This window comes from Sapajus apella, unplaced genomic scaffold (assembly GCF_009761245.1).
Source record: "Sapajus apella isolate SASKATOON/1434 unplaced genomic scaffold, GSC_monkey_1.0 scaffold26, whole genome shotgun sequence".
NCBI classification, from domain to species: Eukaryota; Metazoa; Chordata; class Mammalia; order Primates; family Cebidae; genus Sapajus; species Sapajus apella.
In genome coordinates, this window is record NW_022436966.1 from 13708231 (window position 1) to 13780319 (window position 72089).

Here is a 72089-nt window from a genome sequence, read left to right on the forward strand (position 1 = left end):
TTAGTTGACCACTAAGCAAAATGAGCAGAGACTTTGAGGCTGCATGTATCAAAAAAATGTAAAGTTGTAAAAATTAGTCCAAGAATGTCATCAAACAAGAAAATAAAAACAAAACAACAACAAAAAACCTGGAAAGAAAATATTTGATTTCTGGAAATGCCACATTTTACTATTTAAAATGTACACAGTTTTCAACAATAATAATAACATAAAATAAACAGAGAAATATGGCTCATTTACTAGGGACAAAATAGTGAATAGAAACAATTTCTAAGGAAGACAAGAGGTTTCATTTATAAGATAAAGACATTAAATAAACTATTATAAGGGTGTTCAAGAAACCAGAGAAAATCATGTCAAAAAGATTAAATGAATGTATAAGAATATTATCTCACCAAATAGGAACTATCAGTAAAGAGACAAAAATTAGAAACAGAACTATAGAAATTTGGAGTTTAAAAATACAATAAATGAAATAAAAAGTTGAGTAAAGTTGCGCAACAGCAGATTAGAGGTGGCAAAAAAAAGAATCATGAGACCTGAATATGATCACTAAAATTATAGTATCTGAGAGAGAAAGGAAAACCAAATGAAGAAAAATGAACAGAGACATAGAGATCTGTGGAACGTCATCAAGCATATCAATATACACATAACAGTTGTCCAGAAAATGAAGACAGAGAGAGAGAAAGAGAAATAATATATGAAGAAATAGTGGCTAAACACTTCCAAAATTTGGTTTAAAACATATTATACTGCACATTCAAGAGCTGAATAAACAGCAAGTAGGAGAAACTCACTGATATGGTTTGGCTTTATGCCCCCACCCAATCTCATCTCAAATTGTAATCCCCAGATGTTGAAGGAGGGACCTGGTGGGAGGTGGTTGGATCATAGCAGCAGTTTCCCCAATACTGTTCTTGGGATAATGAGTGAGTTATTATGAGATCTGATAGGGACTCTTCCTGCTTTGCTCTCTCTCTTACCTGCAGCCATGTAATATGTGCCTGCTTCCCCTTCTGCCATGATTGTAAGTCTCCTGAGGCCCCCTCAATGAACCATGCAGAACTGTGAGTCAATTAAACCTTATTTCTTCATAAATTTCCCAACCTCAGGTATTCTTTATAGCAGCATGAGAATGAACTAATACACACTCAACTAGTGATATGGTTTGGCTCTGTGTCCCCATCCACACCTTATCTTGTAGCTCTCATAATCCTCATATGATATTGGAGGGATCCAGCGGGAGATTATTGAATCATGGGGCAGGTTTTTCCCATGCTGTTCTCATGATAGTAGATGGGTCCCATGAGATCTGATGGCTTTAAAAAAACAGGAGTTTCTCTGCACAAGCTCCCTCTTTGCCTGGTGCCATCCACATAAGATGTGACTTGCTTCTCCTTGCCCTCCACCATGAATGTGAGGCTTCCCCAGTCACATGGAACTGTGAGTCCAGTTAAGCCTTTTTCTTTTGTAAATTGCCCAGTCTTGAGTGTATCTTTATCAGCAGAGTGAAAATGGACAAACACAATAAACTAGACCAGGAATGGGGCACTGATGAAATGATACCTGAAAATGTGGAATTGACTTTGGAATTGGGTAACAGGCAGAGGTTTAAACAGTTTGGAGTGTTCAGAAGAAGAAAAGAAAATGTGGGAAAGGTTGAAACTTCCTAGACAGTTGTTGATGGCTTTGACCAAAAGCCAGATAGCAACATAGACAATAAGGTCCAGGCTGAGGTGGTCTCAGATGGAGATGAAGAATTTGTTGGAGACTGGAGCAAAGGTGACTTATTGTGTTTTAGCAAAGAGACTGGTGGCATTTTGCCCCTGCCCTAGGGATTTTGGGAACTTTGAACTTGAAAGAGATGATCTAGGGTATCTGGCAGAAGAAATTTCTAAGCAGCAAAGCATTTGAGATGTGACTTGGGTGTTGTTAAAGGCATTCAGTATTATAAAGAAAGCAGAGCATAAAAGTTTAGAAAATTTGCAGCCTGACAATGTGATAGAAAAGAAAAACCTACTTTTTGAGGAGAAATTCAAGCCAGTTGATGAAATTTGCATAATGATGTGCTGAAGACAATAGAGAAAATGTTTCCAGGGCATGTCAGAAGTCTACCCGGCAGCCCCTCTCATTACAGGCCTAGATGTCTAGGAAAATGTGGCTTCCTGGGCCAGCACCAGAGTCCCCGTGCTGTGTGAAGCCTAGGGACTTGGTGCCCTGCATCCCAGGCACTTCAGCCATGGCTACAAGGGGCCAACTTAAAGCTCAGGCTGTGGATTAAGAGGGTGCAAGAATAAGAAAATATGTCCTCTTTCACCATGTATAGTCAACATTATATTGAAGGTTATGATCAGGGCTATTAAGAAAAAAGCCACCAGATTAGAAAGGAAGAAATAAAACTGTAACTATTTAGAGAATATATAATCTTATATAAAAAAAAATTCTAGGAACTCACACACACACATTAGAACTCATAAATAAGTTCAGTAAGGTTGTGGAATACAAGATCAGTATATAAAATCAATTGCATTTCCATATGCTTACAATGAACAATCTAGAAATAAAATATATAATTTCATTTATAATCATACTAAAAAGAATGGAATACTTAGTAATACATTTAAGGAAATAAATGCAAGATGCATATGCCAAAACTGCAAAATATTGTTGAAGGAAATTAAAGATGATCTAAATAAATGGAAAGGTATCATGTGTTTATGGATTGGAAGAGTTAATATTGTTAAGATGGCAATATTTTTTCCCCAAATTTATGTATGTCACAAAATTCCAATAAAAACCCCAGTTGCTTTTTTTTTTGTAGAAATTTATAAAGCTGATTCTAAGCTTCATATGAAAATGTAAGGATCCCAGAATGGCCAAAGCAATCTTTAAAAATAATAAAGTTCAGATACTTTTATTTCTTGATTTTAAAACATACTACAACTATAGTAAACAGTATAGTGTTGTATTAGTCTGTTTTCACACTGCTATACAGAACTACCTAAGACCAGGTAATTTATAAAGGAAAGAGGTTTTATTTACTCACAGTTCCCTATGGCTGGGCAGGTCTCAGGATACTTACAATCATAGCAGAAAATGAAGGAGAAGCAAGGCATGTCTTATATGGTGGCAGGAAGCAGGGGGAGTGGTGCCATACTTTAAAATTATCAGATCTCATGAGAATTCACTTATGATCACAACAACAACAAGGGAGAAGTCCACCAGGCCCCTCCTCCATCTTGTGGGTATTACAATTTGAGATGAGATTTGGGTGGGGACACAAAGCCTAACTATATAATTCCTCCCTGCCCCCTCCCAAATGTCATGTACTTCTCACATTTCAAAACTAATCATGCCTTTCCAACAGTCCCTCAAAGTCTTGAGTCATTCCAGCATTAATTGAAAAGTCCAAGTCCAAAGTCTCATCTGAAACAAGGCAAGTCCCTTTTGCCACCGAGCTTGTAAAATAAAAAATTTAGTTACTTCCAAGATACAATGTGGGTACAGACATTGGGTAAGTATTCCAATTCCAAACAGGAGAAATTGGCCAAAACAAAGTGTCTACAGCCCCCACTGATGCCCAAAACACTGTAGGGCAGTCATTAAAACTTAGAGCTCTGAAATAATCACTTTTGACTTCATGTCTCACATCCAGAGCATGCTGTTGCAACTGGTGGGCTCCCAAGGCCTTGAGAAACTCTGCCTCTGTGGCTCTGCAGGGTACAGTCCCACAGCTACCTTTATAGACTGGCATTGAGTGCCTATGGCTTTTCCAGGTGCATGGTGCAAGCTGTCAGTGGATCTACCTTTCTGGGGTCTGGAGGACAGTTGGTCTCTTCTTACAGCTCCACTAGGCTGTGCTCCAGTGGGGCTCCCACCCCACATTTCCCCTCTGCACTGCCTTTGTAGAGGTTCTTTGTGAAGCCTCCAATCCTGCAGCAGACTTCTGCCTAGACATCCAGGTATTGTCATACATCTTCTGAAAACTAGGTGGAGGTTCTCAAACCTCAACTCTTGTCTCTGCAGTTCTGCAGGCCCAGCACCCTGTGGAAGCTGCCAAGTCTTGGAGCTTGCACCCTCTGAAGCAACAATTTCTCCCCAGAAAATGTTTTTTTTTTTCTACAGCATGATCAGGCTGCAAATTTTCCAAACTTTTGCCCTCTCCTTCCCTTTTAAACATAAGCTCTAATTTCAGACCATCTCCTTCTTCAACATATAAGTGTACACTTTTAGAAATAGCCAGGTCACATCTTGAACACTTTGCTACTTAGAAATTTATTCCACTACATACTCTAAATCATTTCTTTCAAGTATAAAGTTTCACAGATCTCTAGGGCAGAGGCAAAATGCCACCAGTCTCTTTGCTAAAGCATAGCAGGAGTGACCTTTACTCTATTTCCCAATAAGTCCCTCATCTCTACCTAAGACCACCTCAGCCTGGACTTCATTGTCCATGTCACTATCAGCATTTAGGTCAAAGCCATTCAACAGGTCTGTAGGCAGTTCTAAACTTTCCCTTATCTTACTCTCTTTTTCTGAGTCTTCCAAACTCTTCCAGCCTCTACCTGTTACCCAATTCCAAAGTTGCTTTTACATTTTCGGGTGTCTTTATAGGAATATCCCATTACTCCTAGTACCAGTTTTCTATATTAGTCTGTTTTCACAATGCTATAAATAACTGGGCAATTTATAAAGAAAAAAGGTTTAATTGACTCACAGTTCCACATTGCTGGGGAGGCCTCAGGAAACCTTCAATCATGACTAAAGGGGAAGGAAGACATGTCTTACATAATGGCAGGAGAGTGGGGCCATCAGATCTTTTGAGAACTTACTAGCATGAGAACAGCAAGGGGGAAGTCTGTCCCCATAATTCAGTCACCTCCCACCAGGCCCCTCCTCCATCATGTGGGGATTACAATTTGAGGTGAGATTTAGGTGGGGACACAGAGCCAAACCATATCATATGTCTATGCTTAAGCATAGATATATAGATCAATCAATGCAGTAGAATTTGGGAAATGAGATTTTTAGTTAATATACCTACATTACAGTCCATTTATTTTTAACAAGTGGACCAAAAATTTCAATGGGGCTCAAAAATCTTTTCAACAAATGACTGAGACAACTTGATATCCATATTCAAAACAATTAATTTGCATGCCACTGTCACACTACATGTAAACATAAATCCAAATGGATCATAGACTAAATATGATAACTAAGTCTAAAACTTTTAGAATAAAATATAGGAGTACTTTTTTATGAGCTTGTGTTTGGCATGGTTTCATAGATATGATACAAACATCAGTGTGACAAAAGAATAGACTAACTGCATTTCATCAATATTAAAAACTTGTACTCCAAAGCACATCATCAAGAAATACAACTCGTAAAACAGTAGAAAATATTTACAAATCATCAATCTGATTAGGGACTTGTACTCAGCTCATATAATGAACTATTATAACCCAATTACAAATCAACAGTAAACAGACAATTTAAGAGCCACTGTCGCTCATGCCTGTAATCCCCACACTTTTGGAGGCTAAGGTGGACAGGTTACTTGAGCCCAAGAGTTCCAGATCAGCTTGGGCAACATGGCAAAACCCTGTCTCTAAAAAAAAAAAAAAATGCAAAAAAATTAGCTGGGCATGGTGGCATGTGACTGGATTCCTAGCTACTCAGGCGGCTGAGGTGGGAGGATCACTTGAGTCCAGGAGGTTAAGGCTTCAGTGAACTGTGACTGTTCTATGGCACTTCAGCTTGGGTGACAGAGTGATACCCTATCATTAAAAAAAAATAGAGACAACTCAATTAAAAATGGGGAAAATATATAAATAAAAAAATTTTAAGAATATATACAAATGGTCAAAAACCCATGAAAAGATCACCATCATTATTAATTAGAGATATTCAAATTAAAATAAGATACTACATTATACTCAAAGGATGATTTAATAAAATAGAAAATAACAGTGTAGGTAAGTACATGGAGAAATTGAAATTCTCAGATGTTGTTGGGATTGTAAAATAGTGCAGCTGCTTTGGAAAATGGTTTGGAAGTTACTCAGAAATTTAAATATAGACTTATGATATAACCCAGTAACTATATTCTTTGGTAAATATCCAAGAGAAATAAACATATACTTACAAAAATGTGTATATGAATGATCATAGCAGCATTATTCATAATAGCTAAAATGTGGAAACAATCCAAATTTCCATCAACTGATGAATGGATGAACAAAATGTGGCATATCCATGAGTTGAGGTATTATTCAGCAATAGTAATGAATGAAGAATTGATACATGTTACACCATGAGTAAAGTCTGAAAATGTGATGAAGTTTTTTAAAAAGGCCACATATAGTACGATTCCATTTATATGAAATATCCAGATTACTCAAATTCATAGGCACAGAAAGATGAGTGGTTTCCAGGGGCTTGGGGAGGGAATGGGGAATGACTGCTAATGGATACAGAATTTCTTTCTGAGGTCATGAATATATTTCCGTATTAGATAGCAGAGATGGTTGCCCAATTCTGCGAATAAACACAAAAAAACCTCCACTGAATTGCATATTTTTAAAGGGTGACTTATTGTATAGAAATTGTTCCTCAATAAAGCTACTTACAAAAAGAATAATTTGTCCCACTCCTAGATTTCAGAGATGCCTGAATGTCTGAGATCCCTTGAATTGAACTAAAAGGAGACAATATAGGCATATAGAATGCTAAAATCAAAATAATAGAAACCTGAGGTTTGCATAGTTCTAGTTCATGTCTTGTCTTTATTGTAAAGTAAAAATTCTTCACAACGTGTCTTTTAAGTGAGAAAAGTGTATATCAATTGCATCACTAGTTATCAAATTAGATTGTAAGGGAGAAGATAGACATGAAATCATACATAAATGGCCTGCTGAATAAAGTGTGAACCTTTTTAATCCATGTGGGCATAAAAACATATATATCCCTGATATCTACTCTATCCAAAAAATACCCATACTATCAAATGTGCTTTTTGCCACATTTCTAATTATGTAGGATATTTCATGCTATATCACAAGAGCTTTTATTGCTACTAGACTACAAGCTTCTCAAGGAGAGAGGTCCTGTGTTATTTACCCTTGACTCTCACAATAAATGTGTACCTAATAATGATAGGTGCACAGAAGATGTTCAGTGTGTTTGGGGAATATTAGAATGACAAAGGTTTTGATATGAATAATATTATAAGGGATCATGAAATTAGTTGTTCTCAGATGTTGAAGAATACTTCATACTTTAGAAAGATATCAGAAGGAATGTGGACCTCTGCTTCTGGCAATGACAGGTTAACTGGCACTGGACCCACTCCCTTGACATAAAAAGTTATAAAACTCAACCAAGTAATTGAAGCAAATGTTTTCAGACTTCGGACAATAGGCAGCACAGTTCTTTGATCCCTGAGAAAAGGGAAACAAATGAGGTGAACCCTATAATTATTCCAGCTTTTTGCCTGGAAGCACTTTTCAAATCAAGGTAAGGGAGAGAGATCCCAAGCAGGGTACTTAGCTATGGAGGCAGATATTGTAATTGGAGGCAGCAGGAAATTTGCTGGGCAGGGCTCCAGAGAGGAGAAAACTGTGCAGAAAAGGAGCACCAGAAATAAGCACAGAGGTCCTTTTAAATCTTTGGCTTAATGCTAAGCTGCACCTGCACATGGGAAATTTCCTCAAGGGCTGGTGGAGAGCAGTTTCTTCGGGAACTGTGAGTTGGACACAGATATGCCAGAGATTACTCAGTGGTAGGATTTCTGATAAGCCAGAGTGAAGAACAGAACATCTTACTGAGCACCCCAGGCATTCTTTGAGACTTTAGAAAAGTGTCAGAATACAAGTAGAGAAAATTATGAGCTATTCTAAAAGAGCATTAAATAAGCCTTGAAATGATCAAACTGATCTTCAGAAAATCAAATGCCTTGAAGAATAAAACTAAGTACTCTTTAAAGGAAATAAACAAAATCTGGACTCTCAACAATGAATCAATCTCCAAAACTAGCACTAAGAAAAAATTACTAGATCTGTGAAGAGTGGGGAATGTGATCTGTTTTTTAGGAAAAGCTTAAGAATGAACTGCCATTCACAATTGCTACAAAGAGAGTAAAATACCTAGAAATACAGCTAACAAGGAATGTAAAGGACCTCTTCAAGGAGAACTACAAACCACTGCCCAATGAAATAAGAGAGGACACAAACAGATGGAGAAACATTCCATGGTCATGGTTAGGAAGAATCAATATCGTGAAAATGGCCATACTGCCCAAAGTAATTTACAGATTCAATGATAACCCCATCAAGCTACCAGTGACCTTCTTCACAGAACTGGAAAAAAAAACCACCTTAAACTTCATATGGAACCAAAAGAGAGCCTACAGTCAATTCTAATAAAAAAGAACAAAGTGGGAGACATCATACTACCAGACTTCAAAGCATACTATAAAGCTACAGTAATCAAAACAGCATGGTACTGGTACCAAAACAGAGACATAGACCAAGGGAACAGAACAGAAGCCTCGGAGGCAACACAACACATCTACAACCATCTGATCTTTGACAAACCTGACAAAAACAAGAAATGGGGAAAGGAGTCCCTGTTTAATAAATGGTGTTGGGAAAACTGGCTAGCCATGTGCAGAAAGCAGAAACTGGACCCCTTCCTGAACACCTTACACAAAAATTAACTCCAGAGGGATTAAAGACTTAACACCATAAAAGACCTAACATCATAAAAACCCTAGAAGAAAATCTAAGCAAAACCATTGGGGACATAGGCATAGGCAAGGACTTCATGACCAAAACACCAAAAGCATTGGCAACAAAAGCCAAAATAGACAAATGGGACCTAATCAAACTCCACAGCTTCTGGACGGCAAAAGAAACAGTCATTAGAGTGAATTGGCAACCAAAAGAATGGGAAAAAATTTTCGCAGTCTACCCATCTGACATGGGCTGATACCCAGAATCTACAAAGAACTAAAACAGATTTACAAGAAAAAAACAAACGAGCCCATTCAAAAGTGGGTGAAGGATATGTACAGACACTTTAAAAAAGGACATACAAGAGGCCAACAAACATAAAAATGATGCTCATCATCACTGGTCATTAGAGAAATGCAAATCAAAAATACATTGAGATACCGTCTCACGCCAGTTAGAATGGCGATCATTAAAAAATCTGGAGACAACAGATGCTGGAGAGGATATGGAGAAATAGGAACACTTTTACACTGTTGGTGGAAGTGTAAATTAGTTCAACCATTGTGGAAGACAATGTGGCAATTCCTCAAGGACCCAGAAATAGAAATTCCATTTGACCCAGCAATCTTATTACTGGGTATATATCCAAAGGATTATAAATCATTCTACTATAAGGACACATGCACACAAATGTTCATTACAGCACTGTTTACAAGAGCAAAGACCTGGAACCAACCCAAATGCCCGTTGATGATAGACTGGACAGAGAAAATGTGGCACATATACACCATGGAATATTATGCAGCCATCAAAAATGATGAGTTCGTGTCCTTTGTATGGACATGGATGAACCTGGAAACCATCATTCTCAGCAAACTGACAAAAGAACAGAAAATCACACACTCCATGTTCTCACTCATAGGTGGGTGTTAGACAACGAGAACACATGGACACAGGGAGGGGAGCATCACACACTGGAGTCTGTAGGGGGGAAACGGCGGAGGGACAGCAGAGGGTGGGGAATTGGGGAAAGATGGCATGGGGAGAAATGCCAGATATAGGTGATGGGGAGGAAGGCAGCAAATCACACTGCCATGTGTGTATCTATGCAACAATCTTGCATGTTATTCATATGTACCCCAAAACCTAAAATGCAATTTAAAAAAAGAAAATCCAGCACTAGAATATAGACTAAATTTTCACCAAATTAAAAAACAAACAAACCATAAAACAAACAAACAAAAAAAACAATCCAAGGGCAGGCTGCTCTACCCCATGCCAGGTGCCCGAACAGGGGTCAGATGCAGAGAGCCCCTTGCTCTGGGAAATGGAGTGTGGCTGGAAAGGCAGCTGCTTCCTTGCCTGTCACACAACTCACACTCATGGGAAGCCTGCTGCTAAAACATTCCTAGAGGACCACTTCTGCGTCTGGGTTTATTACCTAGCAGAGCAACTCTCTCACTGCAATCCATTGAAAGTTGGCCCTAAACACTAAGAATTTGTAAAAGCAAACAAACAAAATCCCAGAAATTGCTTACTAAGTAGAAGTAACACACTCAAAGGCTATAAAGCATCTACTACTAATATTCTAAGGAATTTAAAGGAAAACCTAAATTTAATGAAGAAAAAATGGAAGAATTAGAAAAGAACCAAATGAAACTTACAGAGGTGAAAATTACGATATCTGAAATTTAAAAATCACTTGTTTCACTTGGGATTAGATTAGATACTGCAAAAGAAAACATTGATAAACTTGAATTTATTGTACTAGTGAAATAATTTATAATATTTAGAATAATATATTCCAAACTGAAGGAAACAGATTATCTGTATGTATTAGTAACAGAGTAAATACATAGATTTATAGCACAAGTAGGCAAAAATCATTAAGGATATAGATTTTTAAAACTCTATCAACTAGACTAATTTAACTGATATTTATAAAACACTCCACACAATAACAGCAAAATACTCAATTTTTTCAAATGATCATGGACTATTCCCTAATATAGACCACCTACTGGGAAATAAAAAAAGTTTTAATAAATATCAAAGTGTTAAATTAATACAAGGCTGTTTTCTGATAAAAACAGAATTTTATTATTAATCAATAATAAAAAGTCTGAAAAACCCCAAATACTAGTGTTACCAAACCATCAGGTGTTTAGTCCAAGTCCTGCTCACTGCACAAAAAGCCAATCACTAAGACAATGGGTATTGTCAGGAAGGAAGACTTTATTTGGGTGGTACAGCTGAGGAGAAGAGAAGGTAAGTCTTAAATCCATCTCCTCAGCCTATTGAAATTAGAGGTTTATACAGCAGGGAAAGAATGTAACTATGTGTGGGAAAATAGGAACTAGGGACGTTAAAAACAGAAGTTGATCAACAGGAAGCAGTTGGTCGTTTAGGCAATCAGGGTGGATGAGGAGTCTGGCATCTCATTGCCACATGTAGTGATCTGGTAAGCTTTAGCTCCTTGACGCTATTTGGGAAGCCTGATGTTCTATCTATCTGAGAAAGGAAAGAAACTCAGATAAGAAAAATGTAACTTTCTCAAGCTTTAAGACTTGGAGGGTCAATTTCTATGTTTATTCAAAGAAAACATAAAAATCAGTTATATGGGACAGTTGGGCTGGTTTCACTTAGAAAATGAACAATATAAGTTTTAATAACCCATAAATCAAAGAAAAACTTACAAAATATTTTGTCATAAATGATAACAAAAACAAAGCATATTAACAGAGCATTAAAGGGGTGCAGCTAATGCCATAGTTGAAGCAACAATTTGAGCAGATTTTTTTTGGCATTTTGTGTTTATATACATAAACATATACCTATACAACAATCCTACATGTGCAGAACATGCAGGATTGTTGCATAGGTACATACATGGCAATGTGGTTTGCTACCTCCATTCCCCCATCACCTATCTAGCATTTCTCCCCATGTTATCCCTCCCCAACCTCCCTACCCACCACTGTCCCTCCTCTATTGCCCTGCAACAGACTCCAGTGTGTGATGCTCCCCTCCCTGTATCCATGTGTTCTCATTGTCCAACACCCACCTATGAGTGAGAACATTCAGTGTGTGATTTTCTGTTCTTTTGTCAGTTTGCTGAGAATGATGGTTTCCAGGTTCATCCATGTCCATACAAAGGACATGAACTCATCATTTTTGATGGCTGCATAATATTCCATGGTGTATATGTGCCACATTTTCTCTGTCCAGTCTATCATCAACGGGCATTTGGGTTGGTTCCAGGTCTTTGCTCTTGTAAACAGTGCTGTAATGAACATTTGTGTGCATGTGGCCTTATAGTAGAATGATTTATAATCCTTTGGATATATACCCAGTAATAAAATTGCTGGGTTAAATGGAATTTCTATTTCTAATTCCTTGAGGAATCGCCCCATTGTCTTCCACAATGGTTGAACTAATTTACACTTCCACCAACAGTGTAAAAGTGTTCCTATTTCTCCACATCCTCTCCAGCATCTGTTGTCTCCAGATTTTTTAATGATCACCATTCTAACTGGCATGAGATGGTATCTCGATGTGGTTTTGATTTGCATTTCTCTAATGACCAGTGATAATGAGCATTTTTTCATATGTTTGTTGGCCTCATATATATATTCTTTTGAAAAGTGTCTATTCATATCCTTTGCCCACTTTTGAATGGGTTTGTTTGTTTTTTCTTGTAAATCTGTTTTATTTCTTTGTAGATTCTCATTGTTAGCCCTTTGTCAGATGGGTAGATTGCAAACATTTTTTCCCATTCTGTTGGTTGCCAGTTCACTCTAATGACTGTTTCCTTTGCTATGCAGAAGCTCTCGAGTTTATTTAGATCCCATTTGTCTATTTTGGCTTTTGTTGCCAATGTTTTTGGTGTTTTAGTCATGAAGTCCTTGCATGCCTATATCCTGAATGGTTTTGCCTTGGGTTTCTTCTGGGGTTTTTATGGTGTTAGGTCTTATGTCTAAGTCATTAATCCCTCTGGAGTTAATTTTTGTGTAAGGTGTCAGGAAGGGGTCCAGTTTCTGCTTTCTGCACATGGCCAGCCAGTTTTCCCAACACCATTTATTAAACAGGGACTCCTTTCCCCATTTCTTGTTTTTGTCAGGTTTGTCAAAGATTAGATGGTTGCAGATGTGTGACAATGCCTTGGAGGCCTCTGTTCTGTTGGTCTATGTCTCTGTTTTGGTACCAGTACCATGCTGTTTTGATTACTGTAGCTTTGTAGTATAGTTTGAAGTCAGGTAGCATGATGTCTCCAGCTTTGTTCTTTTTTCTTAGGATTCTCTTGGCTATGTGGGCTCTCTTTTGGTTCCATATGAAGCTTAAGGTGGTTTTTTCCAGTTCTCTGAAGAGGGTCATAGGTAGCCTGATGGGGATAGTTTCTGAATCTATAAATTACTTTCAGCAGTATGGCCATTTTTACAATATTGATTCTCCCTAACTATAAGCATGGAATGTTTTTCCATCTGTTTGTGTCCTTTCTTTTTTCCTTGAGCAGTGTTTTGTAGTTCTCCTTGAAGAGGTCCTTTACATCCTTTGTTAGTTGTATTCCTAGGTATTTTATTCTCTTTGTAGCAATTGTGAGTGGGAGTTTGTTCTTGATTTAGCTCTCTTTAAGTCTGTTATTGGTGTATAGGAATGCTTTTGATTTCTGCACATTGATTTTGTATTCTGAGACTTTGCTGAAGTTGCTTATCAGTTTAAGGAGATTTTGTGCTGAGAGGGTGAGGTCTTCTAAATATACAATCATGTCATATGCAAATAGAGACAATTTGACTTCCTGCTTTCCTAACTGAATACCTTTATTTCTTTTTCTTGCCTGATTGCCCTGGCTAGAACTTCTAATACTATATTGAATAGGAGCAGTGAGAGAAGGCATCCTTCTCTAGTGCCAGATTTTAAAGGGAACACTTCCAGGTTTTGCCCATTCAGTATGATATTGGCTATGGGTTTGTTGTAAATAGCTTTTATTATTTTGAGATATGTTTCATGGAAACCTAGTTTATTGAGAGTTTTTAGCATAAAGGGCTGTTGAATTTTGTCGAAGGCCTTCTCTGCATCTATTGAGATAATCATGTGGTTTCTTTCTTTTTTTCTGTTTATGTGATGGATTAAGTTTATAGACTTGCATATGTTTAACCAGCCTTGTATCCCTGGGATGAAGCCTACTTGATCATGATGGGTAAGCTTTTTGATGTGCTATTGCAATCAGTTAGCCAGTGTTTTATTGAAGATTTTTGCATTGATGTTAATCATGCACATTGGCCTGAAGTTTTCTTTTTTAGTTGTGTCATGCCAGGTTTTGGTATCAGTATGACGTTGGTCTTATAAAATGAGTTACAGAGGATTCACTCTTTTTGTATTGTTTTGAATAGTTTCAGAAGGAATGGTACCAACTCCTCTTTGTATGTCTGGTGGAATTCAGCTGTGAACCCATCTGGACCTGGGTTTTTGTTGGTGGGTAGTCTATTAATTGCTGCCTCAACTTCAGCCCTTGTTATTGGTCTATTCAGGGTTTTGACTTCTTCCTGATTTAGGGTTGAGAGAGTGCAAGTGTACAGGAATTTATCCATTTCTTCCAGGTTTACTGGTTTATGTGCATAGAGTTGTTTGTAGTCATCTCTAATGGTAGTTTGTATTTCTGTGGAATTGATGATGATATCCCATTTATCATTTTTTTATTGCATCTATTTGATCCTTCTCTTTTCTTTTTTATTAATCTGGCTAGCGGTCTATTTTGTTGATCTTTTCCAAAAACCAGCTCCTGGATTTATTGATTTTTTTGAAGGGTTTTTTGTGTCTCTATCTCCGTCAGTTCTGCTCTGATCTTAGTTATTTCTTGTCTTCTGCTAGCTTTTAAGTTTTTTGATCTTGCTCCTCTAGCTCTTTCAATTTTGATGATAGGGTGTCAATTTTAGATTTTTCCTTGCTTCTCATGTGGGCATTTATTGCTATACATTTTCCTCTTGACACTTCTTTAAATGTGTCCCAGAGATTCTGGTACATTGTGTCTTCGTTCTAGTTGGTTTAGAAGAACATCTTTTTATCTGCCTTAATTTCATTGTTTATGCAGTTAACATTCAAAAGCCAGTTGTTCGGTTTCCATGAAGTTGTGCAGTTTCCAGTTAGTTTCTTAATCCTGAGTTCTAGTATGAAAGCACTGTCTGAGACTGCATAACAGTCTGAGAGACTGTTATGATTTCCGTTCTGTTGCATTTGCGGAGGAGTGATTTACTTCCAATTATGTGGTCAATTTTAGAGTAAGTGCAATGTGGTGATAAGAGGAATGTATATTCTGTGGATTTGGGGTGTAGAGTTCTGTAGATGTCTATTAGGATTGCTTGGTCCAGATCTGAGTTCAAGTCCTGGATGTCCTTCTTAATTTTTTGTCTTGTTGATTTGTCTAATATTGACAGTGGAGTGTTAAAGTCTCTCACTATTATTGTGTGGGATTCTAAGTCTCTTTGTAGGTAGTTAAGAACTTGCTTTATGTATCTGGGTGCTCCTGTATTGGGCACGTTTATATTTAGGATTGTTAGCTCTTTTTGTTACATTGATCCTTTTATCATTATGTGATGTGCTTCTTTGTCGCTTTTGATCTTTGTTGTTTTAAACTCTATTTTATCAGAGACTAGGATTGCAAATCCTGCTTTTTTTTGCTCTCCATTTCTTGATAAATTTTCCTCCATCCCTTTATTTTGTGTCCTTGTATGTGAGATGGGTTTCCTGGATACAGCACACGGATGAGTTTTGACATTTTATTCAATTTGCCAGTCTGTGTCTTTTGATTGGGGCATTTAGTCCATTTACATTTAAGGTTAATATTGTTATGTGTGAATTTGATCCTGCCATTTTGATGCTAGCTGGTTGTTTTGCCCATTAGTTGATGCAGTTTTTTCATTGTTTCGATACTCTTTATGATTTGGTATGTTTTTGGAGTGGCTGGTACTGGTTGTTCCTTTCTATGTTTAGTGCTTCTTTCACGAGCTCATGTAATGCAGGCCTGGTGGTGACAAAATCTCTCAGCAATTGTTTGTCCATAAAGGATTTTATTTCTCCTTTGCTTATGAAGCTTAGTTTGGCTGGATATGAAATTCTAGGTTGAAAGTCCTTTTCTTTAAGGATGTTGAATATTGGCCCCCACTCTCTTCTGGCTTGTAGGTTTTCTGCCAAGAGATCTGCTGTGAGTCTGATGGGCTTCCCTTTCTGGGTAACTTGACCTTTCCCTCTGACTGCCCTTAGCATTTTTTCCTTCATTTGAACCCTGGTTAATCTGACGATTTTGTGCCTTGGGGTTGCTCTTCTTGAGGAGTATCTTTGTGGTGTTCTCTGTATTTCCTGGACTTGAATATTGGCCTGCCTTCCTTGGTTGGGGAAGTTCTCCTAGATAATATACTGAAGAGTGTTTTTCAGCTTGGATTGATTCTCTCCATCACCTTCAGGTACACCTATCAAACGTAGATTACGTATTTTCACATAATCCCATATTTCTTGTAGGCTTTGCTCCTTTCTTTTCACTCCTTCTTCTCCAATGTTGCCTTCTCCTTTTATTTCATTGTGTTGCTCTTCAATCACTGATATCCTTTCTTCTGCCTGGTCAGTTCAGCTATTGAAACTTGTGTATGCTTCGTGAAGCTCATGTTGTGTTTTTCAGTTTCATCAAGTCATTTATATTCTTCTCTGAGCTGCTTAATCTCGTTAGCATTTCATAAAACTTTTTTCAAGGTTCTTAGTTTCTTTGCATTGGGTTAGATCATGTTCTTTTAGCTCAGAGAAGTTTGTTATTACCTACCTTCTGAAGCCTGTTTCTGTCACTTCATCAGACTCATTCTCCATCCAGCTTTGTTCCTGTGCTGGTAAAGAGTTGTGATCCCTTGGAGGAGGAGAGACATTCTGGTTTTGGGTATTTTCATCATTTTTGCACTGGTTTCTTCCCATCTTTATGGATTTATCTACCTGTTGTCTTTGTAATTGGTGACTTTTAAAATGTGGTCTCTGAGTGCACATCCTTTTTGTTGATGATAAAGTTATTTCTTTCTGTTTTTCAGTTTTCCTTCTAAGAGTCAGACCCCAGTGCTGTAGGACTGCTGGAGGTCCACTTCAGACCCTGCTTGCCTGTGCATCACCTGAAGTGGCTGCAGAACAGCAAGGGTTTCTGCCATTTTCTTCTGTTATCTTCATCCCTGAAGGATACCTGCCAGATGTCAGTCTGAGCTCTCCTTTATGAGGTGTCTCTTTGGATATACAGGGGTTGGGGAGCTGCTTGAGGAGACAGTCTGTCCCTTATAGGAGCTCAAGTGCTGAGCTGTGAGCTCTGTTGTTCTGTTCAGAGCTGCTTGGCAGGTACATTTAAGTCTGCTGCAGCAGAACTCATAACTGGCTTTTTTCCAAGGTTCTCTGTCTTGGGAAGGTGGGGCTTTATTTTTAAGTTCCAGACATACTGGTGTCTTTTTTCAGAGATGCCCTGCCCAGTAAGGAGGTAGCCTAGTCACAGTCTGCCAGCAGAGGTAATGGTGGAAAACCTCAGTAATGGCTGACACCCTTCCCCCCACAGAGCTGGACCATCCTGGGTCCAGCTCCGCTTGTTGTGAAACTCTCAATCCAGAGCGTTTCAGATTGCTGGTCTTTGTAGGGATGGGACCCACCAAGCCAAATCATCTGGCTCCCTGTTTCAGCCCCCTTTTTTTCAGTTGAATTGGTGGCTCTGTCTCCCAGGTGTTCCAGATGCCAGTTGAAACGGCCACCCAGATTTGTGTGAGTTTTTGTATGGAGACTCACTGCGCTGGCTGAAACAGCCATGCTAGAAACTCATGGCACTTTTCAGGGGAATCTCCTGGTCTATGGGCAGTAATAACTCTTTTGGAAATGTGGTGATCACTCACCCTGTGTGTTGTTCTTGCTGGGGACTGCACTCCAGAGCTGTTCCTATTCGGTCATCTTGGGTCCCTGTCTGATACTTTATTAAAGAAGATATATTGTAGTCAATAAACATGAAAAAAAAATGGCATCTTTAGTCATTAGGAAAATACAAATAAAGACTATAATAAAATGCTCTTTCACATTCACCAGAATGGCTAAAATTGAAAAGCTGACAATACCAATTGTTTGTAATCATATGGTGAAATAGGAGTTTCTTATACTACTGAGCATAAAAAATGCTACATCCACTTTGGAAAAGATTCACAGTTTCATGTCAGGTTAAACATGCACATACCACATGACCCAGCAATTCCACTTCTGTGTATGTACCCAAAAGAAATGAAAACAAATGTCTACACAGAGACTTACATATAAATTTCCATAGCAGCTTTTTTCATACTAGCCCTAAACTAGAGGTAATGCAAATACCCAGTAATAGATGAATACATCAACTATGATATATCTATACAGAAGAAAACTAAGCAATAACTATGAAAGTTGCAGTAACATCAGTAAATCTGAGAAACATTTTGCTTTGTGAAGTAAGTGAGTTGAAAAAGCATTGTAAGAGTTTACTGATAGGAGAGTCTAGAATAGATGAAAATAATCTATGGTTAATATATTTTTTAAAGAAGAGCAATGGCCTTTGGTGAAGTGGGTGGGAATTGATAGAGAAGGGGCACACACACTGTGTGTGTCAGATATTGGGAACATGCATTTTTAAAAACCTTTTGAGCAATAAAACTTAAGTTTTGTTTATTTCATTTAGTTGCATAAATTATACCTCAATTAAAAAAATTAACAAAGTAGAGACTAATATGTGAGGTTGCTATCTTTTTATTTTGCTAAGAAATATATATATATATATATATTAGCCAGGCATGGTAGTGTGCACCTGTAGGCCAAGCTACTCAGGAGGCTGAGGTGGGAGAATCATTTGAGCCTAGGAGTTTGAGGCTGTAGTAAGCTAAACTCCAGCCTGACTGACAGAGCAAGTGCAGATTCTTGACTTTGTGGCACTTAAGAGTTTGAAAGAGAGTTCAATGTAAGAGTAAGCAAAAAAAGTTTACTGCAAAGCAAAAGTACACTCTGAGAGGCAGAACAGGATGCTCAAAGATAGAGACAGCCCCTAGTACCTTAAGGGGAATTACCCTATGGCAACTGTAAAATACTGGGGTCAAGTATGCAAAGATGGACCTATGGTTGGTGCACACGCTCAGTATCTACATGCCCTACCACACATGGCATGTATCATTCTCCACCTAGGGGTGCGTTTTTTGTTTGTTTGTTTTGGATTTGTTTACTTTTTTTACTTTTATTACTTTTTTATTTTTTACTTTTAAAATGAAGAAAAGGTTACCATAAGCTAGCTGCACATGAGGGACTCTGAAGTTCTTAGCCCCGTGAAGGCAGGAATTTGTAGTTAATAGTCCCTTGAGCTTTTGGTGCTGATGGGCTGGAGACTGGGGAAGCTACATCAGGAATAAGAGGCTTTTGTTCTCTTTCATAAGCCATATTGTGTATCAGGATCTTGTAACCATCTAGCAACCTGCTGGTATCCTGTAGGACTGCTTACCTTGCAAAATAAGTTAGGCGCAGATTTACGAGGGTACTAGGGATGAGGAGCTCAATGCTAAAAAGGAGCCTAGACTGCTCTAGACAAGGAGACAAGTCAGCATACTCCTAACCTTACTTATCCTGCCTCAATACAACAAAAACTATCATTTCATGACAAATCAATATTTTAATTTCCTAAGAGAAAAAAGGACGTCATAGAAAGAAAATCCTTTAAAATGAACACATTTCGCAGTTTGAATAACTAAATTCATTGCTCTGCTGTTTCTCATTTTAACAGTGACTTAAACATTTCATGATGAATTGACATGCTTTCCTGGGCCAGTCCTGACTATTTGGCCTATCCAAATCAGAGTGGTCAGATTTAGCAAATAAAAGTAAGGACATCGTATTTGCATAAAACAGACATTGCCACATATTGCATGGGACATGCTACAAAGTTATTCATGTGTTTATCTGAAATTTACATTTAACTGGGTGACCTGTATTTTACTGGGCAAATCTAAGTCAAACTACTCTTGACAGATGAATGAAACAGAAGCCCAGAAATAGTAAGATTTTCCCAAGACCTAACTAATAAAAAAGCTGCAATTAGTGCTCGGGATCCTCACCTGCAGTTCAATGTTTGAGGTTAGTAAAATGAATTGTCAATTTTTTTTGGAGCAGAAATATGAAACAGTATTTCCCTTCTAAAATTATGCTAAGTTACGTTTTCCACTTGGAATTACAGCAATACAATCAGTCAAAACTCTCAATCCAATAGCACAATGGAGGGATATTCAATGAGCATTTTTCTGTATTTCATTTTCCTCCTCTTTAAATGTGATGTTGAAGATGGTAGCAGCCTTCTAGATTTGATGTGAGGATTAAATGAGGCAATGCATGTCAGTCATGAGTCATATGATGTGGCACTTGGAAAGTGCTCAGTTAATAGTTTGGCTGCTGCATCTCCTTCTCCAATCCCACTCTTTAGTCCTAATACTATTACCTATTTTTAAATGTACATGCCTTTCAAAACTATTGCCTCTGCCTCAAAAACACGTGTAAAGTATCCAGCTACATGAAGGTTATATCTGTGCACTCAAAGGGTAGTGGAAAATGAAATTAACTAACTGGAGCACATATTGCAACCTGTAATACCCAAACAATCATCACTATATGTAAAAATTTTAGTTTGTAATAAAATACCAAATCCTCCGCCACACCTAGAGGGTCCACATTCTCTGCTCTGTCTCCAACCTTATCACTGGTCATGCTCCTCTTCACTCATTCTTCTCAGCCACTGGGCAGGTGTTTCCTTATAACATGGTCTTTGCTCATTCTGTGCCCTCTGCCTAGAATGTTATTCCTTGCATTTCTTGTGTATAAAACTCTTTCCTACACTTTATGTCTCAGCACAAATGTCACCTTTTTACATGGATCTTTCTGACCATGCTGGTGATCATCCTTTGTTATTCTCCACGTGAATCCCTTGCTTACATCCATCAGAACACTTATTATTACTCAAAATTATTCTGTTTATATTGGTTTGCCTGTTTATTACCATCTCATCCATTAGCAGTTGGGCTCCATGAACGCTGACATGGTCAGCATTGTTTTCTTGGTCTCTGACACTTGGCACAGAGCTTCATGCTGTGAAGAATGGGCTACTTTTTGCTCTGCCCTCTTTCCACCCTGATCACCCATCCTTTTCCTCTCTGCATGTCCTCAGTGAGACTCTCCTGACATCCATCCCCAGCTCTGGGTCCTCTGATATAGACCCTCATACTGAGTTGCTGACATTTATCACAGTTTGAAGCCATATAATCATTTGTGTGAATAGCTGAGTGATATGGTTTGGCTCTGTGTCCCCACCTAAATCTTGTATGGAATTGTAATCTCCATGTGTCCAGGGAGGTACCTGCATGTTTTAAAGGAGGGGAGTTATTGAATCATGGGGGTGGTTTGCCCCATGCTATTCTGGGGAGAGTGAGTGAGGTCTCATAAGATCTGACTGTTTTATGTGTTTCAAAGTTCCTCTTTTGCTCTTCTCTCTCCTGCTGCCTTGTGAAGAAGGTGCCTAATTCCCTTTCACCTTCACCATGATTTTTAATTTCCTGAGGCTTCCCTAGCCATGTGGAACTATGTCAATTAAACCTCTTTCCTTTGTAAACCACCCAATCTTAGGTATTTCTTCACAGCAGTGTGAAAATGAACTAGTACATTGAGTAAGTTCTCTTTTTCCTACTAGGCGAAGTGATCTGCAGCCCTGTTTAGGGTCCATTTGTTCACCTCTGCACCGTGGTATCTTCCACAGCGCACATAGGATTAGATAGAAAAGTAAGAGATTAACAATATTCTGCCAGTTTTGACATGCCAAAATGACAACTTCACATGGCTCAAAGTAAATTTTCAACATGTGACTTTTCCTTTGGAAATTATGCTAAACTCCATTTTCACTTGTAATCTAGGAAAATCCATTTCCCAATGGACATGGCTCACCTGGTGCTAGACAACTGCAAAGCAACAAGGAAAGGCTCTATACTCAACTAAGTCAGACTCACAAAAAAATCTCACCAACAAGCAAACAGGAACCCCTCTCTCCTCATGCTACACCCTATCTGTGTACCCACCACCTTTGACCTGCTTCAAGAGCAGAAGCAGAAAAGGAAGCACGGCCTGTGAGATATTCAGGGTTGGCAACGTCTTACTATACCTGGCTATAAATGTCGCTGCTGGGCCAAGCTGTACTTTTCTGTGAGCTTTGTTATTTTGTCCACTTCTTTCTTTTACTATTATAGGGGTTGGTTGCGTGGGAAAGCCAGGAAGCCTGGAGATTTTTAAGCACCAAATTCCGTTTAATACATATTTCATATGGGCATATTTCTAACATCTAAAAAAAGTCAAATGCCATAACAATTATTTTAATATCCCACATTTTTTTGTTGGACTGTTTTTTTCTCTATTACAGTCTTCAAACATACGTCCTATCTCTACCTATCATTCCTCAACCACCACTGTTCCTCTTTCCCTTTCTTTCTTCTCTTACCATCAGTTTTCTCTATGGAGAGTTTTCAGTCCATAGAAAGTGTCCTAAACTTTAATTTACTAGCAGTGTTTACATCAGAAAGGAATTTTTCTTAGTCACTCTTTCAGCTATACCATGGGATCAAACTCATCACCCTCTTGACCTCCTCTGGGAGTAGAATTAGTACACACACATTCCACTGATACGTTATCATAGTGGTTAGATGGGTGGGTATTTCATGTTGGTGTATTTCCACTCTCCTCTGTTGTGTCTGATTTAATATCAGTGCAATTTGCTTCCTGGGATATATCCCTGCCTTTCACTGTTTGTCAGGATCTGTTTGGAATGAAGAGGCCAGAAAGGGAGGCTTTAAATGAGCAAAATGAATGAAGAAGGAAAGAAGCCAGTACATAAACAACAGAGATTTTGCTGTGGTTCAATGGGGGATTGTGATCAGATGGAAGCTGATTAATGTTGTCAATGTTTATCAACGATGATTAGTGATGGAATAATAGTCACGGACAAGTATCTTCAGTCTAGAATCCTGGCAGCCCTGCTCCAGAAAACAAATACTCAATATCATTACCAGATTAATAAAACATATTCCATGGAAACTACTGCAGGTCTTATATGCAGGGATTTAACACTTTCAGGAAACTAAACAAGACAATAATTTGACTTGGCGCTACATTTGCTCTGTCCTGAGTTATAATAGCTTTATTCATTTCAATATTCTCAGGATTATGTATTTTGGGACTGGAGCTTGGAGACAGCTGTTTTCTGAAATTAATCTGAAATTACTCAAAATGAATCTCAGGGAGGTAGGGGGAATAACTTATTTAGTGAACATTTCATTCTTTTTGGCCTCCTACCAACTAAAACCTTTTTCTTTATTTGGGGAACACCCACGTTAATTAATAGGGCCTGCTTCCTAATATGCAAGCTAAAAATTCCAGATACTCACCTTCCTAAGTGCCCTTGCAAGTAGGTAAAGGGCCTCTACCTCAGGCAGCTGACCTGGGCATTGCGGCTCAGACACACTGGCTTCTCATTGATTTTAAAGCTAGTAATATATTTATTGGAAAATAGGATCTTGCAGGTACCATCCTCATGTAGTTGGCAGCAGTCAGCAGCTGCATGTGGTTTCCACAAGCAGCAGTGACCCTAGCAGTAGGCTCCCATGACCAGCTGGAGTGATGGTGATAGTGTAAACTGGGGTCCATGTCCAGTGGCTACAGCCATGCTATCCCCATGGGGCCACTCCTACTGTGTGATTTGGAGGCTTATTCCTAGATGCATAGGTTCCAAACCTGGTCTAGGCCTCTGGGAGCTTCTGTGAGCGATGTGATAACCTTTAATAAATTAGCCAGAGTTGATTTCTGTTGCTTATAACTAAGATCCTGTCTGATACAGAGCCAAGGATAGGCCCAGGAGTGATTTGGCAGTTGTATTACAGGTATTGATCGACTTACGAACTATGCAACTTACGACCATTCGACTTTACGACCACAATCGCTAGCTGCAGCTGCTCCGCGTCTGGCAGCGCAAACGTTGCCCAGCTGGGCGTACGACAGTGTGGACCAGCTTCCGGCAGCACTACCATCTCTGCGTGCACCATTTCAACTGTAGATATAGCCTACTCAACTTACGACCAAATTGTGTTAGGACTGGTCTGCGGACCCGACCGTGGTCGTAAGTCGAGCACTAGCTGTAGTTTTTTTTTTTGAGACGGAGTTTCGCTCTTGTTACCCAGGCTGGAGTGCAATGGCGCGATCTCGGCTCACCGCAACCTCCGCCTCCTGGGTTCAAGCAATTCTCCTGCCTCAGCCTCCTGAGTAGCTGGGATTACAGGCACGCGCCACCATGCCCAGCTAATTTTTTGTTGTTTTAGTAGAGACGGGGTTTCACCATGTTGACCAGGATGGTCTTGATCTCTTGACCTCGTGATCCAACCGCCTCGGCCTCCCAAAGTGCTGGGATTACAAGCGTGAGCCACCGCGCCCGGCCTTAGCTGTAGTTTTATATTGCTGCTTAACAAATTACCTCAAACTTAGCACCTTAAAACAACAAACATGAATCATCTGACACTTTCTGTGGCTCAGGAGTCAGGGCGTGGAGCAGTAGGATCCTTTGCTTAGGATCTCAAAAGCCTGCAATTAAGGTGTTGACTGAGTTATGTTCTCATCACAGGTTTGACCAAGGAAAGATATGCTTCCAAGCTCCCTCAGGTTGCTGGCAGAATTAATTTTCTCACAGCTATAGAATTCATGGTGATTTGTTTCACCAAGGCCACCCAGAGAGACAGTCTCTAACTTTTAGACCTTTAAAATCAGGCAAGTTGTTAAACTCACTTGATTTTGTCAGGCCCATCTAGGATAATCTGGGTTTTGATTTACTTAAAGTCATTTTATTAGATGCTTTAATTACATCAATAAAATTCTTCCATTGTTGCCATGCAAAGTAATCACAAGAGCGATGTCCCATTACCTTTGTCATATTCTGTGGGTTAGAAACAAGTGACAGCATGTGGGTCATTAGGGATCATCTTAGAATTCTGCCTTTCACAATTATATTCACACATATTTGAGGGTAGCTGAACATATCATTTCAAACTGGGGCTATAGTGATAAGGGTTCCTAATCAATGCCTCCTTGGGAGACTGGGGTCCACTGTAAAATCCTACCTTAAAGCAAGGATTTCTCTCTTGAGTCAATAGACTGTCTTCTAAATTAGATGAGGCTTTTGATCCCAAGATTATAAAAAAGATGATACAATTTTGTTACATGGCTGTAGATTGACTATGCCTGTACTTTGTTTGAATTTTCAGAGGATAGTTGACTTTTACTTTTATCATTTTAGAAAATCTGTGGGTTATTTGTACATGGGAGCTGAACCTGTGTGTCCCATCTGTTCTCAATAAAAGGCCGTACCATTTAAGTCCCCCCAAAAGGTGAAACCATTTTATTAGTTCTGTTCCCTGCAAATACTGATCCATATACTAGGACCTCTCACAGAATTAGCATCTTGATTGGGTAAGACTGGAGCAGAGCTTCTCAGAGAGGAATCTCACAGGCTGTGGTAATGTATGCTAACTTACCTTACTCTTTCCCCCACCCTTGTTGCTCCTCGAATGGGAGACTTCAGTATGAGGCGTGGCGTGATGCCACGCCTTCTAGCCCTTGCTGCCTTCTTCATTAAGAACCTTCATTTGCTTCACTAGATGCAGGAATGGTGGGAGTCTGCTCTAAGCTTGCCTTCGTTTTTACTTCCTACTGGTGAGTTCATGCTTACTGTGTATAGTCTCACACAATTAGAAAAAAATAACTTGTTCTTAGTTTCACGTTTAAAAATAGAAGGTGATTTTTTTTTTACCCAGATAAAAATGGTGGGAGATAGATGTCAAAGTTGTTTTCTGGAATGTGGTAGCAAGCACAAAACACTTACACTGTCACAAGCTTCTGGACTTTCAAGACTGTTATTCATTGAGTGTGTGATGTCTGGCATTCATTTGAAAGGCAAATGTGTATCATTCTAATCTCTGTGAGAATTAGTTCATTAAAATTTTAACTATGCTCAGGCAAAGAGGGAATTCATTTTTACGTTCTGATGAGGATTTCTTCCTCCTGCATTTTTACCTCTCTTCTCTATTAATTTTTCCTATCATTACATACAAGCCCAAGTCTCTTAATTTTAAAAGAGACAAGCAAGCAAGCAAACAAACAAACCTTATATAATCCTAAATTCCTCTCTAATTACTACCCTGTCTTCTATCTTAACAGTCAAGTTCTTTAGGTTGTCTACAAAACTTTATCTTTCCTTTCTTATTTCTCATTTTCTTTGCAACCCATATTGATCTGGCTTTGCCATACTAATTAATTGAAACGGCTTTAAAATTTGCCCCAGGACTTTTTGATCACTTAATTAATAAGCACCATTCAGTCTATATTTTGACACAATTGGCCATTCAGGATTCTTGACCCTCCTTCTCTCTTGGCTCTCAAAGACAACAAACTTTCTTGCTTTTCCTATCTTTTTATATTATTCTCTTGGTACCCTTTGTCCTTTTTTCTCCTCTTCATCTGTCTGCCTGCAATGTCTTCTTCACCTTCTGTTCCCCTACCACTGTTATATCTGCTGTTATCCCACAGAATCAGGACTTTAGCCTCCTCATCTCATGGTGCATGGTTTTCTTGGAATTTTTCATCTACTCCATGCTTATCAATCACTGCTTTTACCAATGACTCCCTTCCCCACCAAGAGATAACTGCTACTTAAATTTTGTGTAAATATGTTCTTGTTTCTTCTTTAAAGTTTTGCCACCTTTGTTTATATGCCTAAATAATATTATTTTTGCGTATTTTTGAACTTTATGCATATGGATTCTTATTGTATATATCTTTAATGGCTTTTAAATTTTTCTAACACTAATTTTTAAAGATTTATACATGCTTGTGGGTGTATTTCACTCATTTTCATCGTTATTTAGTATTTTATTGTACAACTATACAACAGTAAATTTACTCACTTTCTGGTCTATGGATATTTACTTTTTTAAGAATGTTTGGCTACTATGTACAATACTGGTCTAAACATCTGGCATATATCTCCTGGTGCTCAAGAGTTTCTGTATTTAATAGTACAATTGAAGGATTGAAAGATATATGCATGTTCAATTTTGCCAGGTAACGCCAGACTTTTTCAAATACATTGTTGTCAATTTAGTCTCCTTTTATTAGCAGTTTGTTTTATATCATTCAATACCTCCTCAACACTGGGCATTGTCCAGTGTTACAACTTTTCCCATCTACAGTTTAACATATTCCTACTCAAGTCATAAACTCTGTGTAGGAGGAAATGGGTACCTGTAGACTTTGACCTTACCACTGAAAATGTTACTGAAATGCCAGGGACTTGGTCTAGGACCCACTGCTCACTACACAGAAAGTCAATCACTAAGACAATGAGTACTGCCAAGGATTGACTTTATTTGGGTGGCGCAGCCAAGGAGTACAGGGAATCACTCTCAAATCTTTCTCTTTGGCTGACTAAAATTCGTGATTTACATAAAAGGAAAAATATAGTTATATGTGAGACAACATGGATTAGGGAGGGAGAGGGAAGAGGAATTGATCAACAGGAAGCAGGTAGTTTTAGGCAATCATGATGGGTGAGGAGTTTCGTGTCTCCTTGTTCAGATTTGGTGATCTGGGAAGTATTAGTTTCTTGGCACTGTCTGGGAGGTCTGATGGTTGGTTTCCTGAGAAAGGAACTCAGATAAGACAAATGTAACTTTCTCATGTTTTAAAACTTGGAGGGTCCATTTCTATGTTTATTCAAAAGAAAGCATAAATATCAGTTCTGTTGGAAGTTGGGCCAGTTTCAAAATGAGGAGTCATAAAACCTGAAAGACTTAATTTCTTCTCTATTTATGAAATACAAAACTAAGTCTGTTCTCCAGACAATTCAATTAAATTTAATATTTTTGTCTGATATCTGTACTAATAGGATTAGAATATGGTTTAAATCCTATTGAATATATTTAGCTAATTGCCTAAATTATCCAAAACATTTTTGATGAGAGTAAACAGGTTTTGATGATTTCATTTCAAGTAATTTTTGTGGTTGTTGTTAAATTTAAAAGTACATGTATGCTTACAAAGTTATAGTGGATAGTCAACAGTTTTGTTTGTTTCCTATTCTTTCCTCATAGGTCTTTGGAGAGTTTAATAATACAAACCACAATAACATTACATTGGAAATAATAATAATTTTTATTAATTGGATAAGTAGACAGTTGTAACACAAAACCTTTGGTCTAGGACCTAATTCAGATAGGAAAGTATCCAGATGACTTAAAACTTTCAAGTAGCATAGTATGACTCAATGGAATATACTGCTAGTAGTCTGATTTTTATTTAGAAAGAGACTTAAAAAAGTAAGCTGCGTTAACTATTTTCTAAAAGGTTTATGAAAAATAAAGTTGCGTTTGGTGGCTCACTTCCTCAGTTCTGAATGATGTCCTAAAAAATTAGAAAACAAAATAAAAATATTATTAATTTATTCTGGCTTTTAATTTCATATCTTTTATTCTTATGGTTTTTTTTTTGCCCTGGAATATTAGTAGATTTGTCTATTTCACAAATAATTAATGGTAAAATATTCCTGTTTAAATGTTGTGAATAAAATCATATGATAAAAAATAAAGTTATAAAATTAATCACATTTTTAAAAAGTCATTTGTGTATTGCAGCCATGTAAATGTCAACCTTATTCTTGACTGGTCCAAGAGGTGGTAATGGTGATGAACTGTTCCTATAATATTACCATGCATTTATTATGGTACTTTTCCTTTTTCAAAGCCCTTTCACACACAAGTGAGGAAACCGAGGTCAAGGGAGTTTAAGTGACTTGCCCAGATGCAAAGCAGCTGTTTCTATTTGATAAGTGTTATGGATCAGAGTGATATTAGTAAGTTCCAAAGCCAGCACAGGAATCTTGTTCCTCTGAATCCTTCCCTGGTACATTTTTCCCCTGACATTCCAGGCCACTCTAGCGAAGTGAAGCTGATGAACACCATATTGGCCGCTTCCGTTTGATAAGTTATTACCCACTGACTAAAGATTTCAGTGAAGTGAACACTTCCAAAAAAATCAAAAAAAGATTATGCCATATACCACTCATATCCTTTGAGGTAAAAGTGTATCTTTTGGCTTAACCAATTCTCTTTTTATTAGCATGCATAAAAATGACCTATGTCTACCTATGACACTGAATAGTTTCATTCATTCAACAATAGATATGTATTAATGGTCCTGGTTTAGAAAAAAATAACAGTGTCCAGCCTTTACGAGGTGCCGGACACTGGCTGATAGGAGTTATGGGAATAAAATCTCAAGATTGTAATTCAGTGGGATATATTCTAAGTGTAAGGGGGCATAAATAAATAATTGTCTCTGGAGGAGGAGCTGGGTATTCAAATGCATTGCTGTGATAGCGCATATTGACAGTCACACTCTGAGACCTCTACCGAAATTAATGTTTTTCTTTTATAAACTAAAATTTGAGCAGTATGTCACATAGGATGTAATATACTGTATTGGGGTGGGATGGACATGGGTGAAAGAGTAAAGCTGGAGGAGAAAAGGCAAGGTAGATAAACAGGGAACTGAGTTGAGGAGAAAGTCAAAGGTAGGATTACTTCAGTGGCCACTGATACCTTCCTCCTCTTCCCTTTCTTCTTCTTTCTCTTCTCCTCCACTCTCCTCTGGCAGGGCACAGAGTTTGCAGTTTGATTCACAGTCACTGTCTGCTCCTGTTGCACCAAACACGCTTCATTCATTGCCATTCCCCTCCTTTCCCATCCTTTGAAAAGAAGCTCCACTACCCTGCTCTGTTTGTTGTCAAGAATGAAGGGCTTGGTGTAGGAATGTTTCCCAGACAGGAGGTGAGGGGGTCAGGCTGGACCTCTGGACATTTGCAGTGCTTAACTTGCTTGGCATGTCCTGTGAAAGGGAGGGTGACTCCCAGTGCTTTTGACGGCAGTTTGTATATATGCCTCAAAGCACGAGTCAGATCATGAGATTGCCTGTCAGGTCATCTCCTGTGAAATCCATTATGAAAAACACCCGGAAACTGATGCCTGACTTGAAATCCTTAGTTTACTAAATTGCAGAAATTATCTTTGGAAGGTTTTGTCACTTTTATATATATATATATATATATATATATATATATATTTTATTAAAAAAATAATGTTTGCAGTAATGCCTCATGCAAAGTGCTAGTTGAATGAATCTGTCACTGAAACTTCAATTCCAGATTAGCACACTGCAAGATCTGCTATTATAAATGAAAACACATCTTTAGAAAGTTCACAACAGTTTGAAGTAGATGAGCTATTGAAATGCAATAGAAACATCTACCCTTTACAGATTAGTCAAACAGTGATTGTAGTCCAATATGTAAACACAGTTTCACTTTATTGTCAGGGTAAAATGGTCCTTAATGTGCTACTCCAAGTGCAGGTTAGCATTACCTAAGCTTAAGAATAATGATATAAATTATCTTTAAGAATCCTTTGCTTGTGAGTATGACCACAGAATTCAAAAGAAAATAGAAAATCACTGCATTACAGAACAACCAGACTTTCTTGATAATTTTTTTTTAAATCTCTGTAAGCACGGAATTACAATTTACTGGAGGAATGCTACCAAGCAGTTCTTAGTGGAACTTTAAAAGTAGGCTTTAGCAAAAGAGGTCTAAAAATGCCTCATCCTTATATTACAAGAGCAAATGTGAATAAGTTGGTTTTACTTTCAGGGCACTGTTATGTTTCTAGGGTGTTGCTGGGGTACAGGGCTCCTTTCAGTTTATTTGTTGCTCCATGGGAAAACTATTATTTTATGATATTTTGTCACCAATGTGAGCTATACATTTTTTTAAATAATAAAAATTGTATTTGCTTAGTTTGTCAAATGACAGGAAATTGTCCAGATCATGTAGGAAGACCAAAGCAGAGTGCATTGAGAATCCTTGACCAATAAATTAGAATCTTATTGTACTTGAAATTTTTACTTTGAGACCCACTCACCATCTATGAAATTTTTTATTGAGTGTATGTTTAATTAAAACCTTGAAATGATGATCCAACCCCTAAAGTTGGTAGAGTATGGCAAGGAAAGAGACAAAGAAGGGAGTGGGAAAGGAAAGGAAAATGAAAGTTCTTTTCCATTGTGTTAGTCCTGAAATTCCCACCGAGGGTATGTGATCACAGCTGTTCATTCAGATTTCAAGGCTGCCCATGGCACATTTCACCACTATACCTTTTTTATTTGCATAAAGCAATTACCCACATGGTCAGTGGCTTCATAGTTGTCTAGACAACATGCTTCAGATGGTATCGATGACCTCAGACGCACCAGGCTAGCTCTAAATTAGTGATGAAGAGAGCTGGAGGGATGTATTATAGTAGTTATAAACCATAAGAAGGTATTTAAATAGATAGATAAGACACATGCAAATCTTTTCATTGCCATGACAACCATCTTGATATAGGTTTTCCATATGTAGCAAGAAGGGCAGAGCAAAAGGCACTGGGAAAATAGCAGGAACCTGTAATGAAAATGAACCCTGGCAGAGGATTAGTCCAGATCTTATTTATTAACTCTTAATAGAACATAAACTTCTGTAGTTATACTGCTTGCCAGGTCAGAGAATCATTATTTCTGAACCTCAGCTATATAGTTCTCAGCTCTGTGACTATATCCCAGGTCCCAAGCCTTCACAATGACTCTGACTGATGAAAGAAAGGAAGGAAGAAGGTGATGCCAAGGTGCTACTCAATGAAAATTCTTTGTGGCCCTTCAGAAGCCTCTCAGAGAAGGATTCATCTAATACTCAAATGCATATTTTGTAGGCATGTCTTCATTTTTGTTGATCAAAGAAACTGGTGAATTCCCAATTAATAATGATGTAGTATACTCCTTTTCAAAACAAAATGGTGTTTGTTCTTGTGCAACTACCTGGAGGCAGAAGAGAGCTTCTATTTTTTCCCCTCATCTCTCCCTTTCTCTCTCTGTTTTCTTCCTTCCCTTTTCCCCCAACCCCCACTTCTCTCTAGTTCTTATTCGTCTCTGTCTCTTTTGTTGTTCCTGGAATTCTTCATTTTTTTCTAAATACCAACATAGTTTCAGGACCAGCTTTAGGCACTGTTGATCCTCCTGTGGCCTGGGAAGCTCCCTCCAGGAATGTTTGCTTCTCCTGCCACAGTTCTGCGGAGTGAAATGAGTCCTGCTGGACCTCTCATTCCTGCTTGGTTCACCCTGAACATCTGCTCAGAGGTGAATGACGGCGAAGGAGGGAGAACACATGTATACCTTCAGCTAAGTGTAACATTTTCCTCTGCAGATTACAGACCTCCACAAGGTCCTTAAATCTTGTGAAATATAAATTGCAATTCTACTTGCTCCTTGTTAGGCCAAGCCTGGTACCATGGTGGCACCGCAGAGTCATTAAAATTCTTCAGTCAGATCTTTGTATGTGCAATCAATGTATGGATTCCTTTTGACACAGACTGGCATTTTGACACACAAGAGAACATTGGTGAAAACAAGCTGTTTATTAATTAAAGTGATAATAAATAATTTCCCTAAACTTCAATGTGTTTAGGACAAGTCTTGGCTCCGTCCGCTGCGCTCTGAGGCTATTTTAAAACATGAAATTCGTTTCTGCTTTTTCCAGCATGAAACCAAATCGAAACCAGAAAGATTCTTTTCTATCGCAAAGTTACTTAAGTGTTAATTTGGTAGTAGCCCTTATGTACCAAACTCTATAGCGTATAATTTAAATATGGTTTCTTTAAAAACTATTTAAGTGGCAACTTGCAGCAGGCGGCAGAGACGAGAAATGGTTAAACAAGTGCCCTTCAGCAAAGCACAATTTAAAATCTCATTCATCAGATTCCACCTGTCTTTGGAAAACATTCTAACTTTATAGAAATTGAGGACTATCCACAGCCCCGAAAACTGTCGTTATTAACACCGTAGGGCATCCTGCCTACTGACGTCTTGGTTCCTTATCCGGAATACGTGTTCTGTCTGACAAATTTTGGGGGTGTTGTTTTGTCTCCAAGATATTCAGATGCTCCTTTTTTGACATGCGGGGTTTTAATTAACAGTATTTCTGTGTATTTAAAGCAAAATGAACTTGGTCTGGTCTAGACAATAAAGCATTTTTATTTATGAATGCCATCCCTGTCATGTTAATTTGTGCCACGTTTTTGATTTATCCTAAAAGAACACATTATACAATGGATTTGGAGGAGTTAAAGGGAATCTACAGGGTGACTTTAATCTTTATGTCTTTATATACTGGAGGGCATTTTACTGCACCTCTGCACTGCTCTCACTACACAATCATTTTCTGCTTTAGAAATGTAGCCATTTGGATCAATAGTTACAGTACAATATATTGTACTTCTGATGGGGGCCTCCTAGGACGGTTAAGAAGCACCGTGGTGATTTCACCAAATACTTGATTATGCCCAGAAATCTATTTTTAAGAAGAAAGTTATCACAACACATACAGAGCCAAATTTATAGGCATTCTAATGAAATGTTACTTACTCTACTTACATATATTAAAATAAAATTAGGAAAAATGGAGTGCAAAAGAACACTTTGCAGCCTGAAAAATAGAGATTTTTTTTTTAATGGGACAGTAGAGCAGTAGCAGCTAGAAGGGGCTGTCTTTTGGAATTTGTAGCTGCTGTGATATTTCGACTGCTACCAAACACTGAGATTTTTGGGTTTGGCATCTATTTCTGGCTGATGTGATGACTATACACTTCTAATATTGGAAAGAAAAGGGGAGAAAAATCCCTGAGATGGCCACAGATGTTTGCAGAGTGCACAGAGATGGAGCAAGAAAAGACATAAAGACATTATATGTCTCCTAAAGTGTTCACAAATGTAGGCTTCAAGTTGAGAATTTTACTGTAAATTCTTAATCTATAAACAAACTGGGTTATCACAGATGTTTATTGTACTGCTAGTCCTGATCCTAACCTTTATGTCTTTATTGCTTATTTACCATTCCCTTGTTTATGCGTCTGTACCATTTGGTGCCCTTGAACTTGGTTCCTCCGAGCCCCGACCCCTGCATGCTTGCTCACTCACTCCACTCACGTCTGCAATCGGTAAATCTGAGACAGGCCCTGGCTGATAGCCGAGCTGCAGTAGGGCAATTAACAAAGAACTAAAGTGTCATTCATGGCAGGATGGGGAGAGTGGCAGACCGCAGATGACAGTTCTCAGTTCTGAAGCTGTGACATCCAGGCCAGACCCGGGATTATAGGGAACAAGGGGAAAAAAGGAAAGGGAGAGGGCGGGGGGTTGTATTTGGAGGGAGAGAGTTCTCCAAAGAAAAGCGCTGAGTGCTTTCTCTTTGAAGAATTGTTTATTCCCTGTATCAGATTCCAGCTGTCTGACCAGTTAATTGGATGAATACCTAGAGGAAAACATTCTGTGCACTAAGTGAATTGGGGAAAATGGGCATCTTTCTTTCTCTTTAGAAAGAGAAAGTGCTTTTTCTTTAAAAAAAAAAAAATCACCAACTCTCAATCAGCCTTTAACGGTGTTTCTGCCAGGCTTAGATTAAAGAAAGGAAAAGAAATATCTTTTATTAAGTGCTTGCCTCCCCCCACCTTTCTGCCCGCTCATGGTGTCCCCTGCAGCCACCTACCTGCTCCAGCTCTGATATCTTAATAAAGTTAGTGTTGAATAGAAACAGAGCGCCCAGGCAGCTGCTTTCTGAGAAGCAGGTTCCTTTTTAGCCCCTTCCTCTGAGTGGCTCTGGAGACCCACCTATGCAGTAAGAGAAAGCTACTCTCATTTACCCCAAGTCAGAGGGCTAGAGGGCCCCCAGGCCACCAGGGGGCATTTTGGATCCTGAGGTTGAACATCGAGGTGTCAGCTTTTTGAAAGTTGTGCAAATCAATTTTGAGAGCAAAGACAGTTGTTTTTTTAACTTTGAGTGCCTTCCTTCCCCTCCATCTTCTCACTCCCCCTTTGCCACACTGGACCTTGGCTTACAATTCTCTCCAAACATTTACCTTTCATGAGATTGTTAGGAGGCCATATTTGATAATAGTAGCTATCATTTATTGAGTATTTAATTGATGCCAAGTGTTTTGTATACTGTATCTTTTTTATTCTTCACCAAACACAAACAAACAAATCAAAATACAAAATAGGAATAATTATATTTATGTTCCAGATGAGGATGCTGAAACCCAGAACAATAAATATCTTCCTCAAGGTCAAATAGTGAGAAAGGATGGAAACAAATTTCAACCTACTATGATTCCAGAAGATAAGTCTGAAGCACTGGGCCTCTATCTCAGCTCTATTCTTTTTTTTTTTTTTTTTTTTTGAACGAGAGAAAGAAAGAAAAAGAATAAAAAAAAAAAAAAGAAAAAGAATAAAGGAAAGGAAGAAAGAGGAAGAGGAAGAGGGAGAGAGAACAGGGGTGTTGCTTTATTGCCTGGGCTAGAATGCAGTCTAAAACTGGGTATGCCTGTAATTGTGTTTAATAATAGAGACATTAAATAAATAAATAAATAAATAAATAAATAAAATGAGGGAAGAAAATAATTAACAAGCAGCCAACCAATATTTCATTTAAACCGGTAAATACGTGTGATATAGTACTGATAAGAGTGTATATTTTGTGTATTTAAACTGGAGAGTTCTATGAATGTTAATTAAGTCTACTTGTTCCAGACCTGAGTTCAAGTCCTGGATATCGATGTTAACATTCTGTCTCATTGATCTATCTAATATTGATGTTGAAGTCTCCCGCTATTATTGTGTGGGGGTCCAAGTTTCTTTGTAAGTCTTATATATCTGGGTATTTCTGTATTGGGTGCATATATGCTTAGGATCTTTAGCTCTTCTTGTTACATTGATCCTTTTATCTTTATGTAATATCCTTCTTTGCTTCTTTTGATCTTTGTTGCTTTGAAATCTATTTTATCAGCAAAAATTGCAACTCCTACTTTCTATTTATTTATTTTAGCTCTCCATTTGGTTGGTAAATTTTTCACTATCCCTTTGTTTTGAGTCTTTATGTATCTTTGCATGTATCCTGGGGGAGAGAGATCCAAGATGGCTGATCACTAGCAGCTCGGGATTGCAGCTCCCACTGAAAGTGCAGAGAACGAGAGGACGCCACACTTTCAGATCAATTTTTGTTGCTCACACACCAGGAGATTCCCAGTGGAGGAGCCCCACGTGTCGCTAGCGCAACTCTTGAGGCCAGTGAGGCGGTTTTGCCGCTGCCTTGGTGTGGCGGTTCTTGGTGCAGAGTCAGAAAAGCACCATCAATCTTAAAGCCGCTGTTTTGGCCGGTGCAGTGGGTTGCTCAGATTCTAGCGTGGAATCAATAAATTGGACGTCCATTCAGAAACCCAACTATAAAGATGGTAATTATAAAGACCACAGATGGATAAATTTATAATGAAGGGAAGAAACCAGCCTAAAAAGGCCGAGAATACCCAAAATCAGAATGCCTCTCCCTCTACAGGGGATCACAGTTCCTCATCAGAAACAGAACAAGGCCTGATGGAGAAGGACTGTGTTCCATTAGCAGAAGCTGGCTTTAAAAAGTGGATGATAAGAAACTTCTGCAAATTAAAAGAACTTGTTTTAACCCAATGCAAAGAAACCAAGAACTTTGAAAAAAGGTTTGAAGAAATGTTAACAATAACACACAATTTAGAGAGGAATATAAGTGAATTAATGGAGCTGAAAAATACAACACAGGAACTTCGCGAACTATGCACAAGTTTTAACAGCCGAATTGATCAAGTAGAAGAAAAGATATCAGAGGTCGAAGACCAACTTCATGAAATAAAACAAAAAGACAAGATTAGAGAAAAAAGGATAAAAAAGAACGAGCAAAGTCTCCAAGAAATATGGGACTATGTGAAAAGACCTAATGTACAATTGATAGGTATCCCTGAATGTGATGAAGAGAATCAATCCAAGCTGGAAAATACGCTTCAGGATATTATTCAGGAAAACTTTCCCAACCTAGCAAGGCAGGACAATATTCAACTCCAGGTAATACAGAGAACACCACAAAGATATTCCTCAAGAAGACCAACCTCAAGGCACATAATCCCCAGATTCACCAGGGTTGAAATGAAAGAGAAAATACTGAGGGCAGCCAGAGAGAAAGGTCAGGTTACCCATAAAGGGAAGCCTATCAGACTCACAGCAGATCTCTCAGTAGAAACCCTACAAGCCAGAAGAGAGTGGGGGCCAATATTCAACATCCTTAAAGAAAAAACACTTTCAACCCAGAATTTTACATCCAGCCAAACTAAGCTTCATAAGCGAAGGAAATATCAAATCTTTTGTGAACAAGCAAGCACTCAGAGATCTCATCACCACCAGGCCTGCTTTACAAGAGCTTCTGAAAGAACCACTACAAATAGAAAGGAACAACCAGTATCAGCCTTTCTAAAAAATACCAAAAAATAAAGAACATCAACATAATTAAGAAATCGCATCAACTAATGGGCAAAACAGTCAGCTAACATTAAATGACAGTATTAAACACATATATATTGTTATTAATTCTAAATTTAAATCGACTAAATCCCCCAATCCAAAGACACAGACAGGCAAAAAAAGCCAAGACCCATTGGTATGCTACATCCAGATCCATCTCACATGCAAGGATACATAAAGACTCAAAGGGATAGTGAAAAATTTACCAACCAAATGGAGAGCTAAAATAAATAAATAGAAAGTAGGAGTTGCAATTTTTGCTGATAAAATAGATTTCAAAGCAACAAAGATCAAAAGAAGCAAAGAAGGATATTACATAAAGATAAAAGGATCAATGTAACAAGAAGAGCTAAAGATCCTAAGCATATATGCACCCAATACAGAAATACCCAGATATATAAGACTTACAAAGAAACTTGGACCCCCACACAATAATAGCGGGAGACTTCAACATCAATATTAGATAGATCAATGAGACAGAATGTTAACATCGATATCAGCTCTATTCTTTATTCGTTATGAGATCTTTTGGGCCAGTCCCTTAACCACTCTGTGTCTCAGGTACTTATCTGAAAAATTGGAATAGTAACACATGTAGGATTTTTGTGAAGATTCAATGAGTTGATCCTGCATATACAAAGTGCTTTATGTATTGTCCAGCAAACACTAAGATTCTTGTAGATGTGGTAGCTGTTGTTACCATCAGCACCATTACCTTGCCTCCATGATTGTTTATGATGCAGAGGCGAAGGGATTAGCAAGTTGGGGAAGCTAGTATGGTAATTTACATAGAACAACTGGCAATCTATAGAAGTATGGAAACAAAACAAAAAAAAAAAAAGAAAAGACTTGTATTTTGGATACAAGATTTATTTTTGAAGCATCAAATAATTCCATCCAAATAAACGTGGATGATTCAGATGTGTACTGGGTTCACACAAAGGATGGATTGCTCAAAAGGAGTTCCTAGACTAACGTTTTTCCATTAATGGTTTGCTAAGAAAGCAGCTAACAAGGCTTCAGCATTACTGTGTTTTGTATCATATGCTCTACAGTGTGGTTGCAAAATGAAGGCAAACTGCCACATGAACATGACATATTGGAATTAGCATCTTGTCCAGGAAGATAAGACTCAAGTCCTGAACATCTACATTTGATAGTATCATATTTTGGAATAATACATATTGTGCTAAAATGAACTTTAGGAATCATTTTCAGGATGAGATGATTGAATGGCTAAGTGATATGACAATTATTACTTACTAATTTCTACCAAAACTAAATGAGAAATTCTAAAATTCTTATTTCAGCATTGAAATAGTGAAAGATTACTCCTTAAACAAATGGTAAGGCTAAGAGTCTGCCCTCTATGCTTTTCTGTATTTATTTGCACATTGGTATTTGCATGTGTCATTGCCTTTGAAGCATTCTGGATGTGGCACATGTTTTAACTGAAGGACATTAGAAATCAACATCTCTTACTTTATCCCATGCCTTTATTAAGTCTACTCTTAATTCTGAGTATTTCTGCTCTTATTCTATCATATCAACCTTTAAACAATGTTTCTCATACTGTGTGCTATGGAATTTTATTTTCTTAAAAGATGGCTAATGTTTTTCAGAGGAAACATTTCTGTGACGAAATAACTTTGGAAAATTCTAAATGATTTAGTCCCTACCTAGAAATTGATGATGACCATTAGTGTATTAGAATTTTTAAAATGATCCCAAGGAAGAAATGTTTTAAATCTTGCTTGGCTGAGCATTGCCTAGCGATTGTCAAACACAGTCAAGGGAAGAACAAGTCCAGGCAGGATCCAGAAGAGGTACCTTACTTCTGCTCACATGCCATTGGCCAGAGCTCAGCCATATGGCCAACCTAACAATAAAGGATGCCAGAAAATAAAATTGAGCTGTGCCCTGAAGGGAAAGGAATTGCATTATTGGGAACAACTAGTTTTTGCCAGAAATACCAATTGATAATATCTCGAAGAACAAATGTTATGCAATCCAGACTGAATTCTATGCCATATTCTTTCACCTACTTGAAGTATGATTAGAGACTTTCTAAATTCCAGTTCTAACACCTACAAGTTATCTTTAAGGTATGCTTAGGTAATGCAGTAGACAGTTATTCTGCTCTAATTTGATAAAGTGAAATAAATGTTCTGAAAGATTTTATTTCTCTTAATTATAATATTGAAGAAGCAATATTAAATCTTAATTCAGAAGCAGAAAGAAAAGAGTATCAGATTGTAACGCTTAGGTCTAGATCCTTCTATTCTTTTAGATTAACACAGAAATAGAAGTTAGATATTTGAAAGAAATGGGTTGTTCCTGATCCATTTGACCGTCTTTTTTATATATCAGATGTCTCAAACAAGCTTTGGCTTAGTAGCAGCTCAAATTCAATTAATGGTTGAATCATCTAATGAATATTTGAAATGTTGATTGATATTCATGCTTTGAATTGAAAAACTATGAACATGATTTGGTGTTTAGGCAAGCAAGAAGTAAAATGTAGAAGTTCTGAAACCTGGCTTCCTTTTTCTCCAAGGCACACAGTCAGCTACTAGCCTGAGAATAGGTCTTGGGGCTACCCTGCTTGAGGGTAGAATCAGGAAATTCCTGGAAAGAAGTAATGTCAGCTCTGGCACTGTGACATCCACAGAGGTGATACCCCAGTGCTCTGGATCCATCATGTGGATTTGGAAAAACAGTAAAGACAATTTTACTAATAGTTGTATTGTCTATAAAGGAACCTAAATATATGTGGAATAAATGACTTTCCAAAGAAGACTTGTGTCCCTGTAGGTCCTCCAGGTTGAGTTAATTCAAAACCCATCTTGAAAAGTTTAACTGATCAGTTCACAATTGTCCCATGTATGGAATTAGAACATATCTTAGAAGTCATCTAATTTCTGCATTTTTTTAGGAGAGAAACTTAAAGTCCATATATGCAAAGTATCCTGGCAAAAATTACGTGTAATTTGTGGTAGAACTGACCATAAACCTCATGTATCTAGTGGAATTGCACAGTGCCTAACTGATACATTATTTCAAAGTATTTTAATGAGCTGTTTATACTGCTATTTACTTAGCAAAGAGAAACATAAAAACATAAATTTGGGTTTTTTTCACAACTTATTGGGTGCTGTGATATGTGCTGGGTTTACAGCAAGTAATAAAATAATGTCAGATTTGTAAAGGGTAAATGAGCTAATATGGTGTGTACTTACAATAGGATTTGGTGAATAATAGATGATCAACAGATGTTTGCTGCTGTTGTTTGTTGTTGTGATTCCTGTTTTTATGGAGTTTCCGTAAGACAAGAAAACATTTCCTGGTTGGTTTCTTCTTTGTAAAGTTTTACTTACTGTGTTTGTGGCTTCATGAAATTTGTTCCATAAGAACACCTGACAAAAGCCCCCTATTCTTCATGGACTTCATTCCTGTGTAATTGCAATCCAGAGCTTGTTTGGCAAGATGTTTCCTTAGAATATTTATAGATAGGAGCTGATTTGGAGCAAACAAATTTGTATTAATACTTTTTACTACGTTTTCTGAATTCACTAAGTATGCAATTGTAGCAGCTACTAATCTTTGCCAACAAAAGACAAGAAAGGAGGGATCAGATGATGATGATTCAGATTCTTTAATTTATAAATGCTAAGGGGAGTGAATGTTGGTGTTGCTGGGACTACATAAATGAAGGAGATTCCTCTTTGTCCTTAGTGGACTTTACTTACTAATATAATGAGGATAAAGAAAGTACACAGATAAGATGACTCAGGTGAGAATGGAGAAGGAGAAAGCTCTGTAAGGGAACCAAACAAACTCAGAAGAAAGTCAGAGGAGGCAAGCCACTTGCCTTTGAAATCATCAAGAGCCGTGACCATTGGCTCAAAGACGAAGGTGTTAAACTCATGATGAAACAGCGCTTCCTCATATATTCTAATTGCACAGTTTGTTTGTTATAAAAATGTGTTCAAAATTGCCTATTGTTCTATTAGTATTTATTTGCTGATCACTGAAAGTACACTCTTTGCCTGAGAAAATTTCACTTCAAATGTTTCAGGAAGATCAAAGATGTGAAGGGGAATAAACTCAGAAGTAATATTGTTATAAAAGATAAAAATTCAATGCTGAGTGACATGAAGGATTCAAAGGTATAAGACAGAAATACTACCTGAAAGAAGAAGGGACTTATTTTGGGGATAGAGGGATGTCCCAGTGACAACTAGAGTTGTTTCAGGCCTTAGAAATTTTTAAAAGTCAATGTATGTTTTCAAACTTGGTCATGAAACTGTTAAAAAAAATTTCCTCTTTTTGTATTGTTTGGAATAGTTTCAGAAGGAATGGTACCAGCTCCTCTTTGTACGTGTGGTAGAATTCAACTGTAAACCCATCTGGACCTGGACTTTTTTTGGTTCTAGGCTATTAATTGCTGCCTCAACTTCAGCCCTTGTTATTGGCCTATTCAGGGTTTTGACTTCTTCCTGGTTTAGGCTTGAGAGGGTGCAGGAGTCCAGGAATTTATCCATTTCTTCCAGGTTTACTGGTTTATGTGCATAGAGTTGTTTGTAGTAATCTCTGTAGTTTGCATTTCTGTGGAATCAGTGATGATATCCACTTTGTTGTTTTTTATTGCATCTATTTGATTCTTCTCTGTTTTCTTTTTCATTAATCTGGCTAGCGGTCTGTCTATTTTGTTGATCTTTTCAAAAAACCAGCTCCTGGATCTATTGATTTTTTTTGAAGGTTTTTCGTGTCTCTATCTCCTTTATTTTGGCTCTGATCTTAGTTATTTCTTGTCTTCTGCTAGCTTTTGACTTTTTTTGATCATGCTCCTCTAGGTCTTTCCATTTTGATGATAGGGTGTTGATTTTAGATCTTTTCTTGTTTCTCATGTGGGTATTTATTTCTATACATTTTCCTCTAGACACTGTTTTAAATGTGTCCCAGAGATTCTGGTACGTTGTGTCTTCATTCTCATTGATTTCAGAGATCTTTATTTATGCCTTCATTTCATTGTTTATCCAATAAGCATTCAAAAGCCAGTTGATCCGTTTCCATGAAGTTGTGTGGTTTCCAGTTAGTTTCTTAATCCTGAGATCTAATTTGATTGTGCTGTCGTCTGAGAGACTGTTCATTATGACTGCCTTTCTTTTGCATTTGCTGAGGAATGATTTACTTCCAATTATGTGGTCAGTTTTAGAGTAAGTGTGATGTGGTGCTGAGAAAAATGCATGTTCTGTGGATTTGGGGTGGAGAATTCTGTAGATGTCCATTAGGTTCGCTTGGTCCAGATCTGCATTTAAGTCCTGGATGACCCTTGTTGATTTTCTGTCTTGTTGATCCTTCTAATATTGACAGTGGAGTGTTAAAGTCTTTCACTACTATTGTGCGGGAGTCTATGTCTCCTTGCAGGTCGTTAAGAACTAGCTATATGTATGTGGGTGCTCCTGTCTTGGGTACATATATATTTAGGATAGTTAGCTCTTCTTGTTGCATTGATCCTTTTACCATTATGTAATGCCCTTCTTTGTCTCTTTTTATCTTTGTTGGTTTAAAGTCCTTTTTATCAGACTAGGATTGCAACCCCTGTTTTTTTTTTTTTTTTGGTCTCCATTTGCTTGGCAAATCTTCTTCCATCCCTTCATTTTGAGTCTATGTGTGTCTTTGCATGTGAGATGGGTCTCCTGAATATAGCACACTGATGGTTCTTGACTTTTTATCCAGTTTGTGAGTTTGTGTCTTTTGATTGGGTCATTTAGTTCGTTTACATTTAACGTTAATATTGTTATGTGTGAATTTGATCCTGCCATTTTGTTACTGGTTGGATGTTTTGCCCTTTGGTTGTCGCAATTTCTTCATTGCGTCATTAGTCTTTATCATTTGATTCTTTTTTGCAGTGGCTGGTACTAGTTCTTCCTTTCCGTGTTTAGTGCTTCCTTCAGGAACTCTTATAAGGCAGGTCTGGTGGCAATGACATCTCTCAGCATTTGCTTGTCCATAAAGATTTTATTTCTCCTTTACTCATGAAGCTTAATTTGGTTGGATATGAAATTCTAGGTTGAAGGCTCTTTCTTTAAGGATGTTGAATATTGGCCCCCACTCTCTTCTGGCTTGTAGGGTTTCTGATGAGAGATTCGATGTGAGTCTGATGGGCTTCCCTTTGTGGGTGACCTGACCTTTCTCTCTGGCTGCCCTTAGTATTTTTTTCCTTCATTTCAACCCTGGTGAATCTGATGATTATGTGCCTTGGAGTTGCTCTTCTAGAGGAATATCTTTGTGGTGTTCTCTGTATTTCCTAATTGAATGTTGGCCTACTTTGCTTGGTTGGGGAAGTTCTCCTGGATAATATCCTGAAGAGTTTTTTCCAGCTTGGATTCAGTCTCTCCATCATCTTCCAGTACACCAATCAAGTGTAAATTAGGTCTTTTCACATAATCCCATATTTCTTGGAGGATTTGTTCACTTCTTTTCATTTTTTTTTTCTCTTTTCTTGCCTTCTCATTTTATTTCATTGAGTTGATCTTCAATCTCTGATATCCTTTCTTCTGCTTGATTGATTCATCTATTGAAACTTGTGTATGCTTCGCAAAGCTCTTGTGCTGTGTTTTTCAGCTCCATCAAGTCATTTATGTTCTTCTCTAAGCTTTTTATTCTAGTCAGCATTTCGTCTAACCGTTTTTCAAGGTTTTTAGTTTCTTTGCATTTGGTTAGAACATGTTCCTTTAGCTCAGAGAAGTTTGTTATTACCCACCTTCTGAAGCCTGCTTCTGTCAGTTCATCAAATTCGTTCTCCATCATGTTTTCTTCCCTTGTGTGTGAGGAGTTGTGTTCCCTTGGTGGGGGCAAGGTGTTCTGCTCTTTGATAGTTTCATTCTTTTTGCACTAGTTTCTTTCCATCGTCTTGGATTTATCTAGCTTTGATTTCAGGTAGTTGCTTGAGGTGGTAGCCTTTCCTTTGTCTGCCTGCAGAGGTGCTGCTAGGCTGCCACAGATTCAGTGGATATGCTGTGTAGATTTCCTGCCTCTTTTGTTTACTCAGGAAGATTAGGCCTGCCTCTGCAATGGTGGCTGCCCTTCCCCCCCTGTCGAGCTCAATCATTCCTGGTCGTGCTATAACTGATGTGTTGGCTGCGATACTCTCAAGTGAGAAGGCATCAGCCTGCTGGGCTTTGTGGGGGAGGGATGCCCCCAGCCGTATTGCCTGATTCTCTGCTTTCAGTTCCCTTTCTTTCTGGGGGGTGGGTAGCTCCATCCCACAGGCTTTCTCAGCATCAGCCAGTGCTTCTGCATACATCTGTGCCAACAACCCCAGCACCGCCACAGTTGCTGCTCAGCCCTATTCACTAACTCATTTTATCAGACCAATATCATCCTGATACCAAAACCTGGCAGAGACTCAACTGAAAAAGAAAAGTTCAGGCCAATATCCATGATGAACAGTAATGCAAAAATCTTCAATAAAATACTGGCAAGCCAAATGCAACAGCACATCAAAAAAGCTTATACATCATGATCAAGTAGGCTTCATCCAGGGATGCAAGGCTGGTTCAACATACACAAGTCTATAAATGTAATCCATCAATAAACAGAACCAAAGACAAAAACTACTTGATTGCCTCAATAGAAACAGAGAAGGGCCATCGACAAAATTCAACAGCCCTTTATGCTAAAATCTCTCAATAAAGTAGGTACTGATGGAAAGTATCACAAAATAATAAAAGCTATTTATGACAAACCCATGGCCAATATCATACTGAATGAGACTGGAAGCATTCCCTTTGGAATCTGGCACTAGACAACGATGCCCTCTCCCACTACTCCTATTCAATATAAGATTGGAAGTTCTAGCCAGAGCAATCAGGCAAGAAAAATAATTAAAGTGTATTCAGTTAGGAAAGGAGGAAGTCAAATTGTCTCTATTTACAGATGGCATGATTGTGTATTTAAAAGACCCTATCATCTCAGCCCCAAATCTCCTGAAACTGATAAGCAACTTCAGCAAAGTCTCAGTATACAAAATAAATGTGCAAAAATCACATGCATTCCTATATACCAATAACAGACTAACAGAGAGCCAAATCATGAACAAATTCCCATTCACAATTGCTACAAAGAGAATAAAATACCTAGGAATACAACTAACAAAGGATGTAAAGGACCTCTTCAAGGAGAACTGCAAAACACTGCTCAAGGAAATAAGAGAGGGCACAAACAGATAGCAAACCATTCCATGCTCATGATTAGGAAGAATCAATATTGTGAAAATGGCCATACTGCCCAAAGTAATTTATAGATTCAATGCTACCCCCATCAAGCTACCATTGACCTTCTTCACAGAACTGGAAAAAAACCACTTTAAACTTCATATGGAACCAAAAGAGAGCCCACATAGCCAAGAAAATCCTAACAAAAAGAACAAAGCTGGAGGCATCATGCTACCTGACTTCAAACTATACTGCAAGGCTACTGTAATCAAAACAGCATGGTACTAGTACCAAAACAGAGACATAGACTAATGGAACAGAACAGAGGCCTTGGAGGCAATGCCACACATCTACAACCATCTGATCTTTGACAGACCTGACAAAAGCAAGCAATGGGGAAAGGATTTCCTGCTTAATAAATGGTGTTGGGAAAACTGGCTAGCCATGTGCAGAAAGCAGAAACTGGACTCCTTCCTGACACCTTACACGAAAACTAACTCCAGATGGATTAAAGATTTGAGCATAAGACCCAACACCATAAAAACCCTAGAAGAAACCCTAGGTAAAACCATTCAGGACATAGGCATAGGCAAAGCCTTCATGACTAAAACACCAAAAGTATTGGCAACAAAAGCCAAAACAGACAAATGGGATCTAATTAAACTCCAGAGCTTCTGCACAGCAAAGGAAACAATCATTAGAGTGAACTGGCAACCAACAGAATGGGAAAAAATGTTTGCAATCTACCCATCTGACAAAGGGCTAATATCCAGAATCTACAAAGAAATAAAACAGATTTACAAGAAAAAACAAACAACCCCATTCAAAAGTGGGCAAAAGACATGAACAGACACTTTTCAAAAGAAGACATTTATAAGGCCAACAAACATATGAAAAAATGCTCATCATCACCGGTCATTAAGAGAAATACAAATCAAAACCACATTGAGATACCATCTCATGCCAGTTAGAATGGCAATCATTAAAATATCTGGAAACAACAGATGATGGAGAGAATGTGGAGAAATAGGAACAATTTTCCACTGTTGGTGGGAGTGTAAATTAGTTCAACCATTGTGGAAGACAGTATGGTGATTCCTCAAGTATCTAGAAATAGAAATTCCATTTGATCCAGCAATCTCATTACTGGTTATATACCCAAAGGATTATAAATTGTTTTATTATAAAGACACATGCACGCATATGTTCGTCATGGCGCTGTTTACAATAGCAAAGACTTGGAACCAAGCCAAATGCCCATCAATGATAGACTGGACAAAGAAAATGTGGCACATATATACCATGAAATACTACACACCCATAAAAAATGATGAGTTTGTGTCTTTGTAGGGACATGGATGAATCTGGAAACCATCATTCTCAGCAAACTGACACAAGAACAGAAAATCAACTGCATGTTCTCACTCGTAGGCAGGTGTTGAACAATGAGAACACATGGACACAGGGAGGGGAGCATCACACACTGGGGTCAGTGTGGGGGAAAGGGGAGAGATAGCAGTGGGTGTGGAGGGTGGGGAGGGATAACATGGAGGGAAATGCCAGATATAGATGATGGGGGATGGAGGCAGCAAACCACTTTGCCATGTATGTACCTATGCAACAACCCCACATGATCTGCACATGTACCCCAGAACCTAAAGTACAATTAAAGTATATATATTTCCCCACTAATGATAGGGAGCAACCTAGATACCTTTCATTTAATGGCGATAATCAGCTTCACCAGTCAGCAATTGAGAGCCACAGGATTTTCTTCCACACAGCAATCATAGCAAGCCAATAATGTAGTTCAAATTATTAACTGTAAGTTAAATGTGGAAATGGACTAAGAAGGACACTCAGTTGATATCAAATATCTATTTTAAAGAACTAAGTCAAGTGACTCTAATCTTTAGCCAGACACTTTTTTTTGTTTTTGTTCAGTTTGTCTATTTAGACTCTTGATAAGAGCTAGTTGGTTATTTTGACTACATTAAACTCTTTTCTTACATATAACATTTTAAAACAATATCATTAGAAAATAATAATCTGTTTTACACGTCTATTAATTTCCCTCTATTTTAGAACAACGTTAATATCATAAAAAAAAGCCTGCAGATTTCCAACTATTTGGACACCCTAAACTATTTTTAGACAACTTACTTTTATCTACTTCTCTTCATTCGTGCTTTCCTTCCATTGGCATTTATCACCTTTTACATGCCAGATGCTCTTAAGTTTGGGATATGAAAAAAGACTGATGCAGGCCTATGCTGGTTCTCTTGGCTACTCTTCTAGATTCATCTCTACTTTTCTCATGGAAACCTGATTCTTATGGACTTCATCAACAGGCTCCTTTGAGCTCTGAGCCATGGGATGCACTGGAAGGAGAGAAGGATTGGGGTGGGGTCATTTTGCCCTTGGTCTCCTCTCAGATGGTCAGTGCTGATTGTGTCCTTGGATGAAGGGCATACTCCTATAGAAAGGTGTTTCTCATGTGGCATGGCTACACTTTCTAGATTCTGATGTCTGCTCCAGCACCAAGAGGTGTTTGTAGGCTCATAGTACTGCACCATTTTTTTAAATACAAAATTTAAAGAGCCTGACTCTTAAACTCTGCTAAAATACTCAGTTTGAGAATGGCTCCTGTTTTTTTTTCCAGGACTCTGACTGATACAGCATGTTTCTTCCCTTCAAGGAATGGATGCTGGTGGGCAAGAATAAATCCTCAGTGAACATCCAATAATGTTAATAGTCACAAATTTGCTAAGCCTTATTGGATTCAGATATGTGCAGTGTTGTCTCAGCTGATAAAAGTAACCTATGATACTAACTCTTCTGTTGGAAAGATGCTCATAGAATTTTTTCGTCATTTCTAGATGCAAATATATTTCCTGTCAAGCATTACTGTAGAATCCTAATGGATATAAATACTCTGTAACTAAAACTCTGCTTTCTTTTTTACAATATATAACAAAGACATTGAAATGGTTTACAATGGATTGGTATGGGAATGCCATGTAAGGCTATGTGTCTGTTCTGTCTGAACAGGACGCATGGTAAAAATCCATCCACCATTTCACATCTTCCATGCTAGCATACCTACTCATCCACAGATAATCAGGAAACAATAAAAAATCCACACTGGGATGGAGCTGGAGGCCATTATCCTAAGCCTACTAACACAGGAACAGAAAACTAAATATATCACATGTTCTCACTTATAAGTGGGAGCTAAACACTGAGTACAGATGGACACTAAAAAGGGAGCAACAGACATTGGGGCCTACCTGAGGGTGAAGGAGGGAGGAGGGTGAGGATAGAAAAACTACTATCAGGCACTATACTTATTACTTGGTGACTAAATAATCTGTACAACAAACCCCCATGGCATGCAATTTACCTGTATCCCAATAATCCACATGTAGTCAGAACCTAAAATAAATTTAAAAATCACATTGGCCTTTCTTTTCCAATTCACAATCTTTTCTCACTGTTTCATTTTCTCTGCTGAAGACATGAAATCTCTCAGCTTTCTGTATGGAATTCTAATAAATTTTTTGATTGTTTTACTATTCTCCTTGGGTTTCCCCCATGTTTCCTTTTTATCTTTATGAATGGATGAAGTCCTCCTAACTAAAGGCAACAGTCATGGTGACTTTTTAATTCCCTGTTTCCTGAATGACTATTAAGATGTTTTCATATATAACAAAGACATACTATTTTTCACATTATCCTTGATTTCCTTCTTAATGCAACCCAATATCCTATTTATTTTTTAAATTTTTTCCTGTATGTCATGTCAACATATTCTCTGAGCCGCCGACTGTGGCTTCTCAATTTCTTTCTTGAGAGGCTTTGGGTAATTCAGAAGCCATTAGTGTACTGTGTATGAATAGTTTGAATCGCTTCTTCCATTGTGTCTTACCTTGAACTTGCAACACTGAATTCTATTCACAATTGTGGCGTTCGATTACTTTACTGCCTTTGGTCTTTCTGAAGTTCTCCCCACCCCTTATTCTTGACTACCTCTACGATTCGCATCTGAATAATTATGTGGTTAAATAAATTTGCTGCCCTGCTGCTTCACCCCATCTTTCAGGTTGTTAATAAACTTATGGAACACCAGTGTCACTTGTGATCCAGAGACCATCAACTAATTTCTGAGCTGATAACTAGTAATTTTTTTCAGCATCCTTCCTTTTAACCAGTTTTCAATCCAATTCTGCTAGAATTCAATAGTTTTATTTCCTTAAAGATACTTTAAGGGTCTATTATCATTCAGTGAAAATAAAAATAGTTAAATCTATTATGAAGACACAGTCCATGTATTATCCTGACTTAACATGCTATAGCCTTCTTAAAATCTCAGCCCATGGCCACTAGTTTAGAAAAGTGAAAATGAATGATTTCCCAGTTTTTTCTTCTGTTCAAAAAAGTGTTTTTTTAAAAAAATAAGAGGTAAGGCATCATGGGATATAAGTTAATATTAAAGGCAATTTTCTAACCTATTGAGACCCATCAAACTATTTATTAATATTTATATGTGGAATGCACTGTACTAGGTACTCTAGTGCAAATAAAGAAGCTTAAAGGCTACATTTCTTACTTTCCTTGGGGGAAATAAAACATAAGCAAAAATTTAACAAATGTGCCTTTAAAGAGTTATGTAATAATACATGTAGCAGTATGGCAGAATTCCAAGGAATAAATTAAACGCAATTTAAGGTTAATTGTCAAATTAATATTAGAAGCAATAAATACTAATGTTTCTCTGAAGGTAAAATCTTGTTTGTCAGGTTTCATGGTGGTGTGGAAAGAACATGGACTTTGGAATCAGGCTTTGGCCTGAATTTTCTCTTTGTCACCAATAAACACATTTGATCTTAGCAAGTTATACACTTTCCAAATCTCAGTTTTCTCATAGAAAGCAATGCCCAAATTATTTTAAAAATTCAATGAAAGGACATATGCAAGGCCCCTAACAGAGTGCCAGGACAGAGTTCAATGCATTAATTCCATATGCTGTCTCTTAACTAAGAGACTACACATAAACTGAACATTAAATTATATGTAGGATGATTGAGTGGACTTTTAACAGGAGTGGGTTCCTTGAACAGATGAACAAGGTAAGACAATAATATGTAAATCTAAACATAACAAACACATAGAGTAATTTAACTATAGCTGAAATGTTCTTAGGGGTATATGTGAGTGAACAAGATTAGGTATCTAGGTTTTTACCGGGTTTTGAAGGAACTTGAATTATAGTTTAGTAAGATGAATCCTGAACAAGAAATGCATAAAGTAACCAAGTATAATAAAGTAAAATTTCTTTTCTTCAGAAATATTAATTCTCACACCCTCACTTCCATGGGAGGGTATACTTTCTCATTCCATTGAGGTTGGTCTTTTCCATGTTACTTGTTTTGGCTTCATAATGGGTTGTTGTTCTTCCTCATTCTTTTTTTCATATCTGGATTTGACCATGTGACCATCTTTGGCCAATGGAGCATGACACATAGGATGAAAGAAGAGACTTGAAAAGTATTTGTAAGTTAGGCTCTTGAGTCTCTCTTATTGCTATAAGAGGCTGTACTTGGGTTAGGTTACTGGTTCCAAGAGGAAAATGAGAGTCAACTTGCAGCAAAGACATCACTGACAAGTTTCCTCGGGTAAAGCAAGCCAAGTCAGCTATTCCTAGAGATTTGTGAGAGTGCCCAGACAAGATCAGTACAGCCACTTAGCTGAGTCCAGCCCAGATGAGCCAACTTCCAGCCAAACCAAAGACATGGCAGCTAACAAAATGCGTTTTGTTATATTCCACTGAGATTTTAGGGTGACTTTTTACATAGCATTATTTGGGCATTAGATAACTACCCTAAGACATTTGGTTGTTGTATCTCTGTCACAAATGTATGGTAATTATGAGCTATAGGCTACCAATACGGCATGTCAAAGAGATTTTAAATATTGAGTCTACTTTTCAAATTACTTGACATTCATTCTGTATAGTGTGCCATTTTTAAATTGGATGAGCAGGGTGTTGAAAAGTTTCATGAAATAAATAGAATTAGGATTAAAATTTATAAACTGAATAAATATATGTTCTATTAATATCTATGTCCTTTAAGTGTTTAAAAATTAAAATGTAGAACAATATAAGATGGAGGACGGAATCTTACCACATACCACTACAAGAAAATTTCCTGTGCTAATGACGTCTCAGAGTCTATCCCCAGCTCTGGGCTTACTCATTCAACTTTCTGCTTAAGACCACAATTGAGGTGCCTCACCATTGGCCCAGCCATGACTTGTTTAAAGTTAAAATTTTGATCCAGCCTGTTGTTTCTCTCATCTGCTTTCTTCTTAGTTTTTTAAGTATCAGTAAACACAATTATGCTTCCTGTTGCTCGGTCAGACATCGAGGAATTATCCTTGGCGCCCTCTTTTTCCCCATAATCCTCACTTCTAACCCATGAACAAATTCACCTAGACCACCTCTAACAGATATTTTTGAATTGAATCACTTTTCTGTCTTCCATGCCTTCCCCCAGCCTGACCACCATCATCTCTCATGTGGAACACAGCCTCCGACATAGCTTCCTATTTCTACTCTTATCCCAGTCGTTCACCCTCTATATGGCAGACACTCAAGTTTTCTTCAACTTCGAATTGCAAAAAGTGGGTCTCTCGATTAAAATTATTCTTTGACTATTAACACACGTAGCAACAAACAAACAAAAACCACTTCTAAACTCATTCCTGAAGCCTCCAATGTCCTCCAGGATTGCGTCCTACCTAACTCTCCAGTTTCACTTGTTCTACTGTGGCCTCCCTAACCCTAACCCTAACCCTCCAGTCACACTAGTCTCCCTTCAGTTCCTGACTACTAATCATCTTTCTGCTCATAATCTTAACACAAACTGCCACTGTCTAGAATATTCCTTTTGTGGTAATGTTCTTTTCCTTTAGGTCTTAGACACCCACAGGGTTTTTTTAGCCACACTAAAGTGGACTTCTTTTATTCTCTACTTCATGTAACTTGGAAGTTTTTTGTGGTTTTTCTTTTCACTTTTTTCTACTTCCTTTGTCTTTTTCCTCTATTGGAACATAATTTGCTGGAGGCCAGTGACTTTACCTGTCCTGTGCACCGTTGTATCACCAGTGCCTGGTAATGTGGTTGATGCTCAATAAATATTAGTTAATTGAATAACTAAAGAATAATAAAATTCTATGCCTCTCATTCTAATTTATTTGGACAGCTGTCACTATTTGCAAATTATTTTAATATTCCTCTTAACTTTCTTTTTTATTTTTTTTGAGACAGAGTCTCATTCTGTTGCCCAGGTTGGAGTGCAGTAGTACAATCTCGGCTCACGGCAAACTCTGTCTCCCGGGTTCAAGCAATTCTCCTGCCTCAGCCTCCCGAGTAGCTGGAATTACAGGTGAGCACCACCATGCGTGGCTAATTTTTGTATTTTTTAGTAGAGAGAAGGTTTCGTCTTGTTGGCCAAGCTGCTCTTGAACTCCTGACCTCAGGTGATCCACCTGCCTTGGCCTCCCAAAGTGCTGGGATCACAGGTGTGAGCCACTGTGTCCAGCCTCCTTTTACCTTTCTAACTTGAAGTTTATTTCCTCTAAACCCTCGCTTTTTTCATATCTTAATTAGAAGATCTTTGCTTGTGGACAAAAATGATCAAGGAGGCCAGACCAAGAAAACACAAAACCTTCTTTAGCTTCCTGAAGGGAGGAGTTTAGGTCAGGCTTAACATAAGTGGTATTAGGCTAATAATATTAATAAAAAAGCAGACAGACAGTAAAAGAAAGTTGCAGTGTAGGAACAGAGTCTTCAACCATTTATTTGAGGCAAGTAAGATCTCAACTTATTGTTTACACTAAAGTTGTTCCATGTGTGAGCTGGAATGATGTCATAGTTTCTTGGTACAGAATGTAAGAAGATTCTGTGAAACACTTCTGATGGGTTTCTGTAGTACTCTCTGGAAGAGGAGAGAATATGCAGTGTTACAGCAATCAAAGAGAGAATCCATGAAAGGGAATAGCTCTTTATGGTTCAGTAGCAACCTTTATTAATAGCTGAACCACTGACATCTGATGTAACTTATTATTTGCCAAACCACATAGTGTTAATTACTTATCACAGCTCTTATAGTCATCTATAGAGTTTCACCTAGAACCAGAAGTCACTGGATTTCCTTTACGAAAGTTTAAAAGAAAGATGTCAATCCTAATACAATCCCCAAAATCTGGAATCTGCAATGAGACCCTACTCTTTTCCCCTTGGCATTGCCCTCTCGATTGCTACTTTCACAGGTTATTCCTCTTCCATTTAGTTTTGCCAGAGTCTCAGCAGCATCAAGCTGCAAGGAGATGTCATCCAAGGATACTAAGGCAGAGCTTGAGTGTAATCATAAGAATTACAAGGTGCAAACAAACACTGCAGGCTGGCTGGGTGTTTATCAGTAACACCCAGAGACCATCACACACAATCTAATCAGCAAATCACCTAAATACAAGCTGTCCCATTGGCCACCTTAGGTGAAAATGAAACAGCTGTTTAATTTAGCTTCTATGAAATGAACTCATATCTGAATCTTTGATATCTTTATTACTATTGTAATTTATTTATTTTGTGATGATTTTATCTTCTCTGGAATCTTTGCATTGTTCTGGAATTGTATTTCTTCAAGTGCATGACATGCATACTGGTGGTGTGGACAATGCCTTAGGGATATATTAATGAATTTAAAATAATGTAATAATGGTATATAATTTTTAGGTGTATTAGAAAACGTATAGCTATCAAATCCCTAATTTATATCTTAGAACAAGTTTAAGCAATGACATGGGAGTTAATTTCAAGTAATTTAAAATATATATATATATATTCAGGGTCTACAAGTGTTGCAAAAGGTGGCTTCAAACTCCTGGGCTCCTCCTGCCTTAGCCTCCCAAAGTGCTAGGATTACATGTGTGAGCCACCACTCCTGGCCTTAGTTTCAAGTAATTTTTATGAAAGAGTAAGTAATGATACAAATACCACTCATGTATGGATTAAAATAATAAATGTCCTAAGTGGCTACCTAATAAATTTTGGGAAGCACGATTATATTTCCTAGTCATAATCTATCTTGGTTAATGACAGCTGATAAATAAAATAGATTAGTTTCTTACCTATTAAGCAACTTCCTTTAAATTTGACTGCTTGGCTATAAAGGAAGTTTTTTCTTGAATAGAACCCAAAGTGAAGGTCTTTGCTCAAAAAATTTTAAAGAGGAGAGTGGGTAAAAAAAAAGAGAGAGAGAGTAGAAATGGGAAAGCAAAAAGGGGAACAAGCCTGACATTGGGGTTCTGGTTGTAATAGCACATTTTGCTGCCAGGCTGGTAAGTGGAGGAAGTATGATTTTGGACCCTAGACTGCTCAAACCCTTAAAACCTCCCAAGAAAAGAACTTTGGTTGGTCTGAGGCTGTGCAATTGCCAGCCACAACTGAATGCTTTATTGCCGTCTGGAAGTGTTTATTTTCTGAACATAAATTCAGGGGACAGATTCAAGGCATGTCTAGAAATAAAGCATATCATCATGTGAGCTGAGCTGACAAGGACAATTTACTGTACAGTGCATTTGTTCTGGGCCCATCGGAGGAGAGCCAACGATTAACATTCTAAAATCCTCACTGTTCAATTCTGATTGTCCCTTCACTGAACTTTGGAATGGCATGGATTAACCCCCGAGGAACTGCAGTGCAGGGCCCAAAGCCATGATGGGACACTTATTCCACCTTAGAAGTCCTATGCAGCCTCCAGATGCTCCTGTAGCAACAGGCTGGCGGCCGCTGATCTGAGAGAGAGTAGCACTTACAGAAGCGATGAGAATTAAATAAGCTAGTGCACATGAAGTGACTGGCTCAGTAAATATTGGTGCTCCATAATTATTGTTACTTGATCATTATTATTACTTTGTTCACATCTTGAGTAATAAGAAGGAAATGAATTAGACATTTTTGTTACTTTCCTGGAGGTATAAGTGTTCTTTTATGTACCATTTTTAGAAAACCTAATCTCAGCTATAGGTGGCAATGTTTAATCCATTATTAGAATGTACAATTTTGAGATCTTTTCAAACTTTAAGGACACTGAAATAAAAAGACAACATTTTATTCCAAAGGACCTCAATAGAGTAAATTTTAGAATGATATGAGGAGGCAAATTTAAAGTCAAATAGTTTATAATCACTCTGACATGTAGCATATTAGAAAAATGAGACTAGAACTAAGTTTAAGTTGGTAACATAAAATGGGTAAGGCAGTCTGATATATTTGAAATGAAGATCTCAGTAGTGTCCCTTTCCATCGTAAGAATGATGAAACACTTCATGTTTGCAGGTATTCAAGAGAGAAAGGCTTTTTCTACTGTTTCCTTCTTGGGGGGTCTTCCCTGGCTGCTCCCTTCTGCCTCTGGCTCCAAGAGCCAGATCTATTACGGAACAAACAGCAGCAGTCAGATGGGGGCAAAAAGACTCACAAGGAAGCTTTTACACACTGAAAGATGGTGACTTACACTCTTATGTAATTTTTCCTGAGACATCTAAGCAACTTACAGAGGTACTGGGTGGACAAAAAGGATTTTAGAAAGATGGGTTTTATCTTTGTTAACATTAGTGTTTGTTCCTTAAACATTCATTGAGAGACAATCAACAGTTTAATTGAATTTAAAACACACACATACACAACTTTTCATTTTCTATTTTAATGGTTCTATAAATAGTTATTTTCATGACAATTAGTTCTGTGAGCTGAGAGTACCCAGTAACCAGAGTCTGCATGCTTCCCTCCCTCCCTCCCTCCTCCCTCCTTCCCTCCTTTCCTTCCTGTCTTCCTTCCTCTGTCATTCTCTTTCACTTTCTCCCTTTCTTTTTTCTCTCTTTCCTTCTCTCTCTTTCTTTCTATTCTTTATCTCCTTCTCTCTTTCTCTTTCTCTTTTTTTCTCTTCTTCCTTCTTCCATTGACTTCTTCCTTCTTTTTATGTATCAGGATTTTATCTAGCTGTGAAGATCAGTCTACGTTTCAAAATATACTGTAAATTATTGTTTGTTTTCAATTTCACCTTATGCTGAGTCATTCAAAATAAGGATCAAGGTAACCCAAGTGGAATTCTAATTCTGACTTCTGTGAGTCTATTGACAATCTCTTATTTATGACATCTGAGTTGGTGATATATTTCTCAACTACCTGTATAACTTAATAAGGCTATTATTAGAAATACACTAATGGGCGATTTAAAACTGGCTAAATGGCACATTCCATTTCTCTTTCAGATAATTCCATATATTACTACTTCTGTTTAATAATTAATGCTCTTGTTTTTAAGATATTAACAATTTAGTCTTTGTCTTATCCAATCCACTTTCATAATGAAAAGCTTTGTGTGTTCTATGGGCCTTATATCACTTCCACACTAATTGTGATGAAATGTTCAGTATAATGCACCGATAAATATTTGAAAATTGGGTGGAAGGAATGTGGGAAAGCACTTTGTGCCTTTAATTGATGTGCTGAACAACATTGGTTGTAAATGGGACTAATGTATTTGATTTTTTTCTTCTCTAGATGTGATTTAGAAAATGTGGTGTCTAAAATAACCTAGGTTGGTTATTCACTCTCGTTAGAGTGACTGGTTCTATATCAGCTGCCCTTGCTTTCCTTTACAGTAAAAAACAATTTACTAGTAATACACCCAATTTAGTGACTGAAGTTCATTCAGACCGATATAAAGATTTCCCTAAAATCTGATTCGTTGTGACTTCTTACCCACTCTATTTTTTTCCCTTTTCTAAAATCTCCTTTCTCATTTTGCCTGAGTTGGCTGTGTTTTCTTGAATAATTCTCAAGACTGAGGGCCATTGGTATCTTTCACTTTTATGTGATATAAAATTATGGGCTTACTTCTGAATCTTGACACTGTGCTACAGTTCAGCCACTGCATTTAGTTCTTGTATCTATGTAAGTCTTTTGCAGGTTAAGAAAGATCTTTTCATGGCTTTCCTATAATTCACATCAGCATTTTTCTGTTTGGAATTTTGGTGGCTCCATCACAGCTGTTGAAGTCTTTTCACCTCAGCCGTATTCTAGATGTCTAAGGCTTTCAGGATTTAACTGTCTACTTCCCCGGCCTCATCTGCAACCACGATCTCCTCCAACCATCCCACCATCCTTTGCACCATGTGACCACGCCAAGTTACTCACATAATTGTGTCCGTGTCCTAGATTGCCACAATTGCCTTTTTTTTTTTTTTTTAATGTAGCTTAGGCAATCTCACCTCTCAGTGTCCTTCCCTGACACTCCAAGGGTTTTCTTGTTCACTGAGATAACCGATCCTCAAGCATCCATCTCTTTTGCTACCTATCACACTGGCTGTGCTACCTATCAACAGGATGCGGAAGCCTGTTTGAGCGACTTTCTCCTGCGACAGGGAAATCCTTGAGGGAGAGATTCTGCTTTCGAGATTTGTCTCCTCAGTACTGAGCAGAAAGCTTGAGGAAAGCAGCATGTATTTCTGGGTTGAATAAATATATGAATGAGTAAACTATAATTGAATGAATGAATTTTCCCAAACTAACTCCACACCTCCAAAGCACTTATAGATTACAGAGTCCACAGAATTTCCTGTCCTGGAGATTATTGTTTTCTTATACCTTTTCCCTAGAACTATAACAACAACAACAACAAGCTAATAATAATTTTCTGGTATCCCCTAAATGTTTTCAGAACTATTAGATGTTAAAAAAAGAGGAGACAAGAACTTTTTTTAGGGAGCTTGAGCTTCTCAAATGTATCAGATTACTTGACATTATTATTGACACTATTAAAATTGGCAGTCTTAGCTGAGTGTTTTGTGGGTGCTGAACCATCGTTTAAGAATTGAGTGATTAGCTAATACAGAGTGGGTGTCATGAATTAGAAGTAGTATGATAGCCAGAAAAGAACTGAGGTGATCCCTACTCAGTGTCTACAGACTGGGTAGATACCTTTTAAGAAGATTGACTAAAAAGTAATATGCTTAGGCCCACCTTAAAATTTGAAACCCTTTGCCCTCCTTTCTCTTCTATACACATAAGAATACTTTATATTTTTCTCTTGCCTGTTAGGAAGTTCTGCACATGGAATTTTGGGAATTTTTTTAATGTTATAGTAATGCAGTACGGCTATCCCAGCTTTCTATCAGAAGTGGCAGGCAGCCAAAAACTAGAATCATTGTTTGCAAACTCTAAATATAGAGTCAAGATTTATATGAAGAAAACAGATATGTCTTGTTATAAAACCATGAATAAGCATTGGCACAAACATAATAGTTTATTCTTCCTTGATATCGCTTATTTTAAATAGCTATCTATCTTTTACCAAGATACTGTAGAAATATACATTACAGAAACATTTGCTTCAGCTGAAAGTACCGGAGGGTTGCTCTTTTCTTCATGCAGTTAAGACTTCATTATTTCTAGGAAGTGATGAGGGAAATAGCCTAAAGGTGATTTGGTCTTTCTAAATTTCAGGTAGCCTGTGGGATTGTTGTTATTAATAATGTATCATATTCATCTTTACGTCACTGGTGATGTGATTTGTTTCCTTAGTCTAGATTTGCTCTAACTTCATACAGAGGTTGCCTCAAACCTGAGACTTCTCTGGCCTTTGGTTTACAAGATGTGGCATTCCACAAGGGGAGAAGCCTCCCCCATGCCCATCTGTGCTTCTCCAGGCTTCCTTTCCATCCTGCCCCCTCTTTTCTGATTTCTATCCCCCTTTAATCATTTCTGCCTGGTCCACAACAAAGGGGCAGCTGGGGGAAAAAGGCTTTCGGAAAGAGTTAAAAAGAATGGATGAAATTGATGCAATGTACACCATATGGCATGACATTTTCCAGATTAGGTAAACATTTCTATTGGGGATAAATAGTCATGTACATTGATGTAAAGAAATTGCATGAGACAAGGGCACATTCAGCATAGTTATGCTATGGAGTAATGTTTTCTCAGTAAGAGAAATCTGAAAACTCAAGGGCAAGTGGCAGGAGGGCCCTTGGTACAGTTCAACTTTTGGAAGAAGGGGTTAAAAACCATGAGTTTGTGGCCAAACTAAATACTGTCTTCTTGAAGTTGAGCATTAGTAATTGTTTTCAAATGCATGTGCGCACATACACAGACACACTCTTGCAAGAAATTCTGACCGTCCATCGCCAAACTTCTCTGAAGCAACCAAAGCACAACATTCTGTCAAAATCCATTTCTGAATGGCCCATGCCTATGGAAAGACACTTGCAACTACTAGCAAATTGATTCTAGGTGGGTTATTGCTGGTGTGAGTGCCTGTATTGGGTATAGACTGCTTTGCTCCTTGGTGAACAGCCCCAGAGCCATAGATTTCATTTGATCTTTGCAAAGGCTAACATCTGTCTGCTGTCATTTTAGTAAGATTGATGACAGGCAAGAAAGAGGAAAGGGGAGGGAGTGGAGGCAACAGGGACGGGGAGAAGGAACTCTGGGCGGCCCCAGTGGTAGTGGCCAAGGCTGCCAGGGGTCACCGCTGCAAACCCTTTGGCCAATGAGGTCTGTGGTGGAAAGCAGCCAGGCCCCACACTGGCAGTAATTGCACTTGGTTTTTACAGCTGATAGCTAGAGCTCCAAGACACAAAGGCAGCATTTTGCACCTTATATATCTTAATAGATTACTCACATTGCAAGCAGCACCAAGCTAAATGTTATGACAGCCATAAGAATGTAGTTTACTGTTATCTTAATGTAGCTGAGCAGTGCAGGGTAAAGCCATCAAAAAATATTATATTTTTTTAAAGTTTCCAAGAGAAACTAACTGATGCAGACATAGAGCTATTTTTGCACAAAGCCCTGAATTTTGGCAAACGCCTTTCAAACCATAATTTTAAATATATACACACATATTTCACATATGCATATGTATATGCATGGATATGCACATTTGTGTATGCGTTTTCTCCATTTGCTAAATATCGTTTTTCTTTCACTACTCCCTTTAAGTTGTTATGTGAAAACCATATAGGGAAGATTCAATTTAGATATTTTTAAGAGATGATACCATATTGGAAGTTTGTCTAGGAAATAGTAAGCATTATTTCTGAAGATACAAATGACATGCTTGGGAGATTTGGCATGAATGAATGAATGAATGAATGATGACATAGACCTTCTGCTAACAGCATAGTTTACACATACTATTTACATCCAGTTTCTTCAGGTACACACACCTGGCAGGAAGAAGCGTGGTCTGGAACGTGAAGCAAATGAAATTTGATAGGGTTAAGTACCACAGAACAGAGGAAATCCAGGGGTAGCCAGAAGGCCTATCTCTGTGCATTTGCTTGTTTTTCTACTCGTGTGGTGGGATGTTTGATTTGAACTTGCAGAGGCAATGGCCACAGGGAGTTTTAGACTAGTTTTGGCCTTTATCAGCGGGAGGCAGATTCCATGAATAGAATTCAATCCAGACACACACAACAGCTCTTAAGTTTAGTTGGGAAGTTAAACAACTTTGCCTTATTCAATGGGAGCCCTCAGGGCCTTAGGATTCCTTGTGATGTCATGGTAATGACATGATAGAGGAGCTCAGTTTCATGGACCAATTTATGTAAATCTCAGGATACTCCAGAAAGCAGCCTTATAGATTAAATCATCTAGTCCAACTCATTTATGCTTAAAGTGAGAAAATTAGTATTTTTTTCTAAAAAGATAATTTCTAAAGGAAATGTTTGCCAGATTTTTTTTTAATTTGGCAAATAAAGTGCATCAAATATGTGTTTATGTAGAGCTAAAATAGCAATGAAAGAAAAAAATGAATGTCTAAGCACCAGAAAGGAGTGAACATGCCAATGAGTATAGGTTTCTGTTCCTACCGAGTTAAAGAAATAATTTAAAAATTGTGAAGGCTCCTATTACGTTGAAGCAAAAGTAATTGCATTTTTTGGTCATTATGTCTAATGGCAAAAACTGCAATTACTTTTGCACCAACTTTATAGATAAGGTAATTGATCTTCATTGTGCCAAACAATCCATTTTACTGGAGTTTAGTTGCCTAAATTTTTCTATTATGCAATGGGGCTGGGAGAGGGGTGGTTAAAACATATGTAAATATATTCATGGAAGTTCATTATGCTTTGGAGGATGGGGAGAGTTTCATTCTAAAGATTATCTCCTTTTTTCTTACCATGTGCCCAAATGGAAAATATCTCATTGTAATATAGCAGAAGCTCTGCCCCTTTGGCTTTTTTATTGGTGCCTTTTCAGATTTTAAGTGGTGAATCCTACTGAATGAGTCATGGAAGATGTACTCCATTAAGGGCGGTGGGGATGGGAGGGTCTCTGGCTGAGACTGGGAGATATGTCATAATCTCAGTTGGTAAGATTATATTTAGTTTTTCAAATGCATCCTCAGCACTGTAATATGCAATTCATATTACTACTACTATCTTAGGGTCCATGTATACTTAAAATAATAAGTTTAATGCAAGTAGAAGAAAGTGTCATGCAGGGATTTCTTTTCATATCTCTGGGAATAGTTAAGGGAGTCTCCCAACAAGGGATGATGAAGTATGGGGGAACTGGCAACAGCGGGGAGCCCGAGGAGAGGAGGAGACGACCATGACCAGGGCTCCTCAGAGCTATAGTCATTTGTAGTGGGTTAAATGGTGGATCATTTACAGATATGTTCATCTGGAACCTGTGAATGTGACTTAACCTGGAAAAAGTCTTCGAAGATGTAATGAAGCTTCTCAAGATGGGATCATCCTGTATTATCCAGGTGGCCCCTAAATCCAATGGCAACTGTCCTTAAGAGAATACATGTACTGAGAAAGGAAGGAAGGCCTGTGAAGGCAGACACAAAGGTGGGAGTTACGTAGCCACAGGTCAAGAGAGCAAAGGACGACTCTCCCCAGAGCCTTTGTTGGGAACACAGACCTCCTGACACTTTGATTCCAGACTCCTAGCCTTCAGGACTGGAAAATAGTCTATTTCTGTTGTTTTGAGCCTCCTAGTTTGTGCTAATTTGTCGTAGCAGCCCTCAGAAAGGAATACACCATTGGACAGTGGGCTCCAGGGAAAAGCCACTGCCATCACTGATCATGGAGAGGAAGCAAGGACAACATGAAGTACAACCTATCCCTCCTCCCACTCACTGATTTCCCACTTGCTGCCTCCCACTGGCCGAACTCCACTAGAAACTGGGAGCATGAGAGCTCTAGTAAGGGGTTTTGAGGACACTTTAGCATACAAAATGAAGAAGAAAAGAATTTGTAGGCAAAATGGAGAATATTGGACACAACAGTGACACAATAAGTATTCCTTTATAACTCAGTTTCCAAAAGTCAAAACTTTACAATATGTCATTATTGGTAGAGGATAATTCAGTTACTCAAAGGTAACCTGGAACCTCCAGTTGCTGGTAATTTTGGTGGGGAGCACACTCCCAAACAAAGGTACTGTAAAAATGAATTACTTAGAGTTCAAATGAATACATTTAGACTCATCAAAAGGCAAGTGTTTTAAAAGGTTTAGAAAAAAATTAGAGTCACTGAGATATGCATACGAAATTCCAAAAAACATGGAACTTGAGAAGATATTAACAAAATAGTTTTTTTTCTAGTTGCTCTGCCGCGTTCTCTCCATGCTCTATATACTCTTTCTAGTTATCTATACATTTTAGTAAGTTCAGATTCCCAACCATATTCAAGCAAGTGAAGATTTGGTGATAATTTCAAACTTCTGGTAACTAGAAACTTCTGGGAATTGAGAATTTTGGTAACTTTTTTCCTATTACTACCTGCTCAGCCTGCGTTTCAAAACTTCAAGCCCATTGTAGGACAAGCCATTCTTTTAAGTACGGGTTCCCAAATTTTGCACAAAATTTGGTATCCTAAAGTGGGATAGAGTAAGCACCAATTAAGGGAGACATTATAGAAAAGTCATACTCAAAGCATTATTTTCTGGATTTTGGTTTTTTTTTCCCTGCATTTTTTAAAATTAGAAAGTGCTTGCTAGCTAGGATGTGATATGTGGTCATGCCTATTTTAAAACAAAGTATACATTTATTTTGCATTTTCTATGTTAGTTTTTTATGTTAACTCATAATGAACATTCCTATTTTCAGGTATTCTAAGATGAAGCTTTTGAGAAATAGAGCCCTCCACTCAATGCCAAATTTCCCCTGTTGGAAATTTCGCAAGAAATATTAAAACCAACAGCATGTTTTTCTGGACCTCCATGTCAGAGGCATTTTCCCTAAAGTGATACATTGTTCCAGGACTGGCCTTTCCATTAAAGTATTGATTACAAATATTTCCCCCTTGCAGAAGTTGATGAGGCTCTCTTACTATTTTTACTCTATTGCTATAGTGGAAAGTGTATGAGCTTTAGAGTCAGACAAACCTAGAGCTAAATTACCACTTTGCCATTAACTAGAGGTGGAACTTACTTTTTTTCCAAAGCTCAGACTTACACGTAAAATAGTAAAGCACAGGGGATTACTGAAAGAATTAAGAAAAATGGTTTAAGCAAAGTTCCTTCTACAGTATGTGGCCTGTTGTAGGTGTTTGGTAAATTTTTTTTTTTCCAATAAATTTTTGTTGCATGGCTTTAGCTTTGGTTCATTTATTTTTTATTTTTTATTTTTTTATTTTTTTATTTTTTTTTTAATTTTTAGAGGAAGAAAGAGAGAAAGAAAGAAAAAGAATAAAAAAAAAAAGAATAAAGGAAAGGAAGAAAGTGGAAGAGGAAGAGGGAGAGAGAACAGGGGTGTTGCTTTATTGCCCAGGCTAGAATGCAGTCTAAAAATGGGTATGCCTGTAATTGTGTTTAATAATAGAGACATAAAAAATAAAATAAAATAAAATAAAAAAATAAAAATAAAAAAATGAGGGAAGAAAATAATTAACAAGCAGCCAACGAATATTTCATTTAAACCTGTAAATACGTGTGATGTAATACTGATAAGAGTGTATATTTTGTGTATTTAAAGTGGAGAGTTCTATGAATGTTAATTGAATCTACTTGTTCCGGATCTGAGTTCAAGTCCTGAATATCGATGTTAACTTTCTGTCTCATTGATCTGTAAGTCTCCCACTATTATTGTGTGGGAGTCCAAGTCTCTTCGTAAGTCTTGTATATCTGGGTGTTTCTGTATTGGGCGCATATATATTTAGGATCTTTAGCTCTTCTTGTTACATTGATCCTTTTATCTTTATGTAATATCCTTCTTTGCTTCTTTTGATCTTTGTTGCTTTGAAGTCTATTTTATCAGCAAAAATTGCAACTCCTGCTTTCTATTTATTTATTTTTGCTCTCCATTTGGTTGGTAAATTTTTCTCCATCCCTTTGTTTTGAGTCTTTGTGTATCCTTGCATGTCAGATGGATCTGGACGTTAGCATACCAATGGGTCTTGGCTTTTTTTGCCTGTCTGTGTCTTTGGATTGGGGGATTTAGTCGATTTAAATTTAGAATTAATAACAATATATATGAGTTTGATGCTGTCATTTAATGTTGGCTGGCTGTTTTGCCCATTAATTGATGCGATTTCTTAATTATGTTGATGTTCTTTATTTTTTTGGTATTTTTTAGAAAGGCTGATACTGGTTGTTCCTTTCTATTTGTAGTGGTTCTTTCAGAAGCTCTTGTAAAGCAGGCCTGGTGGTGATGAAATCTCTGAGTGCTTGCTTGTTCACAAAAGATTTGATTTTTCCTCTCTTATGAAGCTTAGTTTGGCTGGATGTAAAATTCTGGGTTGAAAGTTCTTTTAAGGATGTTGAATATTGGCCCCCACTCTCTTCTGTCTTGTAGGGTTTCTGCTGAGAGATCTGCTGTGAGTCTGATGGGCTTCCCTTTATGGGTAACCTGACCTTTCTCTCTGGCTGCCCTCAGTATTTTCTCTTTCATTTCAACCCTGGTGAATCTGGGGATTATGTGCCTTGAGGTTGGTCTTCTTGAGGAATATCTTTGTGGTGTTCTCTGTATTACCTGGAGTTGAATATTGTCCTGCCTTGCTAGGTTGGGAAAGTTTTCCTGAATAATATCCTGAAGCGTATTTTCCAGCTTGGATTGATTCTCTTCATCACATTCAGGGATACCTATCAATTGTACATTAGGTCTTTTCACATAGTCCCATATTTCTTGGAGACTTTGCTCGTTCTTTTTTATCCTTTTTTCTCTAATCTTGTCTTTTTGTTTTATTTCATGAAGTTGGTCTTCGACCTCTGATATCTTTTCTTCTGCTTGATCAATTCGGCTGTTAAAACTTGTGCATAGTTCGCGAAGTTCTCGTGTTGTATTTTTCAGCTCCATTAATTCACTTATATTCCTCTCTAAATTGTGTGTTATTGTTAACATTTCGTCAAACCTTTTTTCAAAGTTCTTAGTTTCTTTACATTGGGTTAGAACAAGTTCTTTTAATTCCCAGAAGTTTCTTATCATCCACTTTTTAAAGTCTGCTTCTGCTAATGGAACACAGTCTTTCTCCATCAGGCCTTGTTCTGTTGCTGATGAGGAACTGTGATCCCCTGTAGAGGGAGAGGCGTTCTGAGTTTGGGTATTCTCAGCATTTTTAGGCTGTTTTCTTCCCTTCTTTATAGATTTATCCATCTGTGGTCTTTATAATCACCGTCTCTATAGTTGGGCTTCTGAATGGACGTCCAACCTGTTGATTCCCGGCGCTAGAATCTGAGCAACCCACTGCACCGGCCAAAACAGCGGCTTTAAGATCGATGGTGCTTTTCTGACTCTGCACCAAGAACCGCCACACCAAGGCAGCGGCAAAACCGCCTCACCGGCCTCAAGAGTCGCGCTAGCGACACGTGGGGCTCCTCCACTGGGAATCTCCTGGTGTGTGAGCAACAAAAATTGATCTGAAAGTGTGGCGTCCTCTCGTTCTCTGCTCTTTCAGTGGGAGCTACAATCCCGAGCTGCTAGTGATCAGCCATCTTGGATCTCTCTCTGTGTTTGGTAAATGTTAAGTGATTAAATCATCTGTAGATTGCTATGAAAGTAGGCAGCCCAAGACAGTAGCAGGGAAAAAAAGGATGTCCTTTGAAACGTTGTCTTTGATTTTATCACCTTGGATTTTCTGGTGCTTCCCTATCTCCTTCTCCTTTTTCCTATCATACACCTTCCTATAGCTTTGTCTAGCTTCATAACTTATATCTCCTTCCTGACCATTCTGCCTTACTTTTTACCCATCCTATACTCTCATTTGGCTGTCTAGTGCCCTAGAGACAGCTCAGCAGGAGGATTTGGCCAAGTGTAGTCTCCACATTTCCCTCCCCAAATTAAATGCAAGCTCTGACTTGGCAGACAAGGTTCATTTTCTTCAGCTCCACGGGACCTGTGTGGGATAAGGAGTTGCTCTGTTGCTAATTAGAATCAATGACCCCGGCTTGATTCCAAGATTTAGAAAAAGACAGAGCTACCTACCCTTGCATTGCCTGGTAGTCAATATTATTACCTTCTTCTGACTCAGTTTTCTTCCTGAACCGAATGAATCCATTCATCCAGGCCCTTGGTGTCCATCAGATCAACTGTCCGCTAGGTGAGCCCGAGTACACCCTCTTGAGCTTTGCAGTCTGCTCATGTTGGCTAAAATAGTGAGGTGATGAATAAAAGCATGAATGTGTAGCTCAGAGTCAGATACTGAGCAAGAGCCAGATGAAAATATTTATCTGTGTCCTCCCTCTGGACAAGTGACACAGTTTCCGTCTCTGCCAAATGCCTTTCTCAGGTAAATGGCTCAATCTTACTAAAAAAATCACTTCTGGTGGGGGCAAATTGTCACATGCAGGACATTTATATTAATCTAGATCCATTTGGCTGTTAATAATTCTGTCATAACAGTCACTTCCTGAAAGAAACATCTCTTCCAGGGCTCCTTACAAAATATAGGTAGAAGAAGACACTGCTGATGAAAAATATATTTTATGAAAGTAAAGAGTAAGTTTAAACAACAAAAGAACAGGACACAGGACACATCTGTTGCAATGACACAGGTAAATATAATATGGACGTTATGGGTTATCGTAATATAAATCCTACTTGGGCCAAGATTTTATGTTCAACACTGTAGCAGGTACCAGCCATAGTGTTTCAAACTTTGCTTTCTACTCCCTGTTATAAGGATTTTTAAAATAATTTTTATAATGATTATTTTCTGCATTTTAAAACAGTAGAGACAGTGCTTGCTTGCTAGGATGTGATGTGCTATTTTAGCACAAAATATACATCTATTTTTCATTTTCTGTTAGTTTTTCTTGTTAGCTCACAATGAACATGCCTCTTTTCAGATGTTCTATCACATGAAATAAGAAAATGACCTTCCCTCCATGAGGTGGATATCATTAGAGTCAGTCTCAGTTGCTGAGGAGGGTGTTTCCATGATAAAATTACTAAAACCTCTCCTCTTTCCCATGGGAAGGAGTCATTTATATGGACTAAAGTCAAAAAATATATAACTGATAAATGTGAACAAGGATCAAGTACATATATCCAGTTTAAAACTGAGGTTCCAGAATGTAGAGAGACTGGGCAAAATTGGAAGAAAGGCTAGCTTGCTTTTCTGTTGAGAGAAATCTTACAAATGCTTTGTAAGGAGAAGTAGCCTCATCATATTTGCCATATCTTTTGAGGTTTCTATCTATGGGGGCAAGCTGAGAATTGCCCTGGAAGTGGGGGTTGGTGAGGATGTGAAGAGGAGAAGCTGTGGAATGTGGATATGTGTAGAAATTGCAAATGTGTGTGTTGGGGGCGGGGAGGGGTGGGCTTCACCACAGAAAGGAAAGCATTTCAGTAGCAACACAAAGCAGAGCTAGTGAATCAGTGGTGGCAACACTCTCCATGTCACAAAATGCTGTATAAAATAATGAGTATAATTTCCTCAGAGTTAACTCCCCTTTTTCTGCCCCCTATTCTTAGTATCAGAATAGACCTAGGACTTGGGAGACACTTTGTTGAGTGTATGAATGAGAATATTCCAGGAACTGATAGTGTGCCCTGCGTTTATTAATTCTTTGGACCTTCTGTAGTAGTTTCCTGCAGCTGCTGTAACAAATCACCACAAACTTCCTGGTTTAAAACAACACAAATTTCTTCTCTTATAACTATGGGGGCCAGAAGTTCAAAATCAAAGTGTCCACAAGACTGTGCTCCCTCCAGAGCATCCAGGGAATAACTTCTTCTTACCTTTTCCAGCAGGCATTTCTTGGCTGGTGGTTGCATCACTCCAGTCTCTGCCTCAGTCTTCACATGGCCGTCTCTGTATGTCTCTGTCTTCCCTTCTTCTGTTGGTCTCTAACCTCCCTCTGCCTTTCTCTTGTAAGGTTACTTGCATTGGATTTAGAGCCCATCTGGATGGATAATCCAGAATTATCTCATTTTAACATCCTTAACTGAATCACATCTGCAAATACCCTTCTTCCAAAGAATGTAACATTCATAGTTTCCAGGAACATAATGTGGGTATCTTCTGGGGGGGCCATTTTCAGCCTACCATACTTAAAAAAATTTTTTTCTTGTGATGGACTCTCGCTCTGTTGCCCAGGCTGGAGTGCAGTGGCGTGATCTCAGCTCATTCCAACCTCTGCCTCCCAGGTTCCAGTTATTCTCCTGCCTTAGCTTCTGGAGTAGCTGGGATTACACTACACCTGGCTAATTTTTGTATTTTTAGTAGAGATGGGTTTTCACCATGTTGAACAGGCTGGACTCAAACCCCTGACCTCACGTGATCCACCCATCTTGAATCCTAAAGTGCTGGGATTACAGGTATGAGCCACTGTGCCCCCCCAGCCTACCATACTTCTTAAGAACGCCACAAAATAATTATTATCATTTTCCCCTTTTATGGATGAGAAAGTGGAAGGAGATCTCAAATTATATCAGCTATCTCTGGGATTCACCTGAAAGCCTTGAAAAGAAAACCCTTAAACACAAATCCTGAAAACAAATAAAAAGCGTCCTATTTAAATTACAGACCTAAATATTCTTGAAGTATATATCTCCTCTTGTGAAACACAAACCAGGAACTCAGATCCAAACAATACACTCAAAACTGTAGTATTAAAAAAAATTCACACACACACACAAATCTATAACTGGCTCCATAAAATCAAAACTGCCTCTCCATTGTTTATGGTAATGGGAAGTCTCATAGTTTTCTACCTGCACCAGGTCTTGTCTCATCCTATTCTTCATGATCCTCCTTTGTTTTTTACTTCTGAAAGGAGAATTTTATTTGGGGTTTTGATGGGGTGTCTTATTGAGGAGAACAGAAAGCATTAAGTGAAAATATCAATGGAATGTATAATAACTGAAATACGGTGTGCCTGAAACTGTGCTAGGTAATAGATTGCATTGGTGAACAAGACAGAATCTAGCTCAGATTTTGGTGAGGGAGAATATCAAGGAATCAGATAATTACAAAATAGTAAGAGAATAATAATAGCTAACATTTATTTAGTATTATATGCTAGATAGAAATCTAAGTTCTTACTATGTGCCAAAGTATTTAATTCTTATAAAGAAATGTAAGAAATGTGCAGAATGGTCAAGATAGGCTAAAATGGGGGAACAGAGCTGAGGATCAACTAACTCAGACTTTTGGGGCACTGAAGGTGCCACACTGAAGGTTGAATTTAAAGCAGCAGTTAATCAGCTCCCCGCCTCTGCCAAAAGGCTAAGCATATACTCCAGGCAGGAGGAATCAGAATAGCAGTATTTCAGCAACTGAGGGCATGATATATACTTCAGACTGAAATTAACTAAAATATGGCTTGACAAACTAACAGGTTGATGAAGGGGCCGTGGATGACACATGAAGCTAGAGGGGTAAGAAGAGGTTGGTTGATTTTCAAAAGAAAATAACATTCTTTGGCTAAAGAAAATATTGAAGAGAGATTCTGTATTTCTCCCTCCTCCTCTTCACAACCGCTCAAGGGTCCACCTCTATGTGCAATATGCAACTGCATCCCAGGGCTTTTGAAGGCAGAAGGAGGAGGTTCCCCAGAGCCCTCTCCCTGTTCTTGCCATCATCGGTTTGTCTACAGGGAAGAAAATAGAAGTGATTCAACAGATTCTCGCCTAATTTTTCTAGCTAGTTTCAATAATGGCTTAGTATGTCCTCTCAAGCTTCTATTGACTTTTCCTTTCCTCTCTACTCCTCTGCTATTTTCTCCAAAACCTTATTATAAGATACACGAAGTTAAGGAATAAACCTTAGATTTTATCTGTAACTAACATAGTGTATGTTCTCCAGAAATAGCTGTTATTAGTTTGTTGATCACCATGCACCTGAAAACGTTCCTTATGAATTGATCTTGTTTTCTAATGTACTTTAGTGTTTGTTTATGCTAGCATTTCGACACAATAAAGTTGTTTTACACTTTATTTTAAAACACACTGGGCTAAAATATGAGCATTATGTCAAATGCAAAGAAGGCACTTGATAATTGCATTCATACTGAGAAATAAATTTTGAGTTTTAGGGGCTAGGTAATGATGTATGTTGTTTTTGAATTATCTGTAACAGGCAGACATATATATGAAATCTTTTTTAATAAGTGGACATTTTATATAAATACACTATGTTATTGTATTTACACTGAGGTTATTAATATTAGTGTGCAGAGATGGAGGGGTACACGGGCCACTGCCCTATTAACAACTCTTTTACCTTCTCAATTTCAGAGCAATCTTTATAAAATGGTAATGAGAAGTGTATGTCTCCTGTTTGGTTTTATATTTCCTTTCTTTTTGAGACAGGGTCTTGCTCTGTTGCACAGACTGGAGTTCAGTAGCCTGATCTCGGCTCACTGCAAGCTCCACCTCTCACGCTCAAGCGATCCTCCCACCTCAGCCTCCCAAGTAGCTGAGACTACAGGTGCACACCACCACACCTGGCTAAGTTTTGTATTTTCTGGAGAGATGGGGCTTCACCCTGTTGCCCCGGCAGGCCTTGAACTCCTGGGCCCGGTGATTTCCCCACTTCAGCCTCCCAAAGTGCTGGGATTACAGGTGTGATCCACCACCATCGGCTGGTTTTATATTTCAAGTAACACATGATTTTGGATAACAGATTTCACAGATGAAAAATAGCTAAAGACCACTAAGATTTGGAAAAGGGGTTGGGGCAGTTGAAGTCATTGGGAGTGCCACCTTATACAAATAAGCTTCAGGTTTACATAAAAGAATTAATCAGAAAACCTTATGTTCCCCACACTGGAGAATGTAAGATTTTTACTTTATAGATCTGGTGTTTTTAATCACAGGTTTCAGGATTGGGAGCTGTAAGAAAGGGGGGAAACAAGTAAATGACTTCGGACCTATATCTCAGTCCAGATAAGAGAGAAGGATATTCAGTCCTCTAGGCTAAGTTTTATGAGCTCTAGAAAACAACTGCTGTTTTCTTAAAATCTTTGTTACATATTTCTGAGGAAGAAGGTAAAGAAAAGAGTCCTCAA